This window comes from Haliotis rubra, unplaced genomic scaffold, assembly GCF_003918875.1.
Source record: "Haliotis rubra isolate DU_JTF1 unplaced genomic scaffold, ASM391887v1 Scf183, whole genome shotgun sequence".
Taxonomy (NCBI): Eukaryota; Metazoa; Mollusca; class Gastropoda; order Lepetellida; family Haliotidae; genus Haliotis; species Haliotis rubra.
Window position 1 is genome coordinate 1131895 of NW_025765814.1, and position 72089 is coordinate 1203983.

At 40.0% G+C, this 72089-nt stretch overlaps 4 protein-coding genes and 1 long non-coding RNA gene across 9 annotated transcripts; 2 read left to right on the top strand and 3 right to left on the bottom strand.

Annotated features, from left to right (window-relative positions):
- Positions 1–2540: 2540 nt before the first annotated feature.
- On the bottom strand, positions 2541–15517 carry LOC124273706 (intraflagellar transport protein 43 homolog B-like). 4 transcript variants are annotated; one of them, XM_046708987.1, is made up of 10 exons: positions 15399–15517; positions 14662–14760; positions 12524–12591; positions 10168–10206; positions 8634–8675; positions 6224–6273; positions 5735–5807; positions 5214–5289; positions 4466–4525; positions 2541–3634 (listed from the first exon to the last, which is right to left on the bottom strand). In XM_046708987.1, exons 1-10 carry the CDS (start codon positions 15441–15443, stop codon positions 3521–3523), a joined length of 666 nt encoding a protein of 221 aa, XP_046564943.1. In that variant the 5' UTR covers positions 15444–15517; the 3' UTR covers positions 2541–3520. The 4 variants fall into 4 exon arrangements, with proteins under 4 accessions (XP_046564943.1, XP_046564944.1, XP_046564945.1 ...); XM_046708990.1 differs by lacking the exon at positions 2541–3634 and adding an exon at positions 3760–3808; XM_046708988.1 differs by lacking the exon at positions 8634–8675.
- A 402-nt stretch (positions 15518–15919) lies between these two features.
- Positions 15920–18149, top strand: LOC124273677 (transmembrane protein 223-like). Its single transcript, XM_046708951.1, has 2 exons — positions 15920–16431; positions 17788–18149. The coding sequence occupies exons 1-2, from the start codon at positions 15963–15965 to the stop codon at positions 18084–18086; spliced, it is 768 nt and encodes a 255-aa protein (XP_046564907.1). The 5' UTR covers positions 15920–15962; the 3' UTR covers positions 18087–18149.
- A 4981-nt stretch (positions 18150–23130) lies between these two features.
- Positions 23131–32527, top strand: LOC124273667 (calmodulin-lysine N-methyltransferase-like). 2 transcript variants are annotated; one of them, XR_006897711.1, is made up of 11 exons: positions 23131–23256; positions 23952–24118; positions 25020–25087; positions 25672–25732; positions 26352–26406; positions 26593–26656; positions 27450–27510; positions 28161–28235; positions 30300–30492; positions 31256–31437; positions 31904–32527. XR_006897711.1 is itself a non-coding variant. In XM_046708940.1 (10 exons), exons 1-10 carry the CDS (start codon positions 23182–23184, stop codon positions 31337–31339), a joined length of 903 nt encoding a protein of 300 aa, XP_046564896.1. In that variant the 5' UTR covers positions 23131–23181; the 3' UTR covers positions 31340–31563. The 2 variants fall into 2 exon arrangements, 1 of the variants encoding a protein (XP_046564896.1); XM_046708940.1 differs by lacking the exon at positions 31904–32527 and having other exon boundaries at positions 31256–31563.
- On the bottom strand, positions 31316–32009 carry LOC124273668. Its single transcript, XR_006897712.1, has 3 exons — positions 31929–32009; positions 31459–31556; positions 31316–31368 (listed from the first exon to the last, which is right to left on the bottom strand). It is a non-coding gene; the product is annotated as an uncharacterized LOC124273668 (long non-coding RNA).
- A 3768-nt stretch (positions 32528–36295) lies between the features above and the next one.
- Positions 36296–38466, bottom strand: LOC124273669. The gene has a single exon (XM_046708942.1). It carries the CDS (start codon positions 38438–38440, stop codon positions 36938–36940), a length of 1503 nt encoding a protein of 500 aa, XP_046564898.1. The 5' UTR covers positions 38441–38466; the 3' UTR covers positions 36296–36937.
- Positions 38467–72089: the final 33623 nt, after the last annotated feature.

A 72089-nucleotide genomic window follows, 5' to 3' on the forward strand; every position in this document is an offset into this window, starting at 1 on the left:
AGTTGACTCCAAGGGTTTTTTTTACACCTCACCACATGGGCCATCATATGACACACCAGAACAATTACAGGCAACCAGAAAAATTAGTCATGTTACCATCATATGACACAACTAGAACAATTACAGTCATGTGACTATCATATGACACAACCAGAACAATTACAGTCATGTGACCATCATATGACACAACCAGAACAATTACAGTCATGTGACCATCATATGACACAACCAGAACAATTGCAGTTCTGTGACCATCATATGACACAACCAGAACAATTACAGTCATGTGACACAACCAGAACAATTACAGTCATGTGACCATCATATGACAACCAGAACAATTTCAGTCATGTGACCATCATATGACACTTCCACAACAATTAGACATGTGACCTTCAGAAGAGACAAGAAGTACTAGTGTCATGTGACCTTTATGAGACCTAACCATGCACAACATTAACGGTTTTCAGAATTCTGGTGTCATAGTGTAACAAGAATGCAAAGCTTCAGCTTAATTGGTCCAGTCCGTGATTTCCGAGAAGTTAATTTTTTGATGGCAACAAAATACAGATGACTTAGTTACTGGGGTCTTTGGTCAGCCGAATGTAACTGAGAAGCTGAATCAAACATTGTATTATAGTACTGTCGGAAATAGAAAAAAACTGTATTTTCTAATTTATCTCTACAATTTATGTAGTTGATATGTGAAAGTGTGAAAGATCTGTTAAACTATGTTCGGCCTAACTACAGTCTCAGTGGTATAGAGATAGAAAACGGAGAAAAAGGACTTTACTGAGGGGAAATTAGTGCAGAAATGAGCAATGCGGTTTTTTTCTAAGTCCAAAAAGACTTATTTGGAACAGACCATGGCTTTATGCAAATTAGTGTGCGACGATATTGTATTACAAAGGACACTTTTTAAATGCCCAATTTGAAATTAGATGTAGACGTAAAAAATAATAACTTTTATGCCGAAACTATTAAGGATGTAGTTTCACTGTCACTATAAAAAGAAACAGATAGGAGGGGTCGCCACAAAAGCAAAACCTGGGGTCGGGCTTGGGGATAGAGATATCAGCTAAGATAAGATAATCCTTTAGGGCAATAATACTAGGGAGGTACACGGCACGTCATAACAATTTACAAATAATGTCCAGTCCTGTCGATCTTCGGGTGGTCATGCCACCTATATACTACGATGCGTTTCTATGGTTTTCGGGTATCATACTCTCTTACATATTTCAACATAAACTTTATGAAAGAAAGACACGTAAAATGTTAATCAGTAGATGAGACATAGTCAACACACATGAAAAAGCACAAAATATCTTTGAGATGACCCCTTGTGCCTGCAGGCAGCACGTGCATTTCATGCCAGGTGAGTCGACATACCTGGCTGAGCGACCTAATTGCCATCTATTCTGATCTATTGTTTTCAGCAGCTATTCGTATTTTTTTTGTTTTGCCCGATTTTACGAGTAAACATGCTTTTCTGGATATCGTATTACGCATCCCACTGAATGCCCAGTTAGGCCGAAGTGGGTTATTTTCGACATATGCTATTTGCAACTGTGTCAATTTTAGGGATACAGAGTAACAGCATAACAACAGTTTTTTTCTATTTCCGACAGTACTATAGTGGTTGTGTTCTTCAGTGACATAATCACACAACACTGATTGACAAGACTTGCTATAGGCTCACCCTTGCCCCCAGTCCTAACTGAAAATGTAATGACTGACTTGTAAGGGAAAGCTCTACAAACTGCACCCTTCAAACCAACCTGCTGGTACTGAAAAGTATATGATACTTTTGTCATCCTCCAACCTAATCCATGATCCTATCCAGCTTCTCACCTATCTCAACAACCAACTTCCCTACGTCAGATTCATGATGGAACAGAAGAACCAACCACCTTTGCCATCATATGAATAGGAGCTCCATCGATGATCTAAAATAACTTGAACTAAGTTGTCATGCGACCTACTTTTTCCAACAGAAAACCAACCCACACAGATCAGTACATCCACTACCACTCCAGTCATTGGAAGCATCTCTACATTTAACAAGAAGAGCGAAGAAGATCTACTCCACAAATATACAGAAAAATTGAACCGCTGAAGAACGTAGACCCGAACCACTACCCATCCCAAACAGAACTATTGCAGCTACTCTATTATCTTCCTAAATAACCTGACCTAAATCCAGGTTCAACCTCCATCAAGATCTCCATTCCCTACATGGTAAACCATTACACCAAATCAGCTGACTCCTAAAACGTCAAGCAATCATATATAACAGCTCTTCATTTTCCAGGATCAACAACCTTACAAATCACATGTATGCACCTTTAATGCGTCAATTTGTTTATAAACAAAAATAATTTTTTAAGAATCACTTTGTTCTCATTTACTATCGTTAATCTGTCTTACCATGAAATAATGTAGTCAACTAAATTATGTTTTTATACTGAAATATTGAAGGAGGAAAACGTATTTGATAATGTCGGTTCCTACTGAAATGTAACAGAAAAACACGAAGCAAATATGATATGCAATTTATTTCATAACCCATTATACACCATGATGCATTGGACGGAATGTATGTGACAACAGTATAAAGTGTGTTTGTATTATTGTCTATATGTTGTACCATTCTGTGTTTCACAAACAGATCTGATCACAACCAAACATTCTAATCACTTGACCATCTTCAGAATTCAATTTGTTATTGGACTGTCATTTGAAATAGTGGCCATGACTTGAAATATTGAGAGGGGAAAGCTGTAAAAGTCATCGTACAAAAGACCAAGACAAAATTGCAATTGAAAAAGAAGTTATGAACATTAGAGGAAGGTAATCTTTACTATCAGCATCACTCCAGTCAATTTCTGACTGAACTGACTTAATGCAAAGTCAGCAATATTTATTTCGGTCTATCACATTTTTTAGTTGATGTGCCAATCAGTGAGGAATCTTCATTTCACTGCTGAGACTGACTGACTGAGTTTGGTTTTACACCACTTTTAGCAATATTCCAGCAACATCACGGCGGGGGACACCAGGAATGGGCTTCACACATTGTGGGATTCGAACCTGGGTTTCGGCGTGACGAGCCAACGCTTTAACCACTAGGCTACCCTCACTGCTGAGATGACCAGTTAGACTTGTCCAAATGGTCAGTGTACTATTTGCCAATGTCCAGCTTAATTAACTTTTACAGAAGTATTGTAGTTCCGGGTAAATTCAGATTATGCCAAGGAAGAATTCCCCAGAACTTAAAACGGTCAACAGTGTAGGTCCATATTCCAAACATGTCTTGATATGTAGGTCTTCAGTAATCTTGTTCAATTGAAACAGAAACAGCAAGTCGTCAGTGCTCAGGGCTATTCCACATGGTGAGCATCCTCCCTCCATCTCCTTATCAGCCTGGTTCATGGTTCAGTGTTGCTTTGTTTAACAACATGGAGTCAATTCTCCAGACCCAACTGGAGACAATAATCTCAAATATTCACTTTAATGATCAGACAACTTCGTTAATAGATTCGTGTTCTTTCATTTCTTCTTTCTCCACATCTGCGATCATCTCTGATGTGACCTCAGTAAACAGCCGATCCCAGTCCCATGGCCGGTCCTCCTACAACACAAACACAAGATTAACTACATAATAAGGGACCGTTGTCACCTCAGTAAACAGCCGATCCCAGTCCCATGGGCGGTCCTCCTACAACACAAACACAAGGTTAACTACATAATAAGGGACCGTTGTCACCTCAGTAAACAGCCGATCCTAGTCCCATGGCCGGTCCTCCTACAAACACAAACACAAGATTAACTACATAATAAGGGACCGTTCATAATTTATGGCTAAAGTGTGTGAGTGCGTGTGTGATATGATGATGATGATGATGATAATGATGGGGGGTCACCAATTTTGTTCTTGGGAGGTCATCAATTTTGTGCACATGTACTAGAGGGGTGTCATTTACTTTGTTCATAAATTTTAGGGTGGTCAACTGTCCATGAAGAAAATCATCATCACACCCCCTAGCCATAAATTATGAGTGAGTGAGTGCGTTTAGTTTTACGCCACTTTTAGCCATATCACGGTGGGGGACACCAGAAATTGGCTTCACACATTGTACCCATGTGGGAATCGAACCCGGGTCTTCGGCGTGACGAGCGAATGCTTTAACCACTAGACTACCCCACCGCCACCCATAAATTATGAATGGTCCTTAATGTCATAATAACAGTCAATTTGCATGGCGGTTTTCCACACTGAACATAATGATCAATGTGCACAGACAATTATTACCCCAGTCAATGAATCAGTGTGTAATCCAATGTTTCATTCTCAGCTCCCTAGGAAGTATACAGACCAATCTGCCTTAAAATATTGTTAACAATATGCATTCACACACAGCAGGTTGGTTTGGATGCCTAACACGCTACATCTGACACTCACCTCTATCAAGTCTTGTTCTGGTGAAATAGCCTTTGTTAATAACTTGAGATCTATGTCGTCCTGAAACACAAACGAAAAACAACACTACAATATTTCCAACAGATCATATAACATCAGTTGTATGACACAGAATTTCTATAGCATTATAAAAAAATAAGTTTAATAAACTCTACAATGTGCCTTGTTTATAGCTACAGCTGAAGTCATCAAGCATCAAGTTTTACCTTGTACACTGGATGCAAAGTTTGCTCCAGCTTTTTGTTAGATGTTTAGTGTGATTACAGCCTAAGTTTGAAACTGTTTAAATTCAAGTCATACCCCATCATGACAACAGTTCACTATTCATAGCACAAGAAATTCGCATAATGTAGAGTATGTTGTAACATTAGTATCACATTCATAATAAGCATTTGAGTTCAAATGATCACAAAATATTTGCCGTTGTTGTCTTGTCTTTTCATTGTGTTATATTTAAGCAATTTTGTATCCACTATCAATAATCTTTGTGCAATATTTAAAAGAACATGATAATATGTTGTGTTTCCTCAAATATGACCTTGACCTTTGAAATAAATGCATCTGACTTGGTTATGTCAAAAAATGTAAACATAATTCCATGCCTCAGAAACTAGCAATGTTTCATGAAAACCTGAATGCTGCCAGTCGTTCTAAAGATATTCTAAGGGAAAATTTACCAGTTTCCTATATACATGGTCAGCCATGTTAGCTCCATAATAAATGTCCATACCAGTGTAAGGAACGCTGCTTGTCGCAGGAGATCATTGTCCAGCTCCCTGTAAGTGGCCACGCGGTTGACAGCAACACTGTTGGAATCAGTAACACTCAGTGGTCAGATACTGTGCTCAGTTAGAAAGCCCATGTCCACATGGTAAAGTTGAAATACACAATTAGTATATAGTCAGTGCGATATTCTGAAAACAGTCAACTACATACATGTATATAAAAACAGATATTGTTCAGTTATCTTATTTACTGACTTTTCAGAACACAAACTAGTGAGTTCAACATAGAGTAATGATAAATAGTTACTATTTCCCTGACCATATCAGCTAAACTTGATAGATAATATTTTCTTTAGATATGTCTGTCAGCAGGTTTTGAGATCATTACTAATGCTGATGTTTGGTTATGATGTCAGGACCATGTTCCACGTCTTAGAGAATGAAGCACGACTTTGTTAAAGTACAGGAATTAAGATCATCTCAGAGCTAAGACCACTATGTAGAAGAGGGTATGTAGACAACTGACTTGGGAGCTACAGCCACTTTAGTGGTCATGTCCTCCTCCTGCTGGTCCTCCAGCTCCGGAATCACTGGGATGTCTGCAGCAGAGACCACACCATGTACACACATGTAACTCACAACACCAACATCACCTTCTATAAACACTACACAGCCCTGAGATGAGATAATGTTGATCACACCATTTAACCACATTTCATCTCCATCCACATGTCCCAACACCCCACCACCCAAATACAAGCATGAAACACAGAGTCATGAAATAAAGGAATTCATCAAGCATTTCTTCACTTAATATTGACCAACACCTTTTGTGTTAAATATTAGGCAAGAAAACCAAAGGGTCCTTGCAAAACAAAACTCATATTACAAACCTAAGGGAGCCCCAGATTCAGTTACCATGACAACAATGACGACCTCTGATCCAATATAAATTCTAACAACGCATAAGTATTGAGTGTTCAGAGTGTGAAATGAGATAGTATTTAGTGCATACCTTGATCTGAATCAGACTGTTGTTCTGGGCTCCTTGGTCGTAGTCTCTCACTGTAACACAGCAAACATGTACTGACAATATGGACAACTAGGAGCATCAGTGGCCTCTTAGTCTCATGACACTATTCATGCATCATGGCTGAGGTATTATTGTCTTGACAGTGTTGAATGATATGTGTTACCTCAATGTAGTGAGTGAGTGAGTTTAGGTTTATGCCGCACTCAGCAATATTCCAGCTATATGGCGGCGGTCTGTAAATAATCAAGTCTTGACCAAACAATCCAGTGATCAACAACATGAGCATTGATCTACACAATTGGGATACAATGACATGTGTCAACCAAGTCAGCAAGCCTGACCACCCGATCCAGTTAGTCGCCTCTTACGACAAGCATGGGTTACTGAAGATCAATTCTAACCCGGACCTTCACGAGGTCGTTACCTCAATGTAAGTTAGACATACTGAAATAGTCAAAATGATCGATACATACAATTAGCCATACCATTAACACTTCAAAACAATAGTTGCCTCTTCTTTTAACCCAGAGCTCCAGATAAGATTTAGCTCATGTTGGGTACTGTACCCGCTGTATTTTTTTGGAGTGGGTATTATGAATGTTGAGTGGGTATTTCATTTTCCGTTACCCACTGCTTTCAAATATGTGCGTATTTCAGTCATTTTACTCACCTAAGTATTATGTCATTGAGTAAGTTTACTAAGCAGGTATGTTCTGCCTCATGTCATACCTAATCAAAACCAACTTAAATATAATGGAAATGATTTCATAAAAAATCACTCATCCTATACTGACAGTACAACACTTGTCCTATACTAACAGTACAACTTGATAGCAATCGATGTCTTTTTCATTACGCAAGTGATTTTTATAAATATATTCCGTACGCATTTGTTTTAAACTTTTTTCGTATCTAACATTTTAGATGCGTAATTGGTATGCAACAATTATTTTTCAATGCGTAATTGGAAATTTTCTATGCGTATTTTACCCGGATACGCAGCTTATCTGGGCCTCTGTTAACCTTTCAGGTGATACACAGCGGAGTGAGGGAGATTGGTTTTATGCCACTTTTAGCAATAATCCAGCAATATCACTGCAGAGGACAGATGAAATTGGCTTCACACATGGTACCCATGGATGTGAATGAAACCTGGGTCTTAAGGTGTGAAGAACAAATGCTTGAACCACGAGGTTACCCCACTGTTCCTTCACAAGCCACCCAAGGTTGTGGGGAGACAAGAAGTGATTGTTAGTCAACTGAAACAACTGGTTAAACACACGCGGTGGCATTGAAATGTAAACAAAACTTGCGACAAATGTCCCAGAGACACAAAAACATGAAAGACGTAATCATCTTGAATCAAGAAAACAAAACATAGCGACAAAGATATCCATGATATCACTACCAAAACACTTCTAGGCAGAAATAGTACTTTCGGAAACCACAAGACATAAATGCAAAAAATGTAGCTTAGAATAAATGAACATTCATAAATAGTGGAATCTGCACACAAATATCAACATATACTTGTATCCTGAGCTATTTATCTTGTTCAGAGAAAAACCAAAGAGCTAGAAGGAATTATGGATTATCTGTCTGAAGTGAATAAATTGTGTAAGTCCCGATCATTTTGTGAGAGACTTTCAGCATTCATTCATGAGGGACAGTTTTGACTTATTTATTGTATATGTTACTCATTGACATTTTAAAAAAGCATATTATTAGATACGAGTTCTACCATGACTCCAGTAAATACTGGATTCTGATTGGTCAATTAAAGTCATTCAGAGGTGTATAATCGTGTTATATACCTCTGATTTTCTAACACAGCATGTATTTTTTTAAAATCTTAATAATGTGGTTATGGTAGAATGGAGATAAACATACTGTGTTGGTAAATCAGAGGTATATAACGAAATTATAATAGCTCTAAATTTTTTATTATTTGTGAACCTCTCAACCTTCAAGTCAAAAGTTAGTTTAGAGCTATTATAATTTCGTTATATACCTCTGATTTACCAACACAGTATGTTTATCTCCTCTTTTTAACCCTACGGAGAAACTTCACTGAAGGTAGTCTATAGTAGTCATGTAATCAACTTGTGACATCATGAACAACTGATGAGGTCATGTCATTGTTTCCTCAACAATGAAGCACTCTGATGCATTATGGCTTCAACTGATCAATCAGCTAAAATGCACATGTTCAAATATCGAAAAACGATCACTCTCCCTTATGGGTAATATTGTAATAATTATAGAAGTTTATCCAGTCATGCAGCAAGGGTTTGTGTGATGATGTGGTCATGCAAATAAACTGCAAACAAGTGCAAGTGTTGGGGAGTTGAGCCAGGGAGCACTGCCACACTGGGTCAGATATCACAATTACCCAAAGAGACCACTCTGCTCAACATGGTCAAATAGAAGATCGCTGAATGCAAAAGATGGCAAATCATTAGGGCTTCACATTTTAAGGATTCCTTGCATTAATGTGGCAGCATTCAACAAAAACCCAGGCAAAGAGTAGGTATTATGCTCATCAGAACCACCATCATGGAGACCTTGCAGGTTTTCTTCCTTGAAATTGCCCACAAAATAACATAACAAAATACTTTCTTGTTTTTAAAGACAAACACAGCCTTAAACTATTGCTTATTCAAATTAAATATATACTGAAAAAGAAATAATTACTTTGATCCTAAAAATGTCACCAATCAAACCAAAGGGAGGTAACTCTAATCTGAATGTGCCATAACATTTTCTTCATAATACAAATGACAAGTGGTAAAACCTGATTTTTCTGACAGATAATTTATGACTATTGAAACTATGGAGTGTTATGCATGCTATCAGTGTTTAAATTCCTATTGATATCATACAATTACACAACATAAAATTCCTCGATAGGTTGATATACAATTAGACTCCCAGAACAAGCCCTAATAACCTTGACAATCTTTACAAAAGAAATATAAAACAGCCTGGCCCATTCTCCATAACAATTTAATTATAAAAATGTCTGTGTTGATAAACAACAAAAGACACAAATGTCAGTCTTATTTCTCATAACACCTGGAAAGAACAAAGAAAACATGAAAGCATAAATGACATAACATACCATACCAAACAATGCACCATTATAATACCATGCAAAGCATGCATGCAGCAATAGCACTGGGTGACATGTGTAAACAAGTGTGACTATATGTCTACAGCCCCTGTCCTCGGATATATAGTAATATACACCACCATTTGTATAATATGTCAACTTTGTGCTGTGCGTGTCAGAAAAAGCATTGCTTCCTAATTGCAAACCCAGAATTGTCCCACATTTTATAGTTGCCAAAGAATTAAGATGTTAAAACAAGAAATATGCTTATCTTAACAAGACATTTGTATTAGGATGTCATAGTGATATTGGTGCATTATTAATGAGAATGTTTGAACACAAACTTATGATTATCAATACTAAATTGTTTCACTGCCACAGAAACATTAACATTTATTGAGATTACAATGGAAAAGATGCCAGAAAATTAATTCAAATTTAAACACATAATGGATGAGCCTTGTTCATATTCAGCCTTCTTTATGATTAAACTTCAGAGCTGGACCGTGTAGATAGGGGTTGTTTTTTTGCAAAATCTACACATATACAGGAATTCTTTTTGGTTAAATCATTATTCTGATATGTCTTGAAATTGCTTGAAAATGACATATTGATACCAAACTTTCAAATGAGTGACACCCCTAGCTTTGTATTACTGAATACATGGTATATACTCATAAGCAGATGGTGTCTTCCAACAGTGTATATCAGACATGCAAATCAAATTAACAAATGGCATTATAATATTTCTGTGCAATTGTATCATCTTTCACTGAGTGGAACATTCTGAAGCATATTATGTGCATATACTCACTCTTCAAATTGCTCAAATCCCTCTCCCAACTGCCGCGAGCTGATTGGTCACCATCACAACATTTACAGCAAGGGAAGGGTCCATTTTGGGAACGGGGGAGGAAGAAATAACATAACAACAAGCAGTCAGCATAGTCAGTATCTAAAGTCTACACTCTCCAGGTGGAACAACGGTCAAGTGAGGCATTTTCTGATCAGATATAAATCACAAGCAGTTGTTCGGCATTTTACTGATTATGTTGAAAAAAATTACATTATTACAAATGAACCATGTTCTGATCAGATATATATCACAATCAGTTGTTCGGCATTTCAGAAATTTTGTGAATAAACTTTACACTCATACAAATGAACCTTGTTCTTATCAGATATACATCACAATCAGTCAATGAGCATTTCAGAAATTATGTAAAAGACTGACTGAGTTTGGTTTACGCCGCTTTTAGCAATATTCCAGCAACATCACGGCGGGGGACACCAGAAATGGGCTTCACACATTGTACCCATGTGGGGAATCGAACCCAGGTTTTCGGCGTGACGAGCCAACGCTTTAACCACTAGGCTACCCCACTGCCCTTATGTAAAAGAAACACTGAATGTACATTATGTATTATGCAATGCATCTGCTGATTTGTTTTCAATAATGATTTTTTGGAAAATATTTTTTAATGTTTCTTAATAAATAAGCATCACAAGAATTTCTGATTACATCACAGTATATTTCAAAACAGTGATTATATTTTGAGGGTATGTGTAACCTAAACATGATACACCGTTGTGGATCACTTGACCGTTTGAGCTTTGTACCACCTTGAACATGCGTCACCATTACCGCATACAATGCATTTAGTTTCCCGTCACAGACAACATGATTCATCACTGTAATTTCCTCACTCAACAAATATACGTCTAAACACACAATGTAAAGAAATAATAGCTATAAATAACACCTGTATATATATATCTTCATGAAAACGTTTGTGAGTGGGCATGCACAAATGATAATTTTTGGTCGTACAAACAGCTTCTGTGAATGTTGAGGCAACTGTCCTCCTCTCTTTAAGAAAACAAAATATGTCACATAATACAGATCATGAACTCATCGAGAGTGCAGTCAAGCAAATGAGCATGCTTTGGTGTGATCTTTCATCATCATAATCAGAAGAAGACAATACTGGTGACAGTGTGGTGATGTGGTATCTGGGGCCTTGCTGTTCTCAATACAGTACCCCGGTACTCAGAGAGGCAGACATGCAAATACAATAATTTTGAAAATTATAAGACAGAATGTTACTTAAATTCTGAAGTGAAATATTTCCTGATGTTTATGAATCATGCAGATAGTGAGGATGCAAAATTGAAATTTCACAAGTGACATAAAATATATCTTGTGACCAATTTCTGACTAGTGAGTAGAACACTCCACATCAGTGATGAAGCATAATGTCGTGAAAATGGCATTACAATTTTAAAACATGCAAACATACACTCAGCTAGCAACGCTACAATATTCTAAATAATATGATAAAACATGTCCAATGATAAACATGACAACCTTATCAGCTAAGGAAACTTGTTTTAGTGGTATGACCGAAAAGATTCACCAACTGAAAAATTAAGACACACATCTCTAAAATGTCTACCACATTGTTTTTGAATCAGTCTACTGAAGTAGTATAAAATCAGTGTTATTCTTTTAGCAATAATAAATATTTGTATCTGAGTTAGTACAAAAGAAGGATGAAACAATCTAAATAAAATTAGAAAAAATAATCTATTTCAAATATATAAAAACAATTTTCCAGACTGTTGACATGATCACCATCAGACATTAAACATGTTATAAGCATTGTAAGTGTGCGTTGTATTGTACACTGTATCATGAATATGTTTCAGCTATTGCACATGCAGTCATGATAATCAAGATACCAATATGCAAATATAAACTGTCTATGCATCACTCAGTCCAGAATGATATCAATCATAGTATTAAAAATGTCAAAGACCATCATTTCATAGCAGTTATAATATATTATTATTAAAATTATGCAAGGCAATGATCAAATATATTCGGGAATTTGATAATACTGATGAGATAATGGTAAAACTAAATGCATCAATATAACCAAAAGCCTGAATAGATTTCATAACGATGATCATAAACTTATCTTCCAAATATTTTGTTAAGCATGCTATGTAATTCCAGAATAAATTACAACATTCAAAATGTTCAAGATTTTTCAATCTCACTAAAATTTAAAAGAGAATAAGATTAAAAAATAATTGTGCAGGCTTTACAACAATGAAAGCCCATTGCAGCTATAAGTATGTTGCCATGGAAGCAACAAGTACTATACCGGTTTTTTCTAGGTGCCTCTTCTCCCCAGCCAGAAACAGCCTTTGAAGGACGCCCTGGGGGACCATCCTGTGAGACACAAAACAAATCAATCTGAAAACTCTTCTATATGTGGTGGTGTGTGGTCCTGTGCACAGAGCTCAATCAATTGAAGTTAAGCAATGTTGAGTGCAGAGAGTCCTTGGATGGGTGATCGTGTTTGGTTTTTAGGACTTCAGTCCTGCCCCACAAAGAAGCACATGTGATACATGTGGTCTCATATTAAGCAAGTGAGTTTGTTCAAAATTGCCTCTGTTCACCCAGCAGAAAATGGGTACCCGGTGGTCATGTGACTATTAACCTTCTAGGGCTTCACGGGCAGCTTGGGTTATCCGGGGTAATAATAATCAGACTGTGACTGTGCTTTGTGCATGTTTAGGCATGGATATACATGCAATGTACAAATATGCTATTATTTATTATTATCATTACTATTTCAAATCGACTTGCCAAATTTGACAACTGCTGAAAAATTGAGTCCTGACCAGACAAATCAGTGATAAATCCATGCCATTTGAGCGTGTTGACATACTATCAACCAGTCAGGGACCCTGATTTGCCAATAATTTGCCATAATTTGTGATTCTCAACAAGTAATCAACACCCAGTTGATAAACTTCTTGCTGTAATCATTTTCTCCATGTAGCTTGAAACTTGACAAACATTGTACTGAAATTCCTCAAATTAATTATTGTATTGGATGATTTGGTTAAAAGAGATAGTCAACAAATACCCTACCTCACAACCCACTCGCAGGATTGTTAACAGGTTAAAGGGAAACAAAACTCCAACTTTGAAAGAACTGAAATATGCATTGGTTATTTCTTTGAAGAATACAAATTTGCTTCAACTGGACTATAGTTTCGGCAGATTTTACTTGTGTTCAGTGCTATTGTGTGTGCTGTGCAAAGTGACATCTCTCAGAGGATCGAAGAATGAGTAACCGTCTATCATAAGAAAGGATATAAAATTAGGGTGGGGCAAACTGACATGTTTTGGTTGTTGATAAATGCTTACAAGACTTAAAGTGTGATGCTATCAACGAACCTCCTTACTTTGTACAGTAAAAAAACAACACAGTATCCCTTCAGAGATTTCAGGTAAATGAACAGGTAATAACAAACTTGCTTCATAAATTATTAAATCTGAGATCTATTACCACTAGACATCACAATCTATCTTTCATATGGTATTTGCCATTCTGGTAGACATAGTTTTATTCACAGATATAGATAAAAAATAATAGCACTTTGGAATAATTGCTTGCTATTGCCAGATAATTTGTATCTATGGAACAGTTTTGACTGAGGCCATTCAGGCCTCAAGCGTTCCTGCTACAGCCAATGAATGAAACCAGAATGCAAATATCATAATTACAACCAAAATAACTTATAGTTATAACTTTATAACCCCCGTTACCTTGGCTCAGGGGGATCTAATCAAATGGGCCGAAGGACAAAGGGCGAGAAGTGCCAAGTCAAATGGGCCGATGGAAAAAGTCAAATGGGTCATGGTGAAAGTCAAATTGGCCATGAGAAAATGTCAAAAGGGCCTTATTCTTAGTCATATGGGCTGAACAAAAAAAAGTTTACAAATGTTTTTCATTTTTTATTGACATATATAGCATTAAAACCTAATATCATAACAATATCAATAACATCCTCAGCTATGGACCTGGCAGACTTGAACAGGTCTTGTGTTGCAGCTTTTTTCACCTATAACAACAAGGTTAATTGATCTAATCAGGGATAATCAACAGCAGGGATAGGTCACTCGCTTGCTGTCTCTACCATTTGTGCTAATTAGCGTGTGCCTCGTCATGCTCCAACAACCCGTGAAGGTCTGAATGAATGAACCTTCAGTAACCAAGCTTGTCGTAAGAGGCGACTAACGGGATCGGGTGGTCTGAGGCTCGCTGGCTTGGTTGACATATGTCATGGTTCCCAATTGCGCAGATCAATGCTCATGCTGTTGATCACTGGATTGTCTGGTCCAGAATTGACCCACTCGGCTCATTTGACTACAACCCGGATCAGGGATATATCTCTCAATGCTACCATTAGGAACACTGCATTGTTGCTGATATAGCATTTGGATTACCTTGCTTGAAGGAGGTTGTGATACAGGGACATCTTCTTCTGCTCCATCATCTTCAACAGCAGGAGCACTGCGTTGTGCTCTACGACCTTGCTTTGCACTCTGAAATAATGTATTGTTGGATTATAGGTTTTTTGTCTGGAAGTTAATTTGCGCTATGACTGGATGTGTTGTATCAGACAGACATTGAAAATACTCGGAAGATGGCCATAGTGATGTATTGTTGGATAATATTTTTTGGTCTGAAGTTAATTCGCGCTATGGCTGGATGTGTTGTAACAGACAGACATTGAAAATACTCGGATGATGGTTTGTGTATAAGATAATGATGCTTTTGAAAGTTAATAACATGTTTCATAGTTGCTCATGTGGTTGGCAAGAAAACAAATGATGTTCATATCCGAAAACCCATAACACCCTGATAACTTAATTGACAGCTGATACATTTCCAAATTTGCCAGCCCAGAAACGTTGCTGTGCCAACAAATACTACCTAGATTGGCTGGGTGTTTTCTTTGTCAATACAAAGGATATGGAAAGAAATCTTATTCATCATTTATATAATGTTTGTCTGATAATCAGAGTGCTTGCTGATCATCTTTTACGGCGTCGTTTACGGGATGCGAAAGACATAAACTGATAAATCTGAGAACATGGTGTTGTCATGGCAAATTTAACCTTATGAAACTATATTATCTCTAAATGTCATAATCGTGATCTAATCATGTAAATGCATTTACCCTTGACTTAGGAGTGGGTTGGAAATCAAGATCTTCGTCGTCCATCTCGCTTGTAAACAAACTGTGTGCGTTTCCCTGGAATGCGGGAGGGTTTAATATATTGATTACAACGTGATTCCGCAAACGTGTTACAGAAAATATATTCTACCTAAGACATTTCTAGAACACGTACTAGCATTTATAATCATATTTTAATAAGATGGGTGCTCCAAAATTTAAAATACAATGAAAAAACAAAACAAAACAGAAATATACAACGATAGATCCCTACCAAGAACTCTTTCGACATGAAGTTATGATAAAACTTAGACTAGTTCCACTAATTGTTCGCGCATAAAGCTTACTGCGTTTAGCTTTTGACTGGTTTCTGGATCCTCCGCTCAGTGGCTCGCGCTTAGATAAACTGGTTCCCAGCTCATTTGCGCGTCGTATACTTGCGCCAAGCTATATTGTGATGTGGGAGACGGGGCCCAGCTTATCATTTAGATAGACAGGAACCCAGTCGACGATGCGACAAGAGACATGACCCCAGTTTGACCAGCTGAAAAAAAGCGAAAAAGCACGATGCGGTTGCTGAAACTTGTTCAAAATCAGAGCGTTGCCTCCCGATTACGCAGTTATGCGTTGTTTTGCAGGATAGACATTAAACGACAATTTTTGTCAATATCATGTTTAGGAAATCACATCCAAAGATGTCACACGCGTCTGATGTTCAACAGTTTACAAAAGTTCGGTGGAAAATTTGACTTTCTACCCAAGACCTTACCAAGGACGATCATATCGAGACACAAGTCGTACAAAGCAAAACCAAAGTCCCAATTACCCTACGAAATCGATACCAATGTGTCGAAAGATGTGCTTGTGTATTCATTCAGTGGAAGTCGCTTCTACAAGTTAATCACATTGTTTGGTGCCTCTCAGTTCATATTTTGGATGTATTTGTCAATATTTTCATTCAGCAGCTTGAAAGACATTTCACAAGAAGATGAGGACAAACAGTTAGGCATTAAACGAGAAGATAGTCTGGTTTTTTAAGATACTGATGCCGATTAAAGGCTCTTACAAAACAGGACTTGGCCTCCTCTTCCTGAGCGTAGGTGTGTATTCAGATCAATTAACTACCTGCCGCTAGTGGGTTCAGATCTCAGTATTGGCCTGTTTATGGTCCTTAGTTTGTCGGTACCATAACAGTACTTGTGAGTTTATGTCAAGTATAAACTGTACCATGATTTGCTGGAAACACTGACATTCAGTGAAGCTGAAGGGGTCGTTGTCGGCACGGGTACTACAGATATGTACCCCAGGCCATAATGAGAATACAGAAACATACCCTAGGACGATTCCATTCCCATTGTGTCGTATTCTTGACCGGAACTGTCATACTGTTGTATCAGATACATTTGATTGCGTTATGTAAGTAATGAGAATACACAGTAACGGACATTTCGGGATGCACATGGATACCACTTGGAATCAGTTGAATGGGAACAACTACATACAGTTTCGGTTTTGGGTTACGGAATATGGACTTGTCCGCCTTTTAAGGTACCGGGTATGTTTCTGTATTTTGACTTTGTTTAGGGTACATACCTGTAAACAGAAACATACCTGGGGTACGTATCTGTAGTACCTGTGCCAACAACGACCCCTTCAGCTTCAGTGAAAGTGGATTAAGAGCTGAATACCAAATCTATTCACTTGATGTACAGTAAATTATGTTTATAATCAACACACCTATATCACACTGAAGGATATGACCATGACAAACCTTTTTGGGTGTCATGGACACTTGGTATTAGAGCAAATGCATATATAACAACTAAAATATGTATGATATGTTGTTTTGTATCTTATATGTATGTGAATGTTCTTATTAGTCTTTATCCTGCAATGAACACTCTGATTCTAACACCGCCTCCGTGGTGTAGTGGTTAGAGCGTCCGCCCGGAGAGCGGAAGGTCGCGGGTTCAATCCCCGACTGCGTCATACCAAAAAGACGTTAAAATATGGTACTTGTTGGTCCCTGCCTGGCGCTCAGCATTAATGGGTACAACAAGGACTGGTCGGTTTGGAGTCAGCATAATGTGTCTGAGTGGGGTATTCATGCTTCACTGCGGCATGGTATCTCAGTGGGCTAGCACTATAAAACCAGCTTAAGTCTGGGCTAGTACAAGCAGCCGCACATACACATACACACGCATGCACATCGTCATATGGGCGAAATATTCTCAAGCATGACGTAAAACCCAATTTCACCTCACCTCACCTCTGATTCTAACACAGTGTTCCAGAAATACTGAAGTGAGCTACAGACCCTTCTGAAGTTTTGTGTTAAAGATTAAGCATTTAATAAACTTCTGTTAATAGATAAAGTTGTTGTTTTTTTCAGGCTCAATGGTGCTGTTCATCTGTTGGATCTACCCACAGCGTGCTGTTAACAAGCTGTGGCTGTTGAAGGGAGGTCAAGGAGTTCAGATATCCACTTACTCCTGGTTTGGTAAAACACGCTCTTTCTCAGCTCCGCTAAACCATCTTTCCTGCCTACAGTCACGAACAAGCTCTTCTTCACAGATTTCGATGAAGGTGAAACACAGATGGTTCCATTTTCTCTTGGACAAACAAGGAATCTTTCACAACACAGAGCTGTTTGATTATGCTGTTGGACTTCAGAGGAATCTAAAAAAATAATATACAAACTGTTGACTGTTAATGTATGAGGTACATGTAATAAATTTGGTGTGTGTGTGTGTACCTTTCTGTGTGTTCATTTTGATTCTGGGTACCCAAAGACCAAGTTCAGGTAAATAAAGTACTGAACATGCTGAATATGACCACAATTTACAGTAAAGTAATTTTTGTTGTGAAGTTCACATATTGTAAAGTAAGTATTAAGCATGGACTTCACTGGCTGTAAAGTAAATGTTTTTATGATGTGAACTCAGTAACTGACCTAGACTAACATTTAGTCTCTGAAATGAACATATTTTACAGAAAAAAAGTTCCTAAATTATAATCATTAAATATAATGTAAAGGAGATGACAAGACTTTATGGATGATCAACTTCTTTATTTTGACAATGACGTTTCGCAAAATAAATAAAGTTGATCATCCATGAACATGATAGTTTTGTCATCTCTATACCACCAACTTCTAGAATGTCACTCAAACAAATAATAAAATAGGAGTCCAGAGACTTTCTTCATTTCCTGAAACACTGGAAATCTAGACTTGCCACATAATCTAGACTTGCTTGGACTTTCTTGAATATATTTGTTTCAGGGTCTGTATGACAGACTATAACTGGCCATACTAATTACCTTCAGAACATATTTAAGAATCATATTAAAGATTTTGCATTGGTGTCCATGCATGTTATAAGAAACACTCTTATTAGGAACTGATGTATATAATACACAATATTTTTAAAATGTGTATAATGAACTATGGTTGTAATTAACTACATAAAATTGTGGTCCCTTTGGGTTTTGTTATAATCATAGTTGACTATCAAATTTCAGAAATGACCACACCATACCAGTGGCCAATAAGAGGTGGGAAAAAGTGGCATGATGTCCTGACCCGTGAAGATCTGGGTCTTCAGTAACCCATGCTTGTCGTAAGAGGCGACTAGCGGGATCGAGTTGTCAGGCTCGCTGATTTGGTTGACACATGTCATCGTATCCCAATTGTGCAGATCAATGCTCATACTGTTGATCACTGGATAGTCTGGTCCAGACACGATTATTTGCAGACCACCGCCATATAGCTGGAATATTGCTGAGTGCAGCGTAATCCTAAACTCTCTCACTCACTCAGTCACTCATGATGTCCTGTCAGTCAGAATGATATCCCAGTGAAGTTATGGAATAATATCCCATTTAGTATACACTTTATTAGCAGTTGTAGTCACTGGATCTTGAGTAACATGATTCAAACAAAGCAATGGTGGTCTCACAGTTTAGCTTGATCAGTGTATGGTGGTTGACCTAGATGCAAGATATATGCTCAAGGTAGTATCCCCCCCCTTTAAAATTCCTGGATCAGTCGATGTTGATGGAGCAACATGCATTAACTAGGTCACTAGAAATAAGAAAAATTGTGTCAGGGAGATACTTTGGCTTTCAGAGACAGTTGATCCTGTCATCCTGTATATGTGTTGCAACTAGGAAGTTAATTTCTGATAAGTACATTGCTGGGATAGTGCAGTGTTCAAAGGTGTTGCAATGCGCTATGCAGAGTTACAGCTCTTAGCTATGATAGGATCTGCTGATAGGGGCAATAATCGTATGATCAGTGGTCTGTTATCTCCCTTTTCACGTGGTTTCTCATGTTTGGCTATTTCACACAATATGTACACCCTGAAGTACTGAAATAGTGTTCATTGTACATTTACTCTCAAATTATCACAGGTGGACTGTTATAGTATGACCAGAAATTATAGGGAATTTTAGGAATCTGTTTACTTGGATTTCTATTCTAAACAACCTTGACCAGCTATCAAGTGCTTGGTTTCATTCAAGAGAGACAACTCCGTTAATCTTTTTTCATTAGTTTGTGAAGAGTTATCCCTCTGTTTACTTGCTAGCAGTCGACATTTTCATTGATCCTCAGTAAGGATGATTTAGAGAAGAGGAAGTTGATTTTAGAGTATTATAACAAGGACATCAGATCAGCTAAAGTGATTTCAAGTAGAACAGGCATCCCTTTGTCCACTGTGTATCGTGTTTTGAAAAAATATTGCAAATGGATATGGCATTGAGCACCATGGAGGCGCAGGTAGGCCCAGAAAATTGACTGTCAGTGACAGGAGGCGGCTTGGTATTCTTGTTTCTAAAAACAAACGAAGGAGTTTAGTAAACCTAAGGCTGGATATGATTGATAGAGGAACTGTGGCTGTCTGTAAGGAGACAATTAGAACTGAGCTGCATGCAATGGGTGGCAGAAAAGTCGAGGAATTCCATCATCGATCATGAAACCTGAACAAAAGGAGCGAAGGTTGAACTGGTGCTTACAGCATAGAAATTGTAACTGGGACAATGTGATTTCTCAGATGAAATTTCTGTGTGGCTGTTTCCTAATATACTGAAATTCTGGATCAAACTGAAAAACCTTTTATCAGCGCCCAAAGTACAGTCCGATATTTAACGTGTGGGGTGGCATATCTGTGTTAGGGGCAACGCCCCTCTGTGTATTTGAAGGGAATATGAACAGTGAGCGGTACACAGATATTCTCAAGGGGACATTTACTTCCATCTGCTCACGTGTTCTATGGAAAGTTTTGGATTTTCCAGCAGGACAACGACCCAAAACATCGTTCAAAGCATTTAAAGGCCTGGTTTAGGACCCAAAATATGACATTATTAGATTGACCAAGCTATAGCCCTGACCTAAATCCAATAGAAAATGTTTGGGGACTTATGAAGGAAAGTGTCAATAAGAAAAATCTGACAAATATTGCTGAAATGAAAGAAGAGGTGGTCCGATATTGGGACAGCATGGACCACAACTTTCTAACTTCTTTGATCAGTAGTATGCCCCGCCGCATTGAAACCTGCATTGTTGCCTATGGTGACTTGACAAAATACTAACTGTTCACCTGTCTTTGAATCTGGAGTTATGTTCTGCTAATATTCACATTTAATACGTGAGTAATGAGTGAATTTTTTTTTGAAAAGTACAATCTTTAAATTCTCAATAATTTCTGGTTGTACTGTACCTAAAACATTCAGTGGATGACCCTAAAAACACCAACCTTTCCTGGTTAATAACGAGCTTAAATGTTTATTCTCAAAGCACGAGTCTACACTATACTGAACACATGCATCTTTCCGAATATCTAGGGCCCAGTTTAACGAAGCACTCTTACCTACGACAATAAATTTGACGGTCAGTAAAATCATGGGAGTTGCGATACGTTTTACGGAAGGATCTAAGGGTAAAAACGTAATGCAAATCTTTAGGATATACTATATCATTCAGTCTCGCACGATCACTGAATGCACTGTACCTATGAAGGTCACCTCCATTGTCTAGTGAATGCCCGGAGAATATATAATCTGCGGTTCGATCTCTAGCCGTCTAACAACAAAATACACTTAATACAAATCCGGCGAAATGTTCATATGTGGTAACGGACAAGTTAATCTCCAAAATTCTCACAAAAACCTTTTTTATTAATAATGCTAAACAAAGTGGAGTATTGACTAGCACATTTCCAAGGTGTGGACCATCTTTTATCGTTCTAGAAAATGGGAGCACCCTACAGTGATGCCCAGACCTCATGAATAGTATCGTGAATCTGGGGCTACCATCTCATTTCTTTGACTGTGTCCCTGCATTAAATGTAATACCACACAAAGGCCATTATGGAACCCTCCAGAATTCAGTTGCATCTTCTAAACGTTCGCGTCGCCGTCTGTAAATTAGGAGGAGAGTTAGAATCTGCTTTTTGTAAAGAACAGAAATGACGACGGATGCCGTTGATTGCATATGTTGATTACGTCGGTACAACAGAAAACGTACTTTCTATGACGTGGTGTCACTGGTGGACGAACTGCTTGACGACCAAAACAGGCACCATCACAAGACAGCCGACAGCTATATCTATTGCAAGTGTACCTACCAGTACACCATTCTTCCAGATGTCACAACAAGGCCTCAGTCTAAATTTATGGAGGACATTTCGAAATTTGAAGCATCAGCGACAAAAATGATATCAGTCCTTATTTTGACTGGTATTTTTCCTTATGGACACTGGTTCTAATAGAGAGACCATAGAAATTTGACGGAAATAAGTATTTTTTAAATATTTTTAAAAAATTCATCTCTTAGTCTGCAACAGCCTTCTTCCTAACTATAACACACGGGGCGTTGGGGTAGCCTAGTGGTTAAAGCGTTCGCTCATCGCGCCGAAGACCTGGGTTCGATTCCCCACACGGGTACAATGTGTGAAGCCCATTTCTGGCGTCCCCCGTCATGATATTGCTGAAATATATTGCTAAAAGCGGCGTAAAACCATACTCACTCATTCACTCTTCCTAACAAACAGAGCTCTACATTCAGTAAGCGAAATATAGCATCACCACTGGCGAAATACAGCAACAACACTGGCGAAATACAGCACCAACACTGATTGACCGTCAGCTTCGAACAGTTTAGTTGTCATTTTAACTGTTGTGGCCATCTTACACTTATTACAGACTGGTGTGGAAATAAATCATGTCAATGAATATTTAAGAAAAATCCGTAGCACAAAAAGACGATGAAATGTAAGTTATAAGGAAATCGACAGACACTTTGATTTTATGGTAAAGCAGGATAAGAAAGTTATCTTTCAAAAAGATGCTTTGCATTGTCCTTAACCGGAAAATGTATAACTCAAGAGTGAAATGAATCCAAGGCTTCTTGAGATGGTGACCTAATAGTTGTAGTGTATGATGAAGTAGGCCTGGGTCCAATCTTTGAATTTGCTGGAACATTGCTAACAGCGACGTAATATACTCAATCACTCACAGAACTAGTGTTAAATATTATACCGTACTGGATACTGCATCTATCTTACTATAACCTGCATACTTTGTATGTAACTCGGTGTAACATTATGTCGTCTGCAAAGTCAACGCCCAGTAAGGCGTGAGGTCTACCACAGAATTAAAATAGAGCAGGTGCGCGTTTTGGGATAACGACGGAGTTACCTCCCTTGAAATTCTCATGATTTGAAGATTCTGTTTGTTGAACTTGGAGACGAGTGAGTTGTTTACGAATCTCGACAAGGGAAGGACGATGGGCACCAACGGAACTGTGATACCTACCACAAACACATCTGCAGCCAAACACCGGTGGAAAATACTCGCAAGAGTGAGACAGTGTTTTATTGTTTCCAAATGCCTTTTTTTGCATAAATCCAACACGTTTTCACTAGTAGCCACAATTTACTTATCTTGAACCGTTTACTGACTTGAGTAAAACTACTGCCAGTTGAACAGCACACAATCGCGATATTTTGCTGAATTCCAGAAATATAGGAAATAAAGGGAAAAACTATATTCCAAATGTCATTTCATATGTATAGTTCCTGCAGATGCGTGTGATATTGTTTATGCCATTTTTCCCACATGATTATTTGGTGATTAGTTTCCGGAAAACTATGTGGTAGGACATTTGCTCATTGGTACTTGGGTCAGATGGTCCACAGTTGGACCTGGGTACCAACATGACATCCCTGACCAGTTATTATTAATGTGATCTATTGTTCAGTGACAATATTAGTATAACTCTATACTTTAATGGGAAAGATTTCCACCCGTAACTCCTCTATTTGTAAATCATTCTATGCCTAAGAATATAGGCCTATGGTTTTTGTAAAAAGCCTAAGCCTAAACCCTAAACCCTAACCCCTCGAAATAATCGTAATAAATAAAATACATTTCAAGTGGGGGTTATGGGTGGAACACTTACCCTTTTATGTGTTGGTTGTTTATGTGTTCAGGTATCTTTTGGAATATTGATCAACCTCTGGTAACATCATGTGTAATTTTGTTACCTTGATCCAGGCTCTGGTTGGTGACCGATCAAGTGACCCAGATGACCGGATATTCTCAGTACGAAGGTTCCAGTGCTTCGGCCTGTTCCAGTCCAAAGTTGTTGAAGACAGGAGTTCTGATGCTGACTGGTTCACGTACACATCTCATGATTTTGAAAAACTAAACTTAATCATCAGGTAAATTGTGTCATGTCATCACTGTTTGCCGCCCATTTCTGGTGTCCCCTGCCGTGATATTGCTGGAATATTGCTAAAAGCGGCATAAAACCACACTCACTCACTGTTTGTCGCTTGCTTCCAAAACTTGACTGTACACAGAGTAGCAGAGCACTCCAATAGTAAGAGCACAGTCAGAGCAAACTGGACCGCATCCGTGGTGTAGTGGTTAGAGCGTCCGCCCGGAGAGCGGAAGGTCGCGGGTTCGATCCCCGATCGCCTCATACCAAAAGACATTAAAATATGTTACTTGTTGGTCCCTGCCTGGCGCTCGGCATTAATGGGTACAAGAAGGACTGGTCGGCTCGGAGTCAGTATAATGTGTCTGAGTGGGGTATTCATGCTTCACTGCGGCATGGTATCTCAGTGAGCTAGCACTATAAAACCAGCATAAGTCTGGGCTAGTACAATCAGCCGCACATACACATTCACACGCATGCACGTCGTCATATGAGCGAAATATTCTCAAGCACGACGTTAAACCCAATTTCACCTCACCTCAGAGCAAACTGGGATTTGAACCCACAGTCTTAGGTGTCTGGTGTGCCTAAGGGATGTAACTCTGCATAATGTATGAATTGGCCACTTGTGCCCCAAAATTAGCTGGAATGTTGCCGAAAATTGGAATATTTTGGTATGAAATAAAATTTGTTTATCAACCCAGATTGTTTAGTATGATCATTCAGCTACAATTTTATAGTGATATTTTTAATTTTGCCTGGAGACGCAAAAGTGATTTTCATAATATGTCAATTGTATATTTAGATAGATTGACACATAGGTTTATTCATATCAAGAGTTGAGTAGTATAAATGAAAGGTTTTGTGGATTCCAATTTAATGACAAAAGACTCTTTCTTCAGACAACTGCGAGCTGAGAGTACGGTGAAGCTAGATTCTCTTCTTGGATTTAACAACACAGGCAATATATGTAAGTTGTCATTCAGAAAGCACATAATACAGTCTCATTCTTCATTTTTGTTCACAGATATATATTACTTGGTCATTAAATACAGTAGATCAATTCAAACATTGAAAACATTTGTTAATATTTTATCAGCTTTTGGGGACTAATATTTTGCTAATATTTTGGAAAACCTAAATTGAACTTGAAAATAGATAGACCCAGCTAAGTCACAGGTGACAAAATGAAAAGGTGACATTTAGTTTGGATTTTTTGTTCTGTTGATCTTAGAAAACAATTAATAAAAAATATATTACATAGGCAGATCCAGAGGGGGCTGCAGGGGTTCGCACCCCACCCCCCAATCCCCTTTGTCCGTAAAGTTTATTGAATGACCATTGAAACTCACGTGAAGTGTGCACCCCCACTTTCTCAAAAAGCTGTATCCGCCCCTGTATTATATAACTAAATGAAACAGTGATTATTTTACTGTCTATGGTACATTTCCCCACCCAACCCCCATAACCCCTGCCTCCACACCCCAAAGGCCTTTCTTAAAGATTAGCCTCTTATTGCCAATATGTGAGTTGTAACTGTTTGTTCTTTGATAGGTATCTGGCCTTCTGAAGAAGTTATGACACATCACTGTCTCAAGGATGTAAACTGGTTTAGGTAAGAGATATCCCCCAGGTTAGAACTCATTATGTACTACTGGCAAACGAGGATACGTTGAGCACCGACCTGACAATTGACCTGTGTTAGCATGTATGAGTGCCGCATACTGGCGCTTGCCATTGTTAGCGAAGGGGACGCAGGTTGTCTGCGATCAAGTTTAGTGCGGCTTGCTACACCGACGTGAGAGTCTTATGAGCAAGGCGTGTGCAGCTATGCGCAGAATCAATTTCATCGTCATGCAATGCACCTGCACTAGACTACCTCTGCTCTACATTTTCACAAACCAAATTGGTTTGCTTGTAAGCGCATTCTCTGCTTCGGTCCAACTTATCCTTGTTTGTCAGTAGGACACTTTTGATAGTGATGTTTGTATCTTGCATTGATAGCCCAAACTGATTGTCATCCGATGTAAAGTATATATTTAGATAGAATTACATAACTTGTTTTTCCTATCTTATGTTGAGTATTATATGATTATATAGACAGGTACATGATCAACATGAATTAATTAAGGAAAAATGGCTGAAATAGACAGAAAGTAAGTAGCATTTGTCTTCCTTTTGTTGAGTTGCTGAAGTTTTGCTGATGTGGCATAATTTGGTTATTCCTGTTCCAGGAATAAAAGTGTTATAGAACTCGGAGGAGGGATGACATGCCTGGCAGGTATGGCTGTAAGTAGAATCTCAGATATGGCAAACAAGTTTATGCCCGTGTTGACCTTTTTAATATTTCAACATTGCTATGTCAGTGTTTAAAACTTCATACTTCACTGACACTGAAATGCCTCAGATGTAGGAGATGAGGAGATTCATGTATACATGATACAGAGACTTATATTGACATGTGTTTAATTGCAGGTGGCTGCTTGCACTGAAGCGTCTTGTGTTGTGCTCACGGATGGTAATGGAGACTCGGTTACAAGTGAGTTGAACTTAGTTTTGTTTGTTTCTCTGTTTGTTGTTTAACGCCGCACTCAGCAATATTCCAGCTATATGGCATCGGTCTGTAAATAACTGAGTTTGGACCAGACACTCCAGTGATCAACAGCATGAGCATTGATCATTGTGTCAACCAAGTCAGCGAGCCTGACCACCCAATCCTGTTAGTTGCCTTTTTATGACACGCATGGGTTGCTGAAGACCAATCCTAACCCGGATCTTCACGGGTCTCTACTTACTGCACTACTTACTATATTTTAGATATAAATAGTCTTCTTACGTATCTTCATTTTGTTTAAAGTAGAAGTATTTGCTTGGAATGAATTCCAACTGTAATTTATTGAGAATACATATGTGCCACATCAAGATATATAATTATGTATATGGATGGTTCAGCAACTAAATATACCTCGAGGCAAAAATGTAATCATGTGTTTTGAAGCACCTAACATCAAGTACACTGTTAAGGTCTTAAGGTGGGTCCCTTTTGCTTTTGAAGAGTGCAGTGTTAAACCATTGCATTTAACATTCAAAGCCAAATGGGCAATTTATGACTGTCATGATCAATAAACTTGATAACCTGACAAGATCATAGTTGGTTTTGTTGAAGAGGTAGTCTTATATTTTTTTATACTTTGTGCTACATTTTGAGAAAGATTTTTCTCTTATTCCTTAATCTATGAAAAGTATTAGTTCTAGTTTAAGTGTTGTCACAAGTCTTTAGTTTCATTATTTTGCTGTGTCCCTATGGTAAGTTTATTTTCCTTTCGGTTTAGATCTAGACTTGATGATCAGTGAGAACAAGGACAGCTTTGGTACCACGACCGTGTCTTCCAGGTACTGTGGCCATTATGACAGGTTACATTCATCATTGCAGTTGTCATGGCAACTAAGTCCATCAGTAAAGCTGGCATGACAGGTTAAGTCCATTAGTGCAGCTGTCATGGCATCAGTGTCCATTAGTGCAGCTGTCATGGCAACTGGGTCCATTAGTGCAGCTGTCATGGCAACTGTGTCCATTAGTGCAGCCGTCATGACAACTGTGTCCATTAGTGCAGCTGTCATGGCAACTGGGTCCATTGGTGCAGCTGTCATGACAACTGGGTCCATTAGTGCAGCTGTCATGACAACTGGGTCCATTAGTGCAGCTGCCATGGCAACTGGGTCCATTAGTGCAGCTGTCATGTCAACTGGGTCCATTAGTGCAGTAAGTGTGGACTTACACATTTTATGCCTACTGCATTTTTGTGTATTTCATCCTGTCTTATTGATTCTCTCACTGAAACACACTGTGGATTCAAGCTGTCTTGAAATTAACAGTTGTTGATATTATTAGAATGAACAAGGAATGTTTGGTCTGCATTGATGTTGTGATTAGAAGACCACATTAAGAATTGTTTGGTGGTGCGTTAAGCTCAGGACAATATTGTTCGTCTTGTTTTGTTGTATCCATGGCAAACTTCTTACTTCCATAATGGTTTATCCAGGTTACTCCGCTGGGGCCCAGACGAGGCAGCTAAAGATCTGGAGGACAGATTCGACTGTGTACTTTGTGCTGACTGGTAAGGGTGTTGATATATCAAGCCATAAAATAGGTCCATTACAAAGCAATTACTTCAGATTTGAAATTAGGCCACATCATACATTTTATGTTTGTGACCACAATCATGTCAACACCATGGCTGATTTTATCATTGGTGCCAGCTAGGTTGAAAACAGTGCCTTACTTGCCTGTGACTGGTCTAGTGGAGAGAGTATCCGCCAGGATGGTGGGTGTCAAGGGTTTAATGCCTGGCCATCTGATACGGAAGATGTTATAAGGTGGGTGTCAAGGGTGTAATCCCTGGTCATCTGATACAGAAGATGTTATAAGGTGGGTGTCAAGGGTTTAATCCCTGGTCATCTGATACAGAAGATGTTATAAGGTGGGTGTCAAGGGTTTAATCCCTGGTCATCTGATACGAAAGATGTGATAAGGTGGGTGTCAAGGGTTTAATCCCTGGCCATCTGATACGGAAGATGTTATAAGGTGGGTGTCAAGAGTTTAATCCCTGGCCATCTGATACAAAGATGTTATAAGGTGGGTGTCAAGGGTTTAATCCCTGGTCATCTGATACGGAAGATGTGATAAGGTGGGTGTCAAGGGTTTAATCCCTGGCCATCTGATAATCGAGGAAGATGTTATAAGGTGGGTGTCAAGAGTTTAATCCTGGCCATCTGATACAAAGATGTTATAAGGTGGGTGTCAAGGGTTTAATCCTGGTCATCTGATACGGAAGATGTTATAAGGTGGGTGTCAAGGGTTTAATCCCTGGTCATCTGATCGAGGAAGATGTTATAAGGTGGGTTGTCATAAGGGGTTTAATCCCTGGCTCTGATACAATCTGGAAAGATGTTATAAGGTGGGTGTCAAAATGTTAGATGTTATAAGGTGGGTGTCAAGGGTTTAATCCCTGGTCATCTGATACTGAAAAGATGTTATAAGGTGGGTGTCAAGGGTTTAATCCCTGGCCATCTGATCCCTGGTCACTGAAGAAGATGTTATAAGGTGGGTGTCAAGGGTTTAATCCCTGGTCATCTGATCTGAAAAGATGTTATAAGGTGGGTGTCAAGGGTTTAATCCCTGGTCATCTGATCATCTGGAAGATGTTATAAGGTGGGTGTCAAGGGTTTAATCCCTGGCCATCTGATACGGAAGATGTGATAAGGTGGGTGTCAAGGGTTTAATCCCTGGTCATCTGATACGGAAGATGTTATAAGGTGGGTGTCAAGGGTTTAATCCCTGGTCATCTGATACGGAAGATGTTATAAGGTGGGTGTCAAGGGTGTAATTCCTGGCCATCTGATACGGAAGATGTGATAAGGTGGGTGTCAAGGGTTTAATCCTGGTCATCTGATAAGATGGAAGATGTTATAAGGTGGGTGTCAAGGGTTTTAATCCTGGTCATCTGATACGGAAGATGTTATAAGGTGGGTGTCGAGGGTTTAATCCCTGGTCATCTGATACGGAAGATGTTATAAGGTGGGTGTCGAGGGTTTAATCCCTGGTCATCTGATACGGAAGATGTTATAAGGTGGGTGTCTAGGGTTTAATCCCTGGTCATCTGATACGGAAGATGTTATAAGGTGGGTGTCAAGGGTTTAATCCCTGGTCATCTGATAAGGAAGATGTTATAAGGTGGGTGTCAAGGGTTTAATCCCTGGCCATCTGATAGCGAAGATGTTATAAGGTGGTACTTGTTGTATCACTGCCTGGTGCTCAACATTAAGTGGAATAAACAACGCCAGGTCAGCTTTGAGTCAGTATACTACATCTGAGATGGGTATGCATGCTGCATGGTATCTCAGTAGCACCTCACTTCATCTTCTTCACATGCAAGCAGGTGAAGGGAAGAACATCTGACAAAAGGACTTTATAAAAAACAACATGCTTACAGTACATGTTATATCTTGTGTCTTGTTTACATTTTCACTGTTACCATATTTATGTATGCTCATCTGTGAAACAATCTAGAAGTTTTATCAGATAAATTACAAGATTCCTGATGAGAAGCTATTTATAAGCAAATTTTAGGGTGAAGTTTTGGGGCTTCTTTGCAAAACATCCAATTTCCATTCTTTTTCAGTTTTTTCTTTGACGAGGGTCGCAGTGACCTTGTTGGTCTGGTGTATTCCTTGCTCCGCCCTGGGGGTCAGGCTGTGATGTTTGCTCCTCACAGGGGACCAACGTTACAGGCATTTGTTGATCTTGCCTCGGACAAGTTTGATATCACAGTTGCAGATAATTACGATGACAAAATCTGGCAGTTACATCAACAGGTAACCTTGTAACTATGTGTCAAAATAATGCATAATAATCCTTGGATTTGTTATTTGTTTTAAATCTCAGATGTCGTCTTCATCAGTTATAATGTCAGTGAATATTCTATTGCATGTTTCTACAATGTGAAAGGACATCAGTGATGTTCAGGTATGTCTATCAAAAGAATATTTTTAGTTTAAGTTTTATGTTTTATGAGAGCATTAGAGAGTGATTAAGTGAGTTCATTATTTGCCAGTTTTAGCAATATTCAAGGGAGAACATTAATGTCTCAAGTACTGTGATAAGTGAAGAGCTGATGCAGATTGATGATGCAAGTAAGCATGGAAATCACTTTACAATGATGCCCTGTTAATCTGTACTGATCTGTATTAACAGTTATTGTGTAAATGCTTGCCACATCATTCATGAGATGCTCCCCTTCATGCTATGAAGTCTCGTGAGATTATTGTGAATTTCATGAGACTTGTACCTGTAATAAATAAAATAGTGACGTGTGTGTCTATTGAGCTAGTTTTGCTTGAATCTCCAAATTTAAGTTTATATATATTTTGGAGTGGATTATAATACTTTGTCCTGAAATATTGATCAGATAAACAAATTTCCCAGATTAAAGAAACATTGAAACTATGAAGTACACCTTTGTATGATACACATACTTGCAATTGTTCAGAAGCTTCAGTTCCAGACTACTTAGGTAAGATTTGCTGGTTTACAGTGCATCTTGACACAACCATAGAATGAAAGAAAGATTTGTTGCAGATGAAACTGAAAGGCCATGGAGAATACGACGAGAACCTGCACTACCCAGTGTCTGTATTACTGAAGAAGACTGGATCTTCCTGATGTTGACTGATGTGCAACCACAGACTTACCTCCCCTGTCTGAATAACTTACACTTGCCAGTATCAGTGTGGCTGGAGAAAACTGGATCATATTTCATGGTCTCATGTGCAACCACAGACTTACCTCCCCTGTCTGAATAACTTACACTTGCCAGTATCAGTGTGGCTGGAGAAAACTGGATCATATTTCATGGTCTCATGTGCAACCACAGACTTACCTCCCCTGTCTGTAGACTTACACTTACCAGTATCAGTGTGGCTGGAGAAAACTGGATCATATTTCATGGTCTCGTGTGTAACCACATACTAACCTCCCCTGTCTGAAGACTTACACTTACCAGTATCAGTGTGGCTGGAGAAAACTGGATCATATTTCATGGTCTCGTGTGTAACCACATACTTACCTCCCCTGTCTGAAGACTTACACTTGCCAGTATCAGCGTGGCTGGAGAAAACTGGATCATATTTCATGGTCTCGTGTGTAACCACATACTTACCTCCCCTGTCTGAAGACTTACACTTACCAGTATCAGTGTGGCTGGAGAAAACTGGATCATATTTCAAGGTCTCGTGTGTAACCACATACTTACCTCCCCAGTCATGTGACCTACAATACTTAGTATCCGTGTTGCTGGAAAAGACATCTTCTTAATACTGACTGATGTGTACCCTCAGACTTACCTCCCCTGTCATGTGCAGGATGTGATATCCAAGTATCTAACTGCCCTTGTCACAGCTGCCTTGTTTACTAATGCCTTCATGCCTGTACATACAAACACCCAGGGCTTCAGGTCCTGTGAGTCATTGTCCATCCTTCCATAAGTCCATTGTGGTGCCTGGATGAAAAGACTGTTTCCTTGGAGACCACTGAGTGATATTGTTAGTTTGTTCATGTTTTAATGTCACACTTAGTATTGTTATTCTATGTGACAACAGTCTGTAAGTAATTGTGTCTGTGCCAGATGATCCAGTGATTGACGTCATGAGCACCAGTCTTCACTATTGACAGGCTTCAACAAAATCAGCAAGCCTGACCACCTGATCCTGTTAGTCTTCTCTTACAACAATTCATACTGCAGTCTACACTGCAAGGTTGCGTCAGCTAACCTTTGAGCGACCTATGACCGACCAATGACCGTCCAATCAAACGCGAGATGGCCAAACGGATTTAACCAATCAGACAACGACTACTTGTTTGGGTTCGACGGGACTTACAAAACGTTTTTTGGATTTTCTCTTCCCTGGTCGCTGACACTGATCTATCAACAAACGAAAATCCGCATAAAACACAGATATTTGACCTGCAGTATATACGCTTATGGGTTTCTAATGACATGGTTACTATTTGCTTATATTTTTGCAAGATGACATCCTTGAGTATTGACAAAAACACTATTTTAAGCGACTGTTTACTCATTGCGTGGATCACTCGGAAGCAATCGTGCGGAAAATAGCATTCGGAATCATTCGAGTTTTTTAGGTAAAGGTTCAAACGGTAATGTTAACTTTCGTGATTTGGTAAGCAGTGTTGTGATTGGTCAGTCCAAAAGAGCTGACGTGACCTTCTACTAGGTTTTGTTAGACTCAGTATAGCAGTGTAACAAATAATACTGAGCCTAAGTTTACTTAGACTGAGTGAAACTGTCACTGCAGAGGAAGCTGCACGGGTTTGCTTTCATGTGCAATAATACGTCTTGTAGCATCATCCATTATCATGGGAGATGAATAGTGAAATGCTACTCTTGTTCAATGAAAATGTGAATGAGGATTGACATGTTTACGGGTGTACATGAACACAGCACCATCTGAAGTAAACATAAGTTCTACAGAAGGCTGTAGGAGAGAAATGTCATCTCATATTCTGAACTGTACAGTCACACCTCATAAGTAAAGTGATTTGTCAGTGGATGAATCATCTACCTCAGATACAGGGTGTTTGGTTGTGTGTAAATTGACTCTGTATGTTGTGTGAAGCGTGATGTTCTGATGAGAGGATGGTTGCATATGTCATTCCCTGTATTTTACCCACAATGCAAATGTGATAATGTGTTAACGTTCCCATATTTGTACATATGTATTTTAGCGAGTCTTGATGCTGATTGGCCGGTTGAAGCCATCATTCACCACAGTTCTTCGCTTTTGAGAAGTCATCAGTTGCCCTTGATCTCACAAATTCATTATATGACATCAACTGAACAAAAGACTCTCTTCAAATTTATCCATACAACTCTATAGTGTCCACATTCCATGCCTATTTCTTCATTTTCTTGCCTGAAAGGTCAGTGGGTAATGAAGAGAATAACCTCAGAGTTATAACCTCACTGACTAAATACTGTCCCTCTCCATTTATTCACCTCGGACAGATAATTCAATGTTTCCTTGAACTCTCTGGTCTACCTGTACCCTGTCCAGATGGACACTTCAACCAGTGAACCCATGACCCTCTCTCCAACTGTCTTTTGTGATGAAGAAATAAACTGCCTGTGATTCTGTGGTATTTGATTGGTTCACCAAGTTATTTTTTGTTCATGTTTCCAGAATTATTGTTGGGACAAACCTTACCGACTTACCGATAGTTTAGTGAAGTGAGAAATATGGATGTACATTATTAATTAGTGGAGTCATTTTCATAAACCATGTAAGCTAAACGTAAGAATGTTTAAAATTACTCTCAAGCACGGGTCAGATAACTCCTGGAGTACATGCAAAATATGGCTGAAATAAAAGATATATGAAACGAAACACGTCTGTAATTTTTCACTTCGCTAGTTTTATCTTTACCAGTACCATCCAATGGCCATTTCTGGTGTTCCCCGCCATGATATTGCTGGAATATTGCTAAAAGCAGCGAAATCTAAACTCACTCACTCACTCACCATCCGATGCCAAGTGTACTCTTAAGTGAACCCAGTACTATTTTAGGCTGTCTGTGCTATTGTGTACATCGGGTCAGGGCACAAGGAACCTTGGTGTTGGGGTGAAATTATCTGAGTTGACTCCCTTTGTTGCCAGGATCTGCTAGAGTGGTTATCCAGCGTTGATTGCGAACTAAGAACTAATATCGGTCAACTCCCCTCCAGGTGTAGTTAAAATAACATGCTCTGTCTAGTGGATAGTATGCTTAGGGGGCGGTGGGGTAGTCTAGTGGTTAAAGCGTTGGTTCGTCACGCTGAAGACCCGTGTTCGAATCCCCACATGGGTACAATGAGTGAAGCCCATTTCTGGTGTCCCCCGCCGTGATATTGCTGGAATATTGCTAAAAGCGGCGTAAAACCAAACTCAGTCAGTCAATCAGTATGCCTGGAGAGAGTGTATGTTGGTTTGGTTTGTTGTTTAACGCTGCACTCAGCAATATTTTAGCTCTATGGCGGCGGTCTTACAATCTACTGGTCAGACAATCCGTGATCAACAGCATGAGCATCTATCTACGTAACTGGGATACGATGACATGTGTCAACCAAGTCAGCGAGCCTGACCACCCTGTCCCGTTAGTCGCCTCTCACGACAAGCATGGGTTACTGAAGACCAATTCTAACCCAGTTGGAGAGTGTGTAGGGGGTTAATCTTCAGTGTCAAACCTACAGACTTTAAAAGCTGGTGTACATTTTCTTAATTGCCTGGTCCGTGGTATTATTGTAACAGAACAAGTCCGCCTGATGTGCCTGTGAGGGATGGTATCCCTGAAAAGCAGCATTTGCCCGAGTAAGGCTGGTACTCGCGCATGCGAAAATAGATATTTATTACCTGAAGGACATACGTAGCAATAGAAAGTGTGAATAAATATTCAAAACTCCTTACAAAACCATACCTGTTTCAGCTCATGATGATCACAGGAACAGTGAGTGAAACATGTCTTTCAGCAAACCATGGCACAAAGTCAACTGTTTGGGTACATAAACTTCAGTGTATGCACAGCAATATGTGATCACAATATTGCCCCCGTGACTCGTTCCAGTTTTACTCCCACCTGACCTGATGTAAAGTTCCGGGTGAGCTACACAGCTGCACAACCTTGCTTGTCAGCGAGGGCGAACAAAAAGTAGGAAACTGGGTCAAGAACAATCACATTTTATTCTTTCTCTGATATCGAATGTCAACACAAGACCTCTCTACATCCACTTAACATCAAACTACTTATTGCAGAGATTCAATAAATATCAGTGTGTACATAATTATGTTGAACGCTTAACCCATTACCGTAAACAATCGGTCAGATATCGGAAATGCCTTGGAATCAGTTGTCCTCTACAGACATGAAGCCTGACAGTACGGCGCATTGATGGTAACTGCTTATGCTGGGTACTGTCCCCCAAAGTCTTGCAGCTCATGCGTTCGGCAACATAGTACATAGAACTAAACTGTCGGCAAAAGCAAGTATACAAGGTGTATGATGGTGGCCAAACAATGAAACTAAACCAGAAATGGTTATTCAGCGGTGATGTATTTCCTTAAGTGTACCATATTTGTTTTTACCTTATTTTTGCAGTGTTTCAGTGACTGTCTTCAGTACTACGATTTTGATAACGGAACTCCTGTTAATATGATCTCATACAACATACATGGCCGATGCCGTTCAGCGCCACTGGAATGAAATTCTTTAACAACGCACTGTTAGTACATACTATCTCATATTAGTGTTGGGAATTGGTTGAAATGTCACAATTGATGATTGCTTCATTACCAACGAACAATCATCGAAAAAAATTGGTTAGCGTCATTTTTCAGATTTTCCTACCAAGGTTGTTATTGCAGATATGTATAACATGATGCAACTTGCTACTTTAAAGTGCTGAGTAATATATCATGAACATAAACTTTCTGGAGTCTTCAAGAAATATTCAGTCATGACTTTTCAGAAAGTGAAGTGAGTTTTCTAAGAATTTAACAAGTTTTCAGGCCCTGACCACTTCGAAAATATGTTCCATCGTCAAGTGTTTCAAACACTAAAACAGCAGTTCCAAAATCGTTTGTGTTCGATTATGAGAAAATGTGATCGATTGCTTGGTCGTTTGGTCACTTCGACCAATCTTCGATTATTTCCATTAATCGGAACACCACTATCTCATATGAGTTAATATTGTACATAAACGCATGGTGTTAAGTTCAAATTGGTAAAGAGGCTTCTGGGTATTCTTGGCTAAACTGGTTGGTAAGGATAATCACACATTGTTCCATTCATTATCACGACGGTAGGTATTTAGAGGTATGTAGGTATGGTTCCCGAATCCAGGAACAGCGTGTGGCCACGTGATTTAGCAAAATCACCAAACTGTATGTAGACACACATTGCACATACCATTGGTCCCGAAATCAGGAACTTAACGTGGACACATGTTGCCCATGTCATAGGTCACGAAATTAGGAATTGTATTGGACACTTGTTGCACATTTAACTCCAAACGTATGTGGACACAAGATACACGCTTAGGTCTCGAAACTAGGATCAGTATATGAACGCACGTTGCACTTAAAGGTATTAAGCTTGCACACGTTAGTCCCGAAGTCAAGAACGGTAAGTGGACTACAAGACACAGAATTACAAGAGTCCCGAAATCAAGGAAAGGATATGGGCAAATGTTCTGCGTCCTGAAACAGACCCTTAGCATGAAGGGATGTAGATTTCAGGTCTTTTGTCAGAGGCCACGAGAGTCTGCATGGATTCCGAGTGCTCCCGGTTGAGGCCTGGAGGAACCATCTGGAAGCAGGTGGATTGAAGTTGAAGCCGTCTCTGTCTCGACTCCACGTCCCGTAGCAACATGGACATCGACTTGCCGTCGACTGTCATGCCACTGCTGGACACGTCGATGTAACCCATCTGGGAGTTGCACGCTTCAGGTTCTGTGGAGAAGAAACTGTTCTGTCTGGTCTGTGGTCTTGTACTGGGAGTCTTCCGGTCAGGGACGCGGGGTGGGTCATCATCCATTGGATGGAGAATGGCAGTCACCCTCTGGAGGAGGGCTCTTGTCGTTCGGTCAGATAAAGGCGTTTTCTTTGTCATAAAGGTCTGGAATGTCTTCAGGATGAGTTCGTCGTATATTGGAGAAAGCATGTCGATTTTAGGAAGTTTGAGAGGGTTGGTCGCGCGTCTTGGCTTTGATGACGTTGTGTCAAGGACCATGTTGGGTTCTAGTTTACTTCTTGTTGGTTCTTTGAGTTGCTCTTGCTGCTTGGTCGCAGATCCTATAAAGTCTTCGGCACTCTGATCTACCCTTGGAAGCTGGATGTTGCAACCTTTGGCTCCAGAAACATTCTTTGAAAAATGGACTTTCTTAGAAGAACAACTATCGGGCGAATCTGATCTATTTGTATTACATTTGAGATCTGGAAGTTCAATGTCATAGGCTGAGAAGTGTGGTTTCCCATGGCACCCTTGAGACCTATTGAAGCCCTCCGAATCAACCCCAGATGCTTGAGATTTCTCATCATCGTCCAAGAGATTATCACCGTTAACAAACACCGTTTCTTGAGATCTAACATCTGATCTCTCAGATAATGAATTGAAAGGAGTAGTGGGTTGCCTCGAAGGCCAAGGACTGATTGACTGAATGGCGTTTGTCTTCATTTGCTCAACTTTAAGCCCTACCTGCGACCCTAGGGCTTTCACCTGCTTGACGTTAGCGTCGTGCTGACGTTTCTTCTCCCTCCGTCTTGTAAGAAACTGATGACGACTTTTCGCCGCATAAGCCTTACGCGATTCTCTCTGACACCTATCAGGATAGTTTTCAGGGAGGCAAGGCATTTTGTCCGCTTTGACGACAAAATAGACAACCGGCAGCTGGTACAACGTCTTACTCTTAGACCCAGTGAAGCTAACATGGTGATTGCTGCTTGTTGCTCGAGACTTTTGAAAATTGAAGCTGGCCTTTGACGATTCTAATCTTCCACGAGCGGATTTCAGTTTGGATTTGTATGTTTCGTCATCGAGGATAATGGATGGCTTTTCCGCTGAGGCGCCTTCAGAAGGCTGTGCGCGTCCTTGTCCACAAGTTGTAGGGATATCTGGTTGTCTGTTCGCTTCCATTCCACTTATCACAGGATTTGGTTCGGCTGTCTTGGAGGTGGCCATGCCATCTTTGCATTGTTCTAAACAAACCGTGTCCATATTGTATCCAGTAGAAATCCAGAACAGACCATAATATCTGCAAGTACACAAAATGGCGTATCTAAAGGGGCATTGTCATTGGCAAATCCAGGCAATAATATTTTTTTATATAGAAATGTAGCTTCTCTGTTTTCATAGTCAAAAGCTACGTAATAAAATGTCAATTTATTTACTTATTTTATCATATTTTATGCTGCATGAATTCGCTGAGTTTAAATTAATGTAGAATCACATACCTTAGCCTTGTGGTATATAGACTGCCGGGCAACAAGTTGACAAGAACATACAAGTGTTATCAATCGTTTCTAGGCTTAAACAGTCGCCGGAATAGTGCAAATCGAAGGTCCAAAACATGAATTGACTGATACCCATACGAAATACATCATTATCGAACATCCATTTCCTGTTAGGTTCAGTTTAAACCATGATCCAATATGAATGTAATCTTTGTTGTCACGACGGTTTAATATATTGTGTTACTTCTGAAAATTTGCCAAATGTGAAGCCCTACCTAGATTTCAGTATAACATCTTAAATATACCATATACGTGTTGAATAGACAGATTGATTATTATGATGAAAGCTTGCTCTAACAACAACATCGACCATGACCCATTTGTTTTTTATGTGTTTTTATAGCGCGTTGTTAGTTACTGTAACGATCTGGACAAAAGTGACAGTATATATGACACATTAGACAGGCGTTCGTATTTTTCACTGTCCTAGTTTTTTGTTCACCCATTAATTTAACCATGCTAGCAACCACGAAGATAGAATGTAAACACACACCCTGTCTTCTGGTGTTTTGTCGTGAGGCTTGTTTACGTGTTAAACAATCGCCTAGTGATGTTCGAGTCTCGCCAGACGTCCTTCGTGTCAAACGTCCATGTTTTAAGATTGATCATAAGATATCAGATATCACCTTCTATCAATCTCCGAGTCAGACGTATGTCCTGGATATCCACACGGTAGATACATGATATCCTTCCAGGAATCCCATGTCAGTATTTATGGATTATCTGCCCGGAGTGAAATTAATGGTGCAGTTAAGAAAACATACTGGTTTCTGTTACTGAAATTGAATCTCTCTGAATGTTTGTTTATTTACCTCGCTGATCACGTGGCTGTAGATATACTCCATGTGTTTATTGGAAATCGTGTGCTGACTAATATGTTTTCATGAGTTATGCTGACAATTTCGTGATATATGTTTAACTGTACGCTCAGTACCGGAGCGTGACTTACATATATTGATTTTCGTTTGAAAGTATTTTGTCAAATCCGATCTTCATTTACTGCAAATATATTCATGATGAAGATCGAGATGTGTTAACCAAATACACACACTCATTCTAAACTCATTTAAACTCTCCCATTGCTCAATACGCAAAGGTTCAATGCTCTTATACTGAGAATGAGTATAGCGTGCCCTGACTCGCAGGAAGGACCATTCCTTGAGAGAATTGGATCTCCGGTACAAATACCATTTAGGAATAAATATTTTGCAATCCAGTCCCTTGTTAACGTGTAAGCTACGACAAACAAGATTATTTTTGCATAATATTTGCTTGTATCAATAAAGTAAATTCATTTCGAAGTCAAATCAGTAAAAACTAAAAATGTAATTTATGTATTTGTATGTTGTTATTCAACATAATATATCGCATGTCACACAGATGCTGCCAAAAGGGTTGCATGGAAGGCTTGTGGCTTTTACTGGAATGTACTGATTCTGACACTAAAACACATTGTGAAGAGATCCGTGTATACAATACCTTAAAAAGAGATAATATATGACCTGTACATACCTAGCACCCTTCCAGCTGTTGTCTTGCCCCCATAGACACCTGTACGAGCAGCTGATACTCTGACTAGTGCTAGCCTGTCCTTGCAGTCACGAGAAACCTATGTCGATTACAGGTGAAGCGTTACCAGTCTCTTAATCCCGCTAAGCCAGCATTGTTTCACAGGAGCGCTAGCCCATGCTATGAGTATGTTACACCCTAAGATCTTCCACTAGATTTCACCTTTACAATAATCAAAGCGTTTACCTGCGTTCTGGAGCTACTCCCCACTTTGCCGTGTTCACATGAGCGACGTAACGTTTCCACCGACTTTGTTGCAAGTCTGCAAGCTTACACCTCTCAACGCTTAGCTACCGACTGTACGGGACAAGCCAATTAAAGGGTTAGCAGTAAAACCGTGTCCTAAAATCTCGTCTCTACTGAAATTCAAGGTCAACGGGAAATTTGAACTTTTCTCTTTGTAGGGAGGGTTTGAATGCGTCATAGAGTTTGTACATGTTCGTGATTTATTGAGAGTGAGTGTATTAATACGCATACAGATAAGGCGCATACACGATGATTTATGAAATACTGCTTTAAACTGAAAGCTATATACTTACTGTGATTGGTGTGGAAACGAAATATAATAGTTTCAAAGTGCTTGTCAAACCATATAGGTAATGTGCTTGTTATATCATATATGTAAGGTGCTTGTCAAACCATATATGTAATTTGATTGTCATATCATATATGTAGAGTGCTTGTCAAACTATATAGGTAATGTGCTTGTCATATCATATATGTAATGTGCGTGTCATACCATATATGTAATGTGCTTGTCATACCATATATGCAATGTGCTTGTCATATCATATATGTAAGAGTGCTTGTCAAACCATTTATGTAAGGTGCTTTTCATACGTTATATGTAATGTGCTCCCATACTATATATGTAATGTGCTTGTCATATCATATATGTAATGTGCTTGTCATACCATATATGTAATATGTTTGTCATACCATGTATGTAATGTGCGTGTCATACCATATATGTAATAGTGCTTGTCATACCATATATGTAATATGTTTGTCATACCATATATGCAATGTGCTTGTCATATCATATATGTAATGCGCTTAATCATACCATATATGCAATGTGCTTGTCATATCATATATGTAAGATGCTTGTCATATCATATATGTAATGGGCTTGTCATATCATATATGTAATCTGCTTGTCACACAATATATGTAATGTGCTTGTCATATCATATATGTAATGTGCTCCCCATACCATATATGTAATGTGCTTGTCATATCATATATGTAATGTGCTTGTCACACCATATATGTAATGTGCTTGTCATGTACCCTTACTTGTTTCTACGATATAGCAAAATATATACTAGCCACATAAAGAAAATGTGCATTGTCAAGATATTATCCCAGTTGATAAATTACGATAACAATGTCAAAGGTACATATAAACTTTAATGGAGGGATCATGAGACCATAACAAATCAGGAGAATTTCAATTGAAAAGTCAATCACAATGACATCACGAGTCCACAAGCGGGACAGGGGTCAAACGACCATGTCACAAGCTCAATAACAGGTATGTCCACCATCGGCATTGAGAACAGCAGTGCATCGACGACGCATAGAGCCTATCAAACGTGCAAGGAAGGCTTGTGGGATGTCACGCCAGATTCTCTCAAGTTCTGTTGCAAAGGTCAAGGATGTTATCTGGCGGATGAGGAAGACGGCGTAGACGTCGATCCATCTCGTCCCAAACATGCTCTATCGGGGAGAGATCCGGTGAATTTGCAGGCCAAGACAGTAAGTCAACGTTGTGGTGTTGCAAAGAAATCCATAGCAACCCTTGCCGTATGAGGGCGGGCATTGTCCTGTTGGAATGTTAACCCAGGGCCATGACGTTGTAGAAAGGAATTGCCACAGGTCGAAGAATTTGATCCCTGTAGCCCACAGCAGTTAAGTTGCCCTGAACAATCACCAAAGGAGTTCTTTGGCGTGCTGTTATTCCACCCCAAATCATCACGGAACCACCACCAAAGCGATTCCTCTCCAAGACACGGGCCTGTGCATAACGTTCTCTCGCGCGTCTATAGGCACGTTGACGTCCATCACTATGGGAAATGTTAAACCTGGACTCATCTGTAAAAACAACATTTCTCCACCAAAACAAAGGGTCTGCGGACATGATTTCGGCACGACATTCGGCGAGGCTTGTCGATGACGTTGTGTCAGGATAGGCCGTATGGCGGGACGTCGTGGTCTGATCCCGTGATGACGTAAACGTTGTCGAACTATGTTGGGATGGATACGGCGAAGTCCTGGGATGGTTCGGCAGTCATCACTACAGTCTGAAACCTGTGGCGAAGATGGGTCACCCTTATCCATCTGTCCTGTCTTGGCGTTGTTACACGTGGACGTCAGAACGTGGCCGATCGATGACGTCATTTGTCTTCTGGTAGCGTCTCACCAGTGCAGAAATGGTGTTCCAGTGGCGGTGGAAATGTGCAGCCACTTGTCGTTGAGACATTCCCCACGGACCATCCCAATGGCCTAATGACGTTGTGCAGACGCGAGCCTTGGCATGCTATGCGTTTCAATAGCCGTTTATTATAGAGAATACTACACGAGGTCTCATTACATACGAATTATACGAAACGAGTGTCCTTCCTGTGGTATCTGACCGAGGCGAAGCGAGGTCAGATATATAGGAAGATCACGAAGTTCGTATAATAATATAATAATGAGACGAGAGTGTATTATTTATTACCCACGTCTTACATGCATTTAAATTGACAAAAAGCGTATTTTTGTTATGTTTTGGTTTCAAACCGAAACCGGTTTCATAAAGAGGTTGAGGAAGAGTTTTGTACTGTAGTACAATATTTGCATGACGTCACACTAATGACGTCACTGCCATGGTAACCGACGTCACGATGCATGTCAGTTGTCATCGCCTCGTACAGCCTCCTACAGTAAACTACTCCGTTGCACCTCGTTTCTTGGTTTCCAGTTGCTTCATTCGGCTAACATCACTGGTGGAAACATTGCGTTTATGTTTTTCGACAGATATAATGTCTCAGTTCGACTCACAATTAAACAGCGACACGGCAACGTTCGCAATGTTTACATTCCCACAATGCATTTAAGTTGTAGAATGAATGAATTCACGTGTTTGTTATGAATGAAAAAATAGTTACGTCAGAATGTGACCTAATTGAGAGGTCATCGGTTATCCAATCAAATCGTTAGAATCTCAGGTCAAGTCGTTACGACACAGGTCAACGCGATACGACACACGTGTGACGTACGAGATTAGTATGCAACTACCCATACGTTGACCACGTGGGTAATAAATTGTGCCTAGTATATACACGATCAAATGCGCTGACTGGTAAAACGAACTTTTTTTTCGGTCCCGCCAACTTGTATAGTTTAGTCGGTTAAATGTGTATATCAGAACTACGGTTATAATAGCTTACTGTATAACTAATTTATCAGTTATAACCGTAGCTTGGAGTTGGTTATAACCGTAGCTTACTGTATAAGCACGCTAATTTAGTTGGTTATAACCGTAGTTCGGTCTACGCATTTTCACTGAAATATACAGGAAGTGTCCGGGAAAATCAGTTCGTTGTATCCACCAGTTTGTTATGAGCTTGTTCGTTGCAATACTCGTTCTCCTTCCCTCCCGTTCACTCACTCTCTTTCCCTACCTCTCTCTGCACGTGAAGATCCGGGTAAGAATTGATCTTCAGTAACCCAGGGGCGGATGCAGCTTTTGAGTGTGTGTGTGTGGGGTGTGCACTACGCGCGAAAACTATGTGTGTGGGTGCACACTTCATTTTCGACCGAGTTTCAATGGTCATTGAACAAACTTTCAGGGTAAAAGGTGGTGGTGTGTGTGTGTGTGTGTGCGTGCGTGCGTGCGTGTGCGCACACCCTGCACAACACACCCTTCTGGGTCCGCCTATGTAACCCATGTTTGTCGTAAGAGGCGACTGACGGACTTTACTGGGTTGACACATGTCATTGTATCCCAATTGCGTACATCGATGCTCATGCTGTTGATCACTAGATTGTCTGGTTCATAATCGGTTATTTACAGACCGCCGCCATATAACTGGAATTATTGCTGAGTGCGGCGTAAAACAAAACTCACCCACACCCCTTCTCCCTTTGAGAGTGTGATAATATAATATGTGGTGTACGAGGGTCGGTCAAAAGTAGTCGTCCTAACTATATTCTCGATGTCAATGTTTGAAAAGCTTCCATTTTAGTTTGTAGGAATCATTAGCAAAGCCGTATAAAAAAATTCACATATGTGGGTAATGTGATTAACGAGATATTAGTCATCACAACACATTGGGGTATAATATTTCTAGAAAAAATGCAGAAAATGAAAAACGATCCGTCATTTAGTACCTCTTGGATAATGGTATGCCCTCAGATAATGTCATATAAAATATGTTAGTATAGTATTGGATGACTTCCCGTCATAATCAAGAGTCAAAGCTTTGGATTGCTTGATTCATATTTAGTCGGGGGCTGTTTCTTTTAAGGACGCCCCCTTTTAGTCTTTCAAAAACATTGTGTCCAGATATTCAAGCTGGCCCTGTTTACAATATACTGAGAGTTGACACTTGTGTGACCATTCAGTATTTACTTTGAACCTTTAGCATCATGTGTGAAAAAGTGAAAACATTAGAATAAGTTATGTCCTTATGATTTCGTCGTCTGAAAGGGGTGGGCAGTGTCTCCAAAACAAGCTGTTTAAGTAAACATGAAGGGAAATCACTTTAACAAGCGATTGTACTTTCAATTTTTTTATGCACTTTAATATCTACGTTTGATTCTAGCGGACGTCTACCTATCTCAAACACTGCATATTTTGTTACCTGAAGTTTGTGGTGCATTTATTGCAGATTTTGCGCTTTTGGGAGGTACCAAGATAAAATTTCAAACAAAATGGGGATCGTAAAGGCTGGAACGTAGCAAAACCAATTTGCTTGAGGTTGACAGATAATATGTAGAAAAATAAAACATAAAAACAGCTGCATTTGTATCATTTTACTAGGTCCAGGCCGACTACTTTTGACTGTCCCTCGTATAAATATTCACCTAATCATTGGGTCAGGTAGTGGCATTGAAACGTACAAAGGATATAATAGTTATCAACACGAAAATGTCATATTGTCAGCCTGACACTGATGTCCATTCAGGGGATATTTTCGATAGATCTCATTTCCTCATATCACCACCAATACCGTGATGAAACCGAAAATATAATTCTCAGAATGTTAAAAAGATTATATTATACATGGGTACTGACGTCCACGCACCTTACAATTCCTGCAGTTTGATGTCCGCTTGTCGACGGTTGTGTGTGTCCACGTAATCAGGACGTTTTATCTGATGGATGAAAGCACGGAATTCTCCGGGGCATAACTGCTATACTTAATTAGCCCTGACAGGAAAACACACACAGGCTAGCTGAGATTCAGTCAGGCTTGGCGCTGTTTCAGTCATAACCGATCATGATCTATGGCAGAGCACGCAAGGGAACTTTACATCAATGTTAGGCGATGAAGATTGTGATTGTAATGCTTCGTTATGAGATCCGTGTATTTTCACTTTATTGGGTATATACAATACCTATATATCAATTATTCAGGTAATCACCGGACTTTACCGTAAAAAGATTTTATATCATTATGGCACCTGCTTTTAACAAGCTGCCACTGACGTGTGCTAATTAGTGTAGCAACTGTCTGGAATAAACAGTTAACGGACCCTTGGTGGCAGATGTAGAGAGTCACACGTACTGTGGTTTAATATTGGTATAAATCATTTCTAATAACGGTAACTATTGACGCCAGACCTTTTCTTTGGACTGTCTCTGAAGGACGAGTAGTGGAGGTTGTTTGTCTCTGCAGATAAGTGGGCGACGATCATCAATAGCATGAACTGGGCTACATCAGTCTACAAGGAAACGGTGGCGACCATTTACTCATATATCTAACTGAAAGATGTGACGATATGAAGCCTCTGTTGAATATTACAGGTAGATTATCAGGTTTCTCTTTTCTCACTGCATGGAGGGACTGTTGAATATATGAGGATATCATCGGACTCTTTGATCTAACTGCACGAAACACACCGTTTAATATTACCGACAGATAATGAGGCTGTGATCTGACTGCATCAAGACACTATTGAATAGTGCCTGGAGATTATATGATTCTGTGGATAGACTGGATGAATACACTATTGAATAGTGCCTGGAGATTATCTGATTCTGTGGATAGACTGGATGAATACACTATTGAATAGTGCCTGGAGATTATCTGATTCTGTGGATAGACTGGATGAAGACACTATTGAATAGTGCCTGGAGATTATCTGATTTTGTGGATAGACTTGATTATTAAATAGTGCCTGGAGATTATCTGATTCTGTGGATAGACTTGATGAAGACACTGTTGAATAGTGCCTGGAAATTATCTGATTCTCTGGATAGACTGGATGAAGACACTGCAAATAGTGCCTGGAAATTATCTGATTTGTGGATAGACTGGATGAAGACACTATTGAATAGTGCCTGGAGATTATCTGATTCTCTGATAGATTGATCTGATGTGGATAGTGCCTGGATGATTATCTGATTCTATTGAATAGTGCCTGGAGATTATCTGATTTTGTGGATAGACTGGATGAAGACACTATTGAATAGTGCCTGGAGATTATCTGATTCTGTGGATAGACTGGATGAATACACTATTGAATAGTGCCTGGAGATTATCTGATTCTGTGGATAGACTGGATGAAGACACTATTGAATAGTGCCTGGAGATTATCTGATTTTGTGGATAGACTGGATGAAGACACTATTGAATAGTGCCTGGAGATTATCTGATTCTGTGGATAGACTGCATGAAGACACTATTAAATAGTGCCTGGAGATTATCTGATTCTGTGGATAGACTGCATGAAGACACTATTGAATAGTGCCTGGATATTATCTGATTCTGTGGATAGACTGCATGAAGACACTGTAGGTTATGAGACTCTATAATCTGACCGCAAAACGAAAACTGTTGAAGGATATCGCCTGCAGATAATCAGACAATTGCATGACTGCTCGAAGACACCGGTTGATTATTACCTGCAGAATGTTAGACTGTATCGTTTGATTACACGAAGACACCTCTAAGTAGACCGATATATGTGAAAAACGTTACAATTTTACAAAACAATAGTTGTTTTCGAACTGCAAAGGGTTAATCGCCCTATGTCTCATGTGCCACTGTTTATGTTGTCCGTCTACGCGTCTACAGGCCTCGTACAGTAATTAGGACCACGCATTTAAGTCCAGATATTTTTTCTCTCTCTAAAATGTCATCTTTGATGTTACTGAAACAAACACTGACAGTCGTAAAGAACGTTGTCTGTGTCGTCCTCCACGGTCGGCCTAGCGCACAAAAACTGCCGACCAGAAATAGGTGATGCGTGGGTACATTGGTGAAAATATATGGTCAACACGTACATATTCTGGAACAATCCACACTGCTCTTTGATGCCAAGAACGCTGATATAGAGGGGTAGTGTAGTGCGTACTGGGTATAACACCGGGTGGTTTGAAACAGCAGCATCTGAAGCGCAATACCTTACACGTGTTTTGTTTGTATCTGATATGCAACTTTGCGAGGCGGAACCAATGAAATGGTCGTCATGATATACCAGAGTGAGAGTTGACCACCTACTTACAGAACATACAAGATAACACTGCTCACAGTGAAGTCATGAGGATGTATGAAGTGGTTCCCTTGGCATGTGAGTATGGCTTTAACAGTAGTAAACTCTTAGGGCAATAGAGCATCCACGTATCCGTTCTGTTGCGTCGAGTCTCTGTGTGTGGGAACACATATTCTTTGGTAGTATAGCGCTTAGTTTCGGAATATGTATAATTCTGATATAAAAAACGAACTCAATTCAATTTGAAAAGGAGCTCCAGTTAACTGGGAGATTAAAGCTAGGAAACTTTAGACATGCTTCATTTAGGGCTTTTGAATTGCATTAAGGGCTCGTCTGAAATTAATGTAGTTCAGGGACTGTGAGACAGATTAACGCTTTTATTTTCTTTCTTTTTTGGGGTGGGGTGGGTGGCGTTAGTGTTATAACTTATCTGAAAACAATTTAGGTATCATATGCACCAGGGACTATTATCGTCCGAGGTATCTCTAATATACTCCTTCTCTTTTGTCATTTCGTGAAATAATCACAATGAATCTTTGTACAATATGGTCAAGTGACACTTATGAATGAATTATAATCAGGATGCTTGTGGAGGTTACTATAAATAAATATTAATTCACGTTGTTTGAATTTTATAAGTTGGGATGTTTTCACAAGGATTATGTGTCGGTGATATAACCGATTGTATGTTTACACGCAGTTGGTCTGATAGAAGAAATTAATCATTCCGTGTTGATTCCAAGCTCTGATACAGATTGGACACTTCAGGCTATGTGTCAATATTCTGCCTCGTTGTTGACAAGCACTGGAGGATGCTGCTTGGGTTTTGTATTATAGCAACAGCATATATTCATGTTGTTCATATACAAGTTGTAGGGATATATGCAGTAGGAAAAGTACGACGAATTAGTCAACCAGAGACAAAATTATCTAAAACATAATAAGCTAAAATAAAATAAATAATTATTAGATTTTCTTTCAAATTATTTGTATATATCTTTTGTTAAATATCTTTACAACCTGAACAATTTATTTAGCTGTCGTCTTTTATCTGAAGCATAAATGCTCGGTTGTATGGTGTATAGGATGTATCTCATTAAGTGAACGGACGGTGAAGGTCCGGGTTAGAATTGGTCTTCAGCAACCCATACTTGTCGTAGGCCGCCTCCGTGGTGCAGTGGTTAGAGCGTTTGATCCCCAACCGCGTCAAACCAAAAGACGTTAAAATATGGTACTTGTTGTTCCCTGCCTGGCGCTCGGCAGTATAATGTGTCTGACTGGGGTATTCATGCTTGTCTGCGGGATGATATCTCGGTGAGCTAGCGCTATTAAACAAGCTTTAAGTCTGGGCTAGTACAAGCAGCCACACATACACACGCATGGACGTCGTCATGTGTTCGAAATATTCATAAGTACGACGTTAAACCCCATTTCACCTCACCACCCCATACCTGTCGTAGGAGGCGACTAGCGGGATCAGGTAGACACATGTCATCGTATCCCATCGGCAGACATCGATGCTCATGATGATGATCACTGGATTGTCTGACTCCCGACATTTAGCTGGAATATTGCTGAGTGTGGCGTTAAACAACAAACAAACAAGTAACGAACAATATCTTTAAGGGTTTACTTCGTCCGGATGTACTTAGGGACAAAACAATAATGTCAGGTGAGACGTTTGGTAGTGGACGGGGTTGAAAATGTCATACATGATCTTATTCCATGGGGGCGGTGGGGTAGCCTGGTGGTTAAAGCGCCCGCTCGTCATGCCGAAGACCCGGGTTCGAATCCCCACATGGGCACAATGCGTGAAGCCCATTTCTGGTGTCCCCTGCCGTGATAATGCTGGAATATTGCTAAAAGCGGCGTAAAACCATACTCACTCACTCACTCTTATTCCATGTTGAATGTTCATGCACTTAAGCATGGCAAGTCGTAAACAGTTTGCATAGTATATACACACAGCCGGTTATTTTAAATCATTCGTGTTTATGAATGCCATGAGCATGCTAAATGTACATGCACTCGCTATAGTGAGATATACAGAATACGTACTTTTATGAATGTATCTAACTAACTCAGTATTATTTGGATTGCTCTCGTGCCTATTTGCTCCTTGTCATGCTGACACTCGACACAGTCAACATGCACGAACCTCCTCCTTCGTGCCATCTTCGGGGCGGTGGGGTAGCCTAATGGTTAAAGCGTTGGTTCGTCACGCCGAAGACCCGGGTTCGATTCCCCACATGGGTACAATGTGTGAAGCCTATTTCTGGTGTCCCCTGCCGTGATGTTGCTGGAATATTGCTAAAAGCGGCGTAAAACCAAACTCAGTCAGTCAGTCAGTCAGTCGTGCCATCTTCAAACAGAAACGGTCACGTCTCTACCATGGAACACCATTCTTGATAAAATTACCCTGTCATTTGTTCCAGTCGTATATACTTTAACAACGGACAAGTCTCCGTGGGATATCCAGAGTCTATATTAATCTAAATCGGCGTAATATCTGTTGTCTTAACATCGCATAACCTCTTGCAAACAAGACTCTCTGAGGGCGATCCCTCAGTTTGACTTATTTCTTTAAATATGTAAATCGTACTGACATAGAATCATAAAGTATATCAATCAATGAAAACAACACTTTGTACTCTTTGAAGTGTGGAAAACTATATTCTACGCCCTTTGTTTCAGCCTGGTCAATGCCGATCTGTTCCACCCTGTTGATGTTCCTTGTCGCGCAGGTTTGTGGGGCACCCGCAGACTCCACACTCGACGGTAATTCTACACTCTTAAACCAGTTTCAAACAACCCTGGACAAACTTGCGTCAGCTTCTGCATTGATCAGCCAGGCACAGACGAGTCAGGATGAAACTGTGCCAAACTCAGTCAGTGACTCCAAAATCAGTCAGACGAAGACTAGTCAAGATGTACCTGTCTTACATTCTTCCCTCATCAGCCAGGTTCAGACAAGTCAAGATGAATCAGCACCGAGCAGTCAGTCTCAGACAAGTGAAGATGAACCTGTGCGAGATTCACACTGGCCACTGAGACAGAGACATTACGTGAGCAGCATATGTCCGAATCTCCGACATCACCCGAAGCGTCAGACCTCCTGACATCTGTCTCCTTAATGGCTTCGTTATCAGAATCACCGTCAGACGGCGTTACCGTAGCGCCGCCAGCCACGTCAACACAGCGAAGGTCTGACACTCCAAACCGACTCCGTGATAAAGACCGACCAGTTGCAAACTAAAACAAAAGTCATTGACGCGACTCCAACTTGGAGTGATTCCAGCAGTTCATCCCTATCTCTCAATGATTACATCCTGCGGCTGTTTGATCCCAACGCCTCGTATAGAAAGTGCACAGACGTTGTTAGCAGTTGGTATGACGCTTGGAGAAAGGCAAGACAAGGACCTACCCAGCATCCAGAAATACACTCTTCAAGCCTTGGATTCTCTACTTGAATCGATGTCAATAACCAGCTTCGTTAGTGAAACTCCAACTGAGACCTACACTGAGATTGAACAAAGTGCCAGCTTCCGGTTCCGGTCTGAATTCAACGACCTATCAGATCTTGACCCGACTGAAACGGGCGAGGTCATGTCCTTCACCACAGATGCTAGCCTTTCTTTTAGCCAGGGTTCTGTGATATCTGAACCAATTATACCTGGGTCAACAGCATCCGAAACGATGACCTCATACTCGTCTGCAGTTGATAGTTTGAATGTTTCATCGGTGAATTATACATCTTCTGCTGATGACAGAGCAACACTGGAATTTGTTTCAAAAATGTACAACGTATCATCAACCAATGTTTCAGACAGTCTAAGTTCTAGCTTCTCGGAGACGCTGGAATCAACTTTGATGACTAATGATATAGATTGTACAGACTGCATTTCACCATCTTCAGTAGCAATCACTGGGACTACTACAAACATAACCAACACATTTCAATGGCCGCAGCAAACAACGCCTTTAGACTTATCTTTGGTAGTTCCAACCGGAACTATGAGTACAGAACCAGATCTACAGTCGAGTACATCTGAAGTCCCGACCATGATTGTTTATTACAATTTCTCAGGGTCTATAGTTTTCTGTGAGACTACAGTACCTCCTAAAGTGTTTGTGTCTAGCAGCTCAGAGTTTCTTGAGACGGCATTTTCAGATTATACCGCATCTCTGTCATCTGTGACATCTGACGGTACTGGGAACAGTGCCGGGGGAGAAGGTACTGTCACAGACGACACGACCCTGAAATCAGGATCCAACACAGGGGACTCTACAGCTGCACCTGGCAGATCCACCGGGTCCACATCATCTGGACCTGAAACAGGAAGCGAGGGAGGTTCTGGCACAACAGGAGGACAGGTGATCGGACTAACGAAGGGGGGACAGGGGGACAGGGACAGGCACGTCACCAGTAGTCCAAGGGCTCAGTACAACACCACAACCGACTACTAAGAAAAAGGTAGGTTGGCCTAAAGTCCACAAAAAATGGCTCCTTACAATATTTAATGACCAGTTTTAGGAAGTTATACATATGCTGAAGTAAACTAATGCCCAAAAGAAAGTACACATCAGGTGCTTTGGGAATATTTTCCAAAAGACAATGTAAATATTCTGAAAAGTGTTTTGATTGCAAAACGTCACTAACGCTGCAAACCACATATATTGTGCCCACTTTTGACGTTGCCAGCGCCTCGCGTTCCTCATGTTGTGATATTAAACATGTGGGTAACTAAAGCATCAGCGTTTCTTTTCCGACCATTACCAGAATCAACTTAGCTTTCTCTCCCAAAACCTATAAGCTTTTTAACGTGAAATTTGTTGTATGCTGATATCACAATAATCTCATCCGATTTTAAATAAGGCACAATGGCAGCCATATTTGATTTTGCTAAATGTATTTTTTATCATTTCTCAGACCTTCCAATATCTGTCAAGATAAGAAAATATGCGGTTTTATTGTTCATAAGCTTTGCATATTCTTATTCTTTAAGCTATACATTGTGATATTTTTAATCACACGCAAATATCCGCTATATATTTAGGTGATATTTTTGTCTCCATTTGCAAAGTTCTGACATGTTTTCTTTTCAGTCGAACAATATGTCCCGGTCGGTGGTGATTGGTCTCGTGTGTGGAGTGGCGTTCTGTGTGGGGTTCCTGGTCACGTGTCTGTGCTTCTACAAATTCTGCTGCAACGGCCCCAGTATCTCCCCCCAGCTATACAACTACAAACCACATGACCCCCATTTCGTCCCCTCCCCCTCACCAGCCACCCCCCACAGGGCGAAGAGGATATTTGTTGCCGACTGATGGATGGTAATTCAATAGAAACAGCTACAACTGACACAGAAGATAGACAATACTGACAAGCTTCTTGTGTAAAAGAGTGAGTGGTTCCACTCGGAGTCTAGACTTGACGAAGAAGTGGTTGATAGAGTGAACACCATTCTATTACGTTGGTATATATTGATTTTCAACAACGGCGACCCTTTTGCATGCTAGGACGTAATATGGCCTGTCACTCTCCAGTCAGACCTTCAACAATGGCGACCCATATGCATATTAAGACGGGAAGGTGCAATACATATGGCAGACCAATTTTAATATAAAATTAATGTAGTCTCACTTGTTCTTGTTGAAGTTGTTTCAAGTAATTAATGTGTGTTTTCGTTGTCATGTACATTTTACAAATTGTAGATGATATTATATTTTTTATGATTTGATAGAAAATATTACTCTTTCTACATTTACATTATATCCACATTTATAATACATACATTGATCTCTGCCAGAAGTAGCTAAGATACGCTACGTATCTTAGCTAAGATACGCTATGTATCTTACCTATGCCAAAAGCACATACACTTTTGTTGAGAAGCAGTTTGTGACAGCTAGGATGTGCTACAACAACTCTTAAAACTCTTCCTGACCTTGTTAGTTGACTGTACAGATTTTTTCACCCTATTCCTATGCAGTTTCATGTCACGTTTATTCAAGTCTTTATTGAAGAAGATATCTCATTATCTTGCATGGAGGCAAACATCTCTGTAAATAAAGTTGTGCTTGTGAGTGTCTGGTGTTTTTGGTCTTTTGCTATACGAGTGTGCATCTACTTTAAATACTGAGTCAAAATAATATTGCTGAAGAACCCGTTTAGAATTGATCTTCAACAACCCATGCTTGTCGTAAAAGGCGACTAATGGGATCGGGTGGTCAGACTCGCTGACTTGGTTGACACATGTCATCGTATCCCAATTGCATAGATCGATGCTCATGATGTTGATCACTGGATTGTCTGGTCCAAACTCGATTATTTACAGAAGTCTGCCATATAGCTGGAATATTGCTGAGTAGGGGTTAAAAACACCAACCAACTAACCAACTTTTACATTTCCATGAAACTGGTAGGTACCAGTGCCTGTTGTACCCTGTGTACAGTGAGTTGTTGCTGTTGTTTAACGTTAAACTCAGCAATATTCTGTAAGTTTGTAAGTAAATAAGTCTGGATCAGACAACTTGGAATTTGACATGAACATCTATCTATGCAACTGGGATATGATGACATGCATTAATAAAGTCAGCGAACATTAGTATATGATCCTTGGCCTATCACAAGTCTGGGTGGCAGATGTCAGTTGTTCAGTGATGGACACTGGGTCATGATCACCAATTTGTTTATTATTTCTTTATTTTTGTTGCATTTATACATAGTTGCACATGTATATAATTGTCGATACAAACAAAATGTGACAAGATGACCAGAATTTAGTAAATTGGTTAAGATGTCTGTACGTTTTTGCTGTGTATTTCGTAAAGTAATAAAAGTTCCTTGGAGAAATTCCATTTTGTCTAATTATGACTACAACCGGCATTAAAGACACGGCAAAGGTGAGAATATGTACTTGCAAGAGAGTGAATCAGGTTCTACTCTGTAACTGAGTCTAGACAAGTGGTTGATAGGGTGAGCATAGACCACTTACACCAGGGTATAATTGAAAATCGATCGAAAGAAGGATAACATATGATTATCGATTGTGAAAAACATATTTTCGATGAATCAGAATTTTGTTGTTTTAGTATAATATACTTGAATGACGTAAACTAACCATTAAATTTGACGAACATTCACAAAAAACATGCGCTCAACAGCATAAAGTTATGCCCATTGTGAAGTTTTAACCACTTTTATTGTTTAATTACAATTTCAGTGTCTTTCTTGCATGTGTGCATTTCATTGCATGACAGCATTAGTTATAAAAAACATTAATTAGAAAAAACCTGGGAAAACTTTTAAAATTGGTGACTACATTAAAAATGTATATATTTTGATTATAATTGATAATTGTTCACCACAAGTCCTCCAATCGATAGTGGATTGGTTTCCGATTCCCAAAACTAGGTATAGGATTAAGGCCATTCACTCTCTTTACATCTTCCAGGACAGTTGGGTGGTGGGGTAGCCTGGTGGTTAAAGCGTTGGCTCGTCACGCCGAAGACCCGGGTTCGAATCCCCACATGGGTACAATGGGTGAAGCCCATTTCTGGTGTCCCCCGCCGTGATGTTGCTGGAATATTGCTAAAAGCAGCGTAAAACCAAACTCAGTCAGTCCAGGACAGTTACCTTTTCATACTTTACACAGAACCACCATGACTGACTGTTGTTGTTTTAACAGTTTTGTAAACAAAACACAACAATTTTTCTCAAATGTAATAAATTTATTTTGTAACAATATAAATAACATTTAAAAAGAACAAAACCTTTCCAATAACAGTAAGAAATCTCTTCCTCTTGCATTGTATGTTGTGTTCAGATGCTAAGACAAGTGAGTGAGTGAGTACAAATGGAGTAGTTACAGTTTAAACATTTTTTGTGCAGTCCCTGCAATGAGATTTCCAATATATACTGAACAACATTAGAAACACACCACCCATATAATACGAAATATTCCCGTCAGACTGAAATGTACCCACGATAATCTGAGCATCGTCGGTGCATTTTAGTGTGGTGCGTTTCTAATGTTGTTCAGTATATAATTGTCAACCATCCCCGTCAGACACCCTCAGATGGCTGACGTCACCTAGTCTATATTTAGAAATAATCGATACGGAATGCCTCTGATTGGGTGGAATTATTACCAACAACCAATCGCTGTGATGCCCCCTCAGCCACGCGATTGTTTTGGACCAATCAGCATATAGCTGACGTTAGATAAGTTTTAAACTGAGTCATCTGACTGGACACATGATACGATCAATTTGTGTGATGTCATCAAATCACAATCGTACCATACCAACTGAACCAATCAACTAATAGCAGATATCAAATTCAGTTGATCAGTCCATTGAACTTTCTGTTGTAGGCATCTATTGGGTATTTTTACAGAGCATGGTTTTCAGTGGGTTAGAGTTGTAAGGTTAGGGTATATAAGGGCAGATCATGTTTTATTCTGGGTCTCTGTCTTACAGACAGGCCTAATGGTTAAACTCTGCTTAATATACCCTGCTGATTAACTGTTAACTTCAAATCAGAGCATAGCCACTGTTGGAAACAGATGTGTTGTTACGATTGATAGTCACTCAAAATCTACTATTAAATCGTAAGTGAATCCCCATTGTACATTTTCAATACATCACACCATGTCATCACTACTTTACTAACATATCATGATTGTATAGAATCTATAATTTCAAATCAGTGGATAACCATTAGCATATGATTATGAGCGTTGGTGTCTCTGCTATTTGACAAAATATGAATCTACTATTGAAATTTGAAATTCAAACATAATCGTGCTATCCAAATCATCATAACATAGAACTAAGAATCTTACCTTGAGGGTACATCCTTACAGAAAGACACAATGCCACATAAAATCTGATGTACATTAAGCATATATATATACAATGTATATAACCTCATGCTTTTGTGATTAAATTAATTGCTTAACCGACAATTAAGCATAAGTTTAAATATCAGTGTTTATCAAAGAGATCTCCAAAACATTTTGTCCACAAACATCTGATGTTTGCTTCAATCTCATTCACTCCAAACAACCATCGCTCCTTGCTTCACAGCGCTATAAAGCTGCCAGGCGCAGGTGTCGAGAACATTCGTGCAAATGATTGCTCAAAGGACTTCTCTGACCCCATCGAGGGAACATCATCAGAGAAGAAACCAGTAGAATCTGGAATTGTTCTTCCATCGACCTTCAAGGAACGGATAAGAATTCTTTCTCTGGTTCCAAAACCACAAGTGAACTCGCATAAGAACGAATGGAAACAAGAAAAAGCAACAGTTGTTACATCATTGCCTTTCAAAAAACAACTAGAAGAGAAGAAACAAAGGCATGTTCATCAGGAGAAGAACAAAAAGAAGATTGTGAGTGGTTTCAGGTTGAAATGCTACACTTACCATTATGTTAATTGTTACATTCGAAATTTGTTACTTTCAGATGCCACATCAAAAGTGTTAAGATGTTGTGAAGAAAAAGATAAGGATGATGAATTTGATTGGTTGCTTTTGATTTTGCTTAAGGTTCATCTAAATTTTCGTGGAAGACAGTTGATAGCTGCTTGTTCATAAAAGCGTATACGCTTTCCTCTGCCTAGAGCAACCATCCATTTTTTTCACAAACCATAACAACTACGTCACTTCCTAGGTGATGTCACTTCCGCTTCCTTTTTGTTCTTAGCACACACCTGTCACTTTTGGTTCTAAGTTCTCTCCACTAAAAATTTAACTTTCCTCGCATTACCTTTCAACTCGTGTCTAAATTCTGTATGAACTTTCCTCTATAAGTCACGATCGCTTTCCGCTCTGTTGTTCTCACTTTTAAAGTCGTTTTCTAATCTAGTAAGAAAACCATGCCACCAAAGAGGAAAGCTGCTACAAACCAAAGCATCTTAAAGGGAAGGGCCAAGGTGGGCAAGCGACAGGCAAGGAGGGCACTCGCATCTGGTGCAGTCCCCACGAACGCTGCCCCCCAGATCAGTCAGGCCTTCCCACCAGACGACCCTCCTTCCACTGCAGCCAGCACTACCACGATCAACCCTCCGCTAGAGCCAACTTTCATCACACCGCTGGCCATGTCAGGCAATGTGCAAGGGCCAGCATGGGTTATTGGAAAAAGACAACTTGAGAAAACTTACCTGTAGATGAAAAGTATGATAATCTATATTTTTGTTTGTGCAAACATAAATGTTTTCTCATCTAATATTTTACTATGTCAGGCAACCTCATTTATCATCAATTGGCTTCATTATTCTCAAGCAGCTAGCATGCCATTATCTATTTATATAACTTGCGCATGCGCACACTTTGTTTACTTCCCACAATCCTCACAACATCCTTCTTCTCCAAGTGTTCATAAGAATAAAAGCAACTTGCGAGATAAAGTTTGACCACAGCTGTTTTGCGTCAGAAACTGCAAGCTGTTCTTGTCAGTGTACCTTCTTCATTGGGGAGAAAGACAGTTTTTCAACTTTACAAAGAGAACTTTGAGGCAAAGCAGATTATAGGCTGTTCCAGTTTCCTCCTCTTGCAACAGCAACTCAAGTGATCATCAGCCATTCCATCAACTCAACACCCCACCCCCACCCCGAATTGAATTCAAGTGGTAAGTCTAATGACAATATTGTATCATCCCCTTCCGTGCAGTTCGTTTCGTCAGATAGCATTCCTTATGAAAACTTTGTTGACGAAAACACAAGAAGGAAAATACATCAGGGAAAATACATCAACTTGGCATCAATGCTGCTACCAGCACAAGAAGGAAAATACATCAGGGAAAATACATCAACTTGGCATCAATGCTGCTACCAGCACAAGAAGGAAAATACATCAGGGAAAATACATCAACTCGGCATCAATGCTGCTACCAGCACAAGAAGCTTGGGATTATAGAGTGTTAGAAGAATCAAGAAGGTGTAGGAATGTGAAGTCTGATCCCCGACTCAGCAGGAATTTGAACTTTCCTGAATTTACTAGAACATTCAAAATATATAAAGTCTTTTTGTTGTGAAGTGTGGCCAAACAGAAGAAACCAACTGGAACAACATGAACACACAGTTGAAGAACTCCATACCCTGTATGGTGGATTCATTCACTACGAATACCACAAATGCTTTGCTGCTCGCGTAGCAGCACTATCTGAAAGGAGGATACATCTTGACTGGGAGATCCCCGCTATCAGGATCTACACAACCTGTACTTCTGGCCTACACTGTAGGTCTTGTGACTGATGTGCCAGCATTAGCCACGACACAGCAACATGTCCGTCGGTGTTAGTGCAAGAGAGTGATTTGTCTCGATCGGCAGCTGTGAGGAAGTCTGCAGTACCTCAGGACAATCAGATCTCATTGCAATTGTCCATGAGATCTTGGTTTGACAAAGGTCACAGTACCGGCATGTGCCCGTAGGTCAAAGGACCGGTATATTCATGGCAAACAAGTCCTTGGGACCGGCAATAAATTTACCTGGTTAAATTATTTCTACCAAATAGGCAATGAAAATTACCAGCAACTATTTAAGGAAACTGCCAAATAATTTTTATCGATCTGCACCATATGCGATACATGTATGCAATTCCCTGTCTATTTTAAGTAACAACCCCTGACGAGTATTGTGATAGGCTTGAAGCTTTGCTTAACTTTGACCCAGATGTTTATCATGTGAGAGGCATTTTGGTGTGAGGCTATAATGTATCAGATAGCAATGCTCACAATCTGTGAAACAAAATCCATGAATTCAATAAGGAGTGGAAAGAAGAATTTCCATGGCTACAGTATGACCATCATAAACAATTGGGGGCGGGTGTGTATTGATTTAGTTTTGCTAACATGACAATTGACATGCAACAATTACTGTCATTTCACATTTGATGTTTGATTGTAATTTAATACGTTTATTCTTATTATAATAACTCACACTAGAGTCGTGACGTTTAATCTATACGCGAATAATCGCGATTCTAGAGCTGCACGATACGATATATCGATACGATTCTCGTGTATCGATTCAATAAGATACATATACACCTAAAAAGTAACCCTAAAGCATTACCTGAAAAATATTAGTCAATAAATTCATTACAATAAACAAGTTGTTAACATTCGGTCTGAACTTTAACCTGTCAAGGAAGGGTCATAAGTGGGCCAAAATGGCAGACAGAGGCGCGAGTGCGAGCACTTCTGTCGACAGTAAGGGGACCATGTCAGCCCAACAGAAGGTGGGGGAAGTGCCCTTGGCATCCTCACGTTCAAGTGGAGAGCCTGGGAAATAAAAGATTTCCATAGCAATTCAACCACCTTTGAGAGGTGATGGAAGGTAAATAGGGGGCGCAGCTCCCAATATGGCAACCAAGACGGTGGCGCCCATGAATTCTCCTGCTCAAAAAATACAAGCACCTCTCGTAGTGACTTACTGGAATTAGGCCAATTGCTGGCTAGTACTGTGGCGGATCAAAAGTCCTCAATTACCCAAGGCTTTGCGGAAATCAAGGACAATGCTCAGGTGTCAGATACAGAGGAGACCTATGTGTATTATGAAGACAAGGAATACGAGGACGAGTACACTGGCCATGAAACTAACACTGAGCCTTCCACAAGTAAAACAGCCCGGACCTTGTGGAAGAAATTGTTATGGACAAGGCATGGACAAGGTGCCTACACAAGGATTCAAATTGTGGAGGATAATGATACGGCATCAGTTAGACCGAGAACACTGTCACTCATTAGAAAGACATTATTGCAAGGTGACTCAGACTAATGGATAAGAGCTAACATGTGAAGGAAAAATAAGACCAAGCTCAAAGCGTCATTGAGCTCCTGATTCAACTATTCATCCCACTTTGGCTAATTTTGAACTGATGCAGAAGGGGAGCAAATTAAACAAATTGTGAATGCCACCGCCTGGTTAGAGGACTTCAAAACTTCTTTCCCTGTCTAAGAAGAGAGGTGGACGTGAATCTGAAACCAAGAGAATTTGAAAGGAAAGGACAGTGGGTCTGGCTGGTACCTTCCAAATGCTGGAAAAACTTGATGATTGGCAAGCAGTCGCCTTCACCTACATCAAATCATCTAGTCTAAATGTAGGAGGTTGTTTGGTATGTGACAGTGACTTTGTACCAGTGTGAGGGATGTGGGAAGAAGTTCCTGGGATTGACCTGTCGCGGTTCCTGCTTGCGGGGGCAACCCACTGTCAGATCTCATCTGAAGAACCATGTCAGCGGTACCGCGTCCTCCCATACCACCAGGTGGCAGCTTGTAACAGGGAATACCGGGATCCCGGGGATGTCCTCCCACCCAGGCCAGCAGGAATGATGAAAATCTTCCAGTACTCTCCCAGCAACCTGGCGGTGAGTACTAATTAGATCGATTACAAGCCAGACACATGTTTTCAAGCGTGCTCAAACTCTACCTTCTACGAGGAAAGAAGATGCTACTGTGATTCTGTTCCACACCACCATTTTCTGGAGATGTTCCGGGAGAACCATGAGCAGTTTATAGAGATGTCCTCCCAGGCCGGGCAGATGAACTATTTGGTTACTTCAGACCTGACTGAACTGATGGACTCCTTATTGTAAATGTGTTTATTTGGTTGTGTTAATTATTATGTTTTCCACAGAAATATTATTTATAGTTGAGTTTTTGTATATTTAGTTACTTTGTATATTTAGTTGAGTATTATTTGGGATTTAGATTTAGAATTATGGGGACAAAGTAAAGCATCTTCGCCGATGTTTAGATTGTCAGGAGGAAGCCAATCATCCAGTATCAGTCGTGCCTACCCCTTGGAAGTGGCCATCATCTCCTTGGACTAGACTGCACATTGACTTTGCTGGTCCTTTCATTGGACACTCATTTCTCGTAATTGTGGACGCTCACTCCAAATGGTTGGAAATATATCAGATGAGGTCTACCACTGCTACGATCATGATCAAGCATCTTCGCCGATTGTTTGCTACATGTGGACTGCCACTCCATATTGTTTCTGACAACGGAACCCAATTCACATGCCAGGAGTTCCAAACATTCTTGCGTCGCAACAAAATACGACACACCACAACTGCACCTGCCCATCCAGCTACTAACGGACAGGCAGAAAGAGCAGTAGCATCTTTCAAACAAGCCATGAAGAATCAGGATGGTGACATTGAAGATAAATTACTGAGATTCCTATTCTCTTATCGCACCACTCCTCACTCGTCAACAGGAAAAACACCTGCAGAGTTACTCATGAAACGTACCTTGAGAACTCGACTCTCCGCACTCAGGTCAGCACTAGTGAATGATATGTCTGTGAAGGAAGACCCTCACGACAATGCGCCCAGATACTTTGAAGTAGGACAAGCTGTATTTGTCCGTAACTATGGTGTTTACGGTGCTAGATGGCTAATTGGCACTATAGTTGAAAGACTAGGGGACAGAAACTACCAGGTTTCTGTAGGAAGTCAAGTGTGGAAAAGACATGAAGACCAACTCAGGTCAAGAGACATAACTACAGGATGTAGACTACCTCTTGATCCATTCATTCCACACATTCCGGACCAAGATATTTCCCAACGAGGAAGGTCAGAGAGCATGTTATCTAGCAACCAGCCAAAGCAGGCAGAGAGCAACCTAGCACCACCTCTAACAGTTGTTCAGGGGAAGAGTTTGACTGCACCATGTGGGAAGCCAGCTGTGACACCAACTGCTGTTGAAGAACCCCGTCGCAACCCTCCCAGAGATCGGAGAAGACCAGCCCGATTCAGTGACTTGTAATAATGAAAGAGTGTATTGAACGCTAAAAGTGTGAATGTGTTCATTCATTGTGTTCTGCAAGATATTGTGCCAGTGAACAGTATTAAGTTCAAATATGAGTGCTACAGATTGAACTCTAATTTCTCAAGTGCAGATGCACATTTCCTTTTGATGTCATGGACATTACATTACTTGAGAAGGTGACAGAGGACTTATTGGTCTTAAGAGGGAAAATTTTAGTTTTTTTTATTTTGTACCTCTCGGAGGAAATAGTAAAAAGAAAATAGAGGGGATGATGTAGGATATTGGTCTGTAATGTGTCATGGTATTTCCCGGCTGTTAAGTTAGTACTGTCCGTATGTTAATCACGGAAGTAGGAGAGCGGAAACGGTGCGTTTTTGTCTGTTGTGAGATGGCGACCAGTAAACGATGTCAACCGATCTTGTCTCTTGTTATCGCTGAGTAGTTCAGGATCGAAGGGTCTACGGACAAGTACACAACAGTGGTTGAATTGTTTTCGCCGCCATTTTCTGTTGCAGTCAGGTTGTTTGGTATGAGCAATTCTGATTGGTGGTGGGCAGATTGGTTGGCCAATTGTGTCGAGGTTGTTATGTAAGATGTAGGGCAGCTGCGGGGTATTTAAGCACGTAATATGAATTGTTCAGTGTCTGTATGATCGGCGACCGATCAGAGGTGAGGTGATCCACCGCAATATGTCACGTGATGGGACAACAAGATGTTCCGTGACGGAACAATGAGTCCCGACTCCATTCCCTGTTAGGTTTTAGTTTATTTTTCGGCCAATAAAGAGAAATTGAATAGAAAGTTGTATATTTCGGGGTAAATTTGTTAGTGGGTCCGGCCGGGTGGATTTCATGCCAGGGAACATGCCAGTTAGTAGGAATTTCGTATATTAGTGTAGGTGCAGTAGACTGTAGGTAGGATTTAGTGCTATTTTAAGAGGGTGGTTTATGTGTAGTTTGGGAGGGTTGGGAGAAAGTAGGTTAGGTTATTAATAAAATATTTTAAGTAATTGTGTTTGTATATCTTTTGTTCTCAGGAATTTGTTAGATTTGGCTTATTGTTTATGTTGTTTATGTTGAGTTGAGAAATTTGTTGTTTTTTAATTGTTCCTCTGCATCCATGAACTGGGAACGGGACGGCTTTGATTCAGAACACACAAAACACAACGCAAAGCATCATGGTCATATGTCGTTAAGGCCGTTCCCGTTACACTAGCAAGTTTTCTCGCTCTCCAAGCATTGTGTAAGGACAAAAACAATTGTCATATGAAATTGCAATTGGACAACTCAACAGCTATTGCATACATAAACTCAATGGGAGGCAGCAAATCACATGACTGTAACAAAACTGTAAAGAAACTTTGGCAGTGGTGCATAGAAAGGAGCATTTGTGTTAGTGCTGGCCATATACTTGGCGCTTGTAACATTCTAGACGACAGAGAATCACACATTTTTTACCTGTTTGCATACCGGCTAAATAAACAATTTGAACCACATGTATCTTGGAAACCAGACCCATCTGCTAAAGCCATAGATGCATTTTCAATAACATGGGGAAACTTATATGTGTATATGTTTCCTCCATTCAGTGTGATAACCCAGTGCCTCCAGAAGCTGAGGAAGGAGGAAGGGGAAGCGATCATGATCCTGCCGAACTGGTCAACACTGCCTTGGTACGACACAGTGCTGAGGATGCTAGTGGACCATCCTCGAATTCTGCCACGCAGGATGGATCTTCTGATGTTGCTGCACAACAACTCCTTGCACCCGCTGGAAAAAATGCAACAACTAATGGCATGCGCTTATAGGGGTAAGCCCTTGCAATCTGAGGCATTCCGAAAGAATTGGGAAGATCTCGCAATTCGTGGCGTGACTCAACACAGCGACAGTACTGAGTCCACAGCGACACAAGAGGGAAGAGTACTGTAGTGAAAGGAGCATTGATCCCCTTCAGGGAACTGTAACAGATTTACTTGGGTTCTTACATGTGCTGTATGAGCAGGGACTTAGCTACAGTAGCTTAAACACAGCTCGGTCAGCAGTATCTGCTATAGCTTCTATTAGTAGTGGAATCAGTCTAGATACAGTAATAAACAGACTTGATCAGAGACGTTATCACGTTGAATCACCAAATGGCATCCTACGAGGGAACAGAGTACACTTGAAGAAAACAGCATGTGACAGGGTGTTTAGGGTTTATCTTTCCCTAAATACTTAAGGTAATGAGGAGATTCCTTTAAGACACATGGGCTAGTGTGAGTCAGCTTGCCCCTGAGAAACACTACTCCCCCAGCACACCCTTCCCCCCAGATGGTTGTATCCCCCCTGGAGACTGGTAACTGGACAAGGAGCAAGAGGAAGTGACACTGGATACACCAGTGCCATGACAAGATGGCTGACTTCCTGTGGATGGACAGTGAAGGAGAAAGGACCCAAAGCTCTTTCTTCTGAGTTTCTGAGACATTCATGACTTGGGATGTGAATATTATTGACCCTAGCAGTGCCAAACAAGGACAATATGCTCAGAAAGTGACTTTATAAAAAGTTATAATTCATAAAATGTCAACATTGTGTGTATCATTGTATTGTTTACATTGTGTTTGTATTGAGGCACATGGAGGGTGAATGTTGACTGGAAGTGGAGTCTTGTATATTGCGCATCTGGTTTAAATGAATCAAGTTGGGGCAAGTGATTTATCTCAAAAATGAAATTTATTTAGTCATTTAATTGTGTAAACTGAGCTGTTTTGGGAATAGTGGAAAAGATTGTCCTAAATGAATTTCCTTTACCATATCACCTTGAAAAGAACCAAACCAAACGTTGTTTATGTTGAGTTGAGATAAGGTTAATTTATCAATATAGTCCTGTTATCCCCTTGTTTAGTTAGACTTCCCAGAATTTATCCTAACTTAAAATGGCTGAGGCAAAGTTGAAAGATGAGATAAAACAATTAAGGGAAGCATTAGAAGAAGAACGAGGTAGGTCACAGAGTTATTTTGAAGATCTGCAGGCAGTGAGGAAGGGAACTGAGGGAAAAGAAGGAAAGGAAGGTAAGGAAAGAAATAGGATAATCTACTTTGGTAAGGATATCAAGGTAAGTAAATTTACTGGCACAGAAGAAGGCATCCGGTTTCGTGATTTTAAAGAACAGGTTAATCGAGCAGTAAAACAGTCAAACTTTTCACCTGTGGAAGAAGCTAATTTTCTTTTGGCGCACTTAGAGGGAAATGCCAAAGAGGAGCTTCGAATTAGACCTAGAGAAGCACAAGAAGACCCCAATCAGATCTGGGAAATACTTCAGGATGTTTTTGAAGACACATGTTCAGTACATGAGCTTCAAAAATGTTTTTTTGACAGACGACAGCAGAAGGGTGAGTCTCTGAGACATTTTTCATATTCCCTCAGTGAACTCATTGACAGGGTCTATAAGAAAAATGCAGCCATTGTACCCGACCGAGACCTAGCCCTGAAACATCAATTTTCGGAGAATGTAAGGGAGGGTTGGCTTCGGAGAGAACTCAAACAGCTTGCTCGTCAGTCACCAAAGCTGACCTTCCTACAGCTTCGGGAAGAGGCTTTGAAGCTGAGTGAGGACGATTCTGCTAAATCTGAGTCATTTAGCAGGACCGTAGCAGCAGAGGTGACCAATAAAAGGAGCTCCAAGATCTAAGAGATGAAGTCCAGAATTCCATCGCAGAACATAAGAGGCAGATAGATCAACTCTCTTCTATGTTCCACAAGACCTTGGAACAGCTACAGAGTTCTCAGCAACCTTCACCTCAAATGCAAGGCTGCTATGTCTGTAATGACCCACGGCATTTTACTCGTGATTGCCCGGATAATCCAAGGCAACAGAGGGCAAGAGGCAGGGGGCGTGCCAGAGGTCGCTATTACCAGCAAAGTAGAGGGGCTAATAGGAATCAGCACCCAGCACAATTGCATGGTAACCAAGGACTGGCTTCCCCTCACTTGCCGGAAAACTGAAACCCTCTACTACCATGAGTCGGGTAGTAGAAGGGTGTGGTACAGGCTCATCCATGTCTGGCAGTTTGCAACTCCAAGATTTTTCCCATATTGTGTCTGATTGTCCAGTAGTTAGAGTCTCCATGGGTGGAGTGGAAACCAACTGTTTGTTGGATACAGGGTCGATGGTAACCACGATTACAGAAGATTTTTTCAACCATTTCTTCAAGTCACGTGGTATTGAACTCCTCCAAAAACAGGGATGGCTCATGCTTAAGGCAGCCAATGGTTTGGAGATACCCTATATTGGTTATATAGAACTGGACATTTCACTGATTGTACCTTGGGAAGACTTGTGTCAAGATACCGTGGATCAGTTTTGGGTAATCGTAATTTTTTATAGTCTGTTTGACTTCATTTTAGACCGATGAATTGCTCACTAACACAAAATCTAATAATTGCAACAAACCCAAATTTTGCACAGTCACATGAAATCGACAGACCAACTCTATGATTTGTCTCATAATTTTGGACACCAGAATATAAAATTTGTTTAACAAGCGATCAATTTTTGTTGTCACTTTTAAGCTATTTCTTATGAGGGGGACCACTAGGTGTATTTATTTGGTTCTCTGGTATCGTTAACATACTATTGTATATACATTGCTTATGAACTGCATTGACTAGTGACTTAATGTTCAACTATTAAAGATTATAGGAAGTTGTTCAAGTTTCACATGGAGGTCAACTTAAGCTCACCTCATAGCGTTAGGTAGTCCTAGAAATGAGAGAGTATAACTCTGTTCTAGATACAGAACCCTACCCTCAATGTTCACTGTGCATCTAAGAATAGGGGCACTCAGTCACTGTCTACGTATCCAAGGGTGCTCTCATGGAGCGTGATTCATACCTTTACATAAAGTCCAGCTAGGTGTGTATGATCAGACAATGGTTTATACTTCAGTGTTTATACTTCAGGTGTATGGAGTCCCAAGAAAAGAAATCTCATTATGTCTTACAACTGTGATGAGTGTGATCAAGAATTAGCCCACAAGTCAAGTCTGCTGCGACACAAGCGAACCACTCAACAGGAAGAATTTTTACTGTGACCATTGTAAACTGAGATTCACCAGAAAGGATGACTGGCAACCTCACATGATTCTTAGACAGCCCATGCCCCATACAGGCTGTGGGTGGAGGACCAAGACAATCAACCTTCCAAGCTTAGAAGCGGTACCATCAGCCTCAATATCATCCCAGAAGAAGGAATCGGAAAATCTGATCCCATGCGGGTCCTCAAGGCTAACTATGAAGAGGTGAAATCTATCCTCAAAACCATTTTCAAGGAGAAAGAAGTCCTGAAATGGTACCTGGCTATCAAAGTGAATTTGACCGGAGGTGACGGAGACAGACACAGCAGAACAGTTCTTTAGAGGGAAATGTCAAATTACTCTGAAATTTGAATATCTCGATGGAGGTGTGAGAGAAATCCATCAAGAAGATATACACTTCCTTTATTGAGTATCAACGACAGGAGAGCAACTGGACAGAAGGCGAAGTATTGGATCTTGTTATGTATGTGAATCTGAAATCATTATCTGAAGCTTAGCGATAGCGTAATGAGTTATCTCCCTTGGCGGCGCATGTCATACAACAGTTCCAGTAATAAACTTGTCTAGTACCTGCCACCACCGAGTGTTTGGTAGTGTTTGTGATAGCTCTTGCACATACGTTATATTTGTGTTGGAACCCGAGCCTGGGGACACTAAAGTGGCGACAAGGATGAACACTACAGATACGTAAGCCAGCTCTTAACTCGTTGGAGCACAAGACCGGCACCGGGTGGTAATTTTGTAAATATTTCTGAAGTTTGAATTCAGCTGTCCAGCCATTTTTTCCCCATGCATTATACCATGTGCTCGGGTAGACAGGCATTAGAGACTGAGATTTTATAGTCGGGAATATTTATGAACTGTTTATTAAGAAGAAAATAGCAGGAAATTTGTTGTAGCAAATTCTGACCGATTCAAGTGATGATTGGCCAAGGAACTTCTAACAATCAACACCCACAAGGACTAATTCAATATAACCCGTCTTGTTTTTGGAATAGCCTCAGCCTGCTATATGGTAGAAAGCTATAGATCAAGTTCTTCAGGGTATACCAATGACAGAGTGCCTACTTGACGATATGATCTCTACTGGTCATAGTGTGATGGTGGACATCTTGACAATGTAGAACTCCTGTTCAAGAGACTGAAGGATAACTGAAGGATAAGTTATATTTGTGTTTGGAACCCGGCCTGGGGACACTAAAGATCTCACTATTCACATGGCTAAATATTGATAACTGAGAGGATCTATCAAGAAGATATACACTTCCTTCGTTGAGTATCAACAACAGGAAAGCAACTAGACAGAAGACAAAGTATTGGATCCTCACTATGCACATGGCTAAATATCGATAACTGAGAGAATCCATCAAGAAGATATACACTTCCTTTGTTGAGTAAGGAAGCAGCAAGGAACTAGACAGAAAACAAAGTATTGGATCTCACTATGCACATGGCTAAATATCAATAACTGAGAGGATCCAGCTGCATCACTCTACCAATCAAGTTTGACATCCAAACACGCAATTATCAATGTAAAGCCAAAGATAAGAGGTGTTTTATATCGTCCTATTCTCTCTGCATATCCTCACAAACGAGATGCAGAACATGTTTTCCACTACACAACACATATGGATCATCTTGATATATCGGGCCTCGAATTCCCAGAAAATATTGCTGACAATCCCAAGTTTGGGTCACAGAATCACATCTCAATCAATGTGTTTGGCTTTGAGAAGGACATGTACCCCATCCATCATCACTAATCAACGATTTGAAAAACACATCAACCTGCTTATGATCTCCGGCGGTGAGAAGACCCATTACTGTTGGTTACTGGGAATTTCCCAAATTAGTTTACCAACAGAAGTTTTTGATTTCGCCCAGTACAAGGCGATTGTGCACGAGTAGTACAGCAAAGGCGAGCTGAATCATCGATTTGTATATCTGAAGTACCCAGGGGAATCCTTACTAGTTTTGGTATGAACCTGCAGATAAATATATTAAGGATAAAATAAGGATTATGATAAAAATTAAAATCCCAATGCCAACACACACGGCTAGCTTTATGTGTCTGGGTAAGGCATGTCCTCTCCACCAATCGCATACTGTAAGGGTGTGTTTGTACTTGTCTTGAAGCTTGAAGCTTTTCCACTTTATTTCGGTTGCCATCTAAACAAAAGTAATAAAAAGGCCACATTTACACTACTGAACTATTTCCGGTAAAGGACCACATGTACAGAATTTTGAAGTGTTGTGTATATTTGACATCTTTCTTAAATTGTCTTCTCCATTCTGTGATGTGTGTTTCATAAAATACCAATTAATGAGGACAAAGCTATTATTCTTCTATAACTTTTGCTTTAAGGTTTGCTAGGTTTGGTTTGTGTTTTGTTACTTTTGCAGAGTTTGACAAACTTCTAAATGATGTTAGGCAGCTGCAGCTGTTGTTTCAAACATGAAGAAAAAGTCATCAGCAAAAGACTAAACCAAACTACAATGCAGCCTCCACCATCAACATCTCACCAGCAGCAGCCTCTGGCTCAGCCTATGGACTTCGCTCTGGCTCTCCTTGGATCTGCCCTTGATCATGCCCCAACATCTGACTCTCCATCACCATCACCATCAATTCTGTATAATGGCCACACCATTGATAACCTTAGAGACTCAGTATCAGTGTGTGATAAACTTTTGCAGGCCACCAAAATTGTTTCATTTCAGCTTTTCGACCAATCCTATATATTGACCCACAGTGTTTCAGGCAGGGCATCCAATTCAAAAACAGTGGCCAAACCGCAGTTTGATTCGAGATTATATGGGGCCCTTGTGAAAGAATTGAAAGACAAATTTCCTTCAATAAGTGATTCTGACATAACAGCCAAAATTCATGTTATTCAAAAAATGTTGAAAATGAACGCCAAGGATGTCAACTATCTCCATTTTTGTTCTCCTTATTTATCAATGACCTACTTAAATATTTGTCTGCCGATAATCAGAGGTGTATCGATTTAGATTTTATTGAACTGTTTATTCTGCTGTTCGCCAATGACATTGTTCTATTTGATGGCACAGTCCTTGGGCTGCAGAAGAGAATTGATAAGTTAAGCATGTATTGCAATAAATGGAAACTTAAAATAAACATTGATAAGACTAAAATTATTGTTTTTAGAAAAAAAGGTAGACTTAGGAATATGAAAAATTCTTTTTAAATGGAACGCCTTTAGAGATAGTCTCATCATATAAATTTCTGTGCCATTTTCTAGTATATACTTTTGGGAGATTTGATGGTCTATGGACACCTTAAAGTTTCTGTCTGTTAGAAAGGCTGATACAAAATTTAGAAGTGACCCTTTTAAACCTTTTTTTTGTAACCTTTGAATGACACCCGGTCTCCAGAGCATAATAAAGTCCTTTGAGAAATCTAACAAGATTGGTGTATTTTGTGCAGTTCTGAGTGAGTTGTGAATTTGTGCTAGATGCTCTATGGTGGAGCGGTTTTTGCAAAAGCCTGATTGAGTTGTATTATATAGATTTTGTGTTTCAAGATATTGTGTGAGGCGGTTGTTAACCATACCCTCCATGGTTTTCCATATGTTAGATGTTAGAGATATTAGCCGATATGATTCGGCTTTGTTTACGTCTTGGCCTTGTTTGTGTATGGGTATGCTGAGGGGGGAGCAGGACAAAAGCCACCCGGACAAAAGCCACCTAGGACAAAAGCCACCCAGTTATTTTACCATTACAGAGAAGACAATTACCACTCTTATTAGACCCGCTGAGGGAATGTTTGCAGGCTTTTGGTATTTCACCGTTCATCCAAGCTGTATTATATAGTTTTATTAGTTGGTTTATTAATGGTTTAGGGGCATTTTTTAACATAATATAGCTGGTATTGTCTTGACCTGGGGCTGTACCTTTTTTGTGGTGTGCTTAAATGGTACAGTTCCGCTTCAGTAAAAGGTTTATTGTAGGTTAGATGCATTTGGGGTTTTTGTGTGTTGTAGGCTGATGATTTTGGAGATTTGTTTTGAAATTGTTGACTGTAATTTACAGTTCTGCTAACTAAAGCAAATTGTTTGGCAAAGTTTTCAGCTTTTTTTGCTTGTTTCTATTGTTGTTAATAGTTGGAATATGTTGTTTCCTATTTTTACCCCTCATTGAGTTTATTTTTTTCCAGACTTTTCTGGATTTTGTTTTGAAGCTTAGGTTGCTGCAGAAACT

Bases quoted from the DNA above. Each gene is read 5' to 3' on its own strand.
- LOC124273669 (XM_046708942.1), bottom strand. From the start codon at position 38,440: ATGGACACGGTTTGTTTAGAACAATGCAAAGATGGCATGGCCACCTCC.
- LOC124273667 (XM_046708940.1), top strand. From the start codon at position 23,182: ATGGGCACCAACGGAACTGTGATACCTACCACAAACACATCTGCAGCC. The intron at 28,236-30,299 runs GTAAGGGTGTTG...ATTCTTTTTCAG, and splicing joins TGTGTACTTTGTGCTGACTG to TTTTTTCTTTGACGAGGGTC. The intron at 30,493-31,255 runs GTAACCTTGTAA...GATTTGTTGCAG, and splicing joins TCTGGCAGTTACATCAACAG to ATGAAACTGAAAGGCCATGG.
- LOC124273677 (XM_046708951.1), top strand. From the start codon at position 15,963: ATGCGGTTGCTGAAACTTGTTCAAAATCAGAGCGTTGCCTCCCGATTA. The intron at 16,432-17,787 runs AAGATACTGATG...TGTTTTTTTCAG, and splicing joins AGAAGATAGTCTGGTTTTTT to GCTCAATGGTGCTGTTCATC.
- LOC124273706 (XM_046708987.1), bottom strand. From the start codon at position 15,443: ATGGACGACGAAGATCTTGATTTCCAACCCACTCCTAAGTCAAGG. The intron at 10,207-12,523 runs GTATAGTACTTG...GTGACCAATCAG, and splicing joins GAGGCACCTAGAAAAAACCG to CTCGCGGCAGTTGGGAGAGG. The intron at 4,526-5,213 runs GTATGGACATTT...TTTGTGTTTCAG, and splicing joins AAGCAGCGTTCCTTACACTG to GACGACATAGATCTCAAGTT.